We start from the raw sequence: 72,089 nt of genomic DNA on the forward strand, positions 1-72,089 counted from the left end.
CTTTCAAAGTGTCTCTGCAGTCACACTGTTTAGGCGTTGTCATAGACTGCTGCTTTTAGCGTGTCTCCTGTGGTCATGTGCAGGTCAGTGCTCAGTGATGCCTGCCTCTGTGTTTTGGAAAAAAAAAAAAAAGAGTGACTTCACTTTGCAGGAATATATATGCTCTGTGTGTGATGAATTTGTGCCTTTTATAACTGTAGCATTTTCTAAAGTGCCTCTGTGGTGACTGTCTCCCTTGGTTTCCTTCTTCAGCTCCCTTTTCAATAGGCTCTGCAGATATTTTTATCTGACAGCTGTGAACTTTTTTTAACCTTAATTAGAATCAATAAATATTGTCATGTCACATGTATTGTTTGAGGCTTTTCTTTAATGGGAGCTCCTTTTGACTTGGTTGGTGATGGTGAGTATTACTTACTACCACAGCATTTTGCACTTCATACTGAAGCTAGGGAGGTATCTTCAGCCTTTCTCAGTAAAGAAAGCTCTGTAAAGAAAAAGGAGAGAAGGATAAAAAACCCCCCCAAAACCCAAGCAACCACCAAAAAGTGCAAAAAACCCCACACATCCCCTCAAAAAAAAAACAATTACAAAAAAGAAATCAAACCACATTTGGTAATAGTATATATGACCACCTATCTTGCAGCTAAGAATTAGATTTTATTGCTGTTGGGAGGGGGCTTGGAGTGTCCCCATCATGAACATACACCTCTCACAGCACCTTCTTTACCAGAACACTGTGGGCAGGGGCATATTTTGTAGCTGCTCATAAGAGTCAAGGGCAGGTGGTGTGTGGCTGAAACTGAACATGCAAAGAAGCAGACCTTCTATCATATATTTTGTGGTGTAAACATAAAAACCCTGGAAGAAAAGAGAGACAAAAATCACAGGCTTAATTTCACCCAGCAGCTCAGTGTCAGTACTGGAGAGATAATGTAACTGAAGAACAAATTTGGTCTCAGGAAGGGACTGTAGGCCATGGATACTGGAAAAAGCAGAACCAGCCATGTGAAAAACATCAAAAGTGTGCAGTGCTCTTTGTATGGGCTTAACTTGCAGTATTACAAGTTATAAAGGAGCATGAAAGAAAATATCCACAACTAATCCTCTGCATGCTCTATAAAGCATCCATCCCCTAAGACACATGTCAGAACCAACAACGCATTTCACAGCCCTTAAAACAGCCAAAAAGTGGTTATGACTCTAAAACATTGCTGTGTTGGGTCAGATCTGACCTACCTCTTTAACCCTTTGTTCAGACATATCCTGTAGAATCCCAGAGCAGGCAACTGAAATGGTGTTATTAATAATTTACTTATTTACAAAGCTTTCAGTGTGCTAGTCAAAGAGACTCTGTCAGCCAAGGGACACTTCATTATTTCCAGCAGTCTAGCATACAGAAAATCAATGTGGACAGATTAATACAGGAGAAATCCATTTTGTTTAATATCTATGAAAGATACAAATATGATTTCCCAAGAAACCAATTAGAAATCCCCCTCATTGTTTAGAAGAGATTAGGACGTGTTTGCAAATTATTTGGCTAAATCATGCAAAACTCACTGCTACTATGAGAACTGATGATCATTGGATCATTTTTTCCTCTTGTCTTGTGTAATTATACCAATTGCTCATCTGGAGCAAATCCCAAAATGTTTGAGGGAGTGATGAATTTCGCCTTCTGGCTCAAGGCAGAATAAATTCCCCCTGGCCCTGTGGAATTGCCTCAGAAAAAAAAAGCATCCAAGAATGAAAGGCAAAACTGGCCTCAGACTGTAAAACCAAGATATGGTTTGGTATCTGCTGGAAAAAAGACGCTCTTCTTTTCCGGCTGGTGCTGCTCTGTGCGATGAGCAGGGAGAGATGGGCTCCTCATCTGGTGTTTCAACCCATGCAGGTACTGTAGGACTCCTACAGACATGTCCTTCTCTCTCTCCGTGTTGGAGAATATCTAAATGGATGGGGTTTCTAAATCAGTATCTCGGTTATATGTTTGAAATACGTGGCATTGACGTCTATCTCACGCATGTGTATCACTTGTTCTGCAAAGAGTGCATATTTTCCCACTTAGAGAGCAATTCATGAGCAAAAACACAGTTGCCTTGTGCCTCTCAGACCTTGTCCAGCCTCCAGCTGCTGCTCCAAAAAGAGGCAGCTCTCCCAGAGACCCAAGAGAAAATGTGTCCTAAACCAGCCTGGTATGGTGACACAGATGCTCTTTGGATACCAAACCAGGCAGCTTCTGCCTCCCACTAACTGCTGATGGCAATTAGTTGCTTCTTGAGATATTTAGTTTTGAAGAAATGCAAACAGGGATAATGCAGGCTCTGTGAATCCAATATGTTGCAAGATAATAAGCTGCATGTTGATAGATAGCTGCACATATAAAATGTTAATACACAGATGTCCTTTATGCAGGCAGACTATACAATTATTTTGTTTGTCATTGGAAACAAAGGCATGATATTCTAGTCATAACATTAGCAGTGTTTGCTAGAAAAGCCTTCAGTTAGCAGCTGAGTGCCAAGTTAAGCTGTAAAAACATACATCTGAGTAAGAGGCTTTGTAAGTTGATTTTAGTGTGCATGATTTGTACAGTCAGGAGCAATAAGCTCTTCTGTGGCTAGGTTAGAAAAAGTTCAAAAATTATTTTAAAATGGAATCATAGAATCACAGAATAGTTTGGGTTGGAGGGGATCTTTCTAGGTTAGGTAGTCCAAACCCCCTGTCATGGGCAGGGTCATCTTCAACTAGATCAGGTTGCTCAGAGTTCTGTCCAACCTGGACTTGAATGTGTCCAGGGATAGGGCACCTGCAACTTTCTGAGCATCCTGTTCCAGTGTTTCACCACCCTCATAAAAAATGTCTTCCTTATATCTAATCTAAATCGATCTTCTTTTAATTTTAAAGCCATTGTTCTGTCACAACAGGGCCTGGAAAAAAGTCCTCTCTAGCCTTCTTGTAAGCCCCTTTTAGGTACTAAAAGGTACCCTAAGTTCTTCCCGGAGCCATCTCTTCTCCAGGCTGAACAGCCCCAGTTCTCTCAACCTGTCTTCATAGGAGGGGTGCTCCAGTCCTGTGATCAACTTCATGCCCTCCTCTGGACCCGCTCCAACAGGTCCAGGTCTTTCCTGTTAGCTCTCATAATAGCTGTGGAACACACACTCTCATCCACTGGGTCTTTACCCAGGGCCATGCTGGCTTATCCCAGTTTTCCATTCTTGCTGGCATTGCTGAAAGAGGCAAATCAAGTTGTTCTGAGTCCAAGACAGTCTCACTCTGCATCTTGGCAGAACGTGGGATACCATTTCTAATTTAGAAGCAAAGGGTATTAGCTTTCATCAAGGGTTTTTTTTTTTTCCTATTTTCTATTAGTGATGTTCCTAATCCTTTCTTAGCAGAACAGCCTTAACAAAATAATCCATATCCATTCAGCTCCATTTACTCTGGCATCTACAGGCTCTGTAGACTTCCTCCCACCATCCCTGCAAATTTGAGGGAGGGGGGAACCTCATCCATATTTAAGTGCTCCATTCATCTGACCTACAGCAGGAAGGGTCTGATCAAACATAGACCAGCCTCATCTGCCCAAGGGCATAATGTCATTGAACATCAGTAGTAACTTTGGGGACGGGGGTGTCTCATCAAGTGCTGTTTCCCTGAGGCAGCAGAGTCTTGAAGAAGCACTTGAGGAAGTGGTACCCAGCAGAAACACCAGCCTTTGGCTGATTGGGTTTGTCAAGTGGCTCAGTTTGCTCCTGCACTGCTGTCTGATGGGATTCAACACTGCACTCAAATGTACTCTGGTGCTTGGATGGGAAGGAGGGGAGAAAAGGAAACATTAATAATGCACTGAGGCATCCTTGTCAGCTCTCAGGCTGTTCACTCCCAATTTGCATATGCTCCAAGTTGTAAGAAAACACTTTGCACAGCAGTGTTGCATTTAGCAGAAATTACATTATAATTTCAGATGTGGAAACTTCTATTCCAGGTCTGAGGCAGTGAGATGTCCCATCGGGCTGTGCAGTCATTATCTTAAACAATTGAAATGTATTCTTGTACTTAATCAAAATCAGGGGGAGATGTTACTCCAGCCTCCACTTGCCAATTCAGCCCAAAGCAGAAAAAGAATATTTAACTAAATTAGAAACTATATTATTTCCCAATAATTTCTTTATGAGATGGAGTTTGGCCAGAGTAATTTTTCAGACCATGCATATTTGGGCCAACACCTCTATCTATCTATCTCAGTTTGCTTTAAACTGCCTCCAAAGAAATCTCCTTCTGAAAGGAGGGGAAAGTACAGGTGCATTTAGGATCTGTCCTCACACTTTTCTTCCAGCTCCTTCATGCTGCCAAGCAGCAGTAAGGATTTCAGCTGCCTTTTGGAGGAAGTCTTGTAGAGCTGGCAGAGGGGTAGTGCCACAGCCATTTCACTGCCCTGAATTCTGCCAGGGACTGGCTAGAGCCAGGAAGGAGAGGCTGCAGGGATGGAGCCTGCCTTTCTCTGCCTTCTCCAGTGTGGCTTATCAGAGCTTGGAGATGGGTGAGAACTGCTGCTTGAAGCTGTGGACTTGCATCCTTTTCCTTTAGTGTGTTTCCACTCCAGAGTTTATTTTGAGGACGTGATGGGAATATTAAACACCAGTGCAGAAACATCCGCTGAGACCTCTCTGCAAGTCGAAGTGTTAAGCTTCTGCCACCGTTTTGTTTGTGAGGTGATAAAATACTGCTTTTAGGTAGCCAGAGGGTGGCAGCCTTTATTGCAGCCTTGAGCCCTGCTGTGCCACACTGCTGAGCATCAGGAGGGCTGCCAGGCATGCTTCAGCGAAGCTCTCTGCAGCTGGTGTCTGCTAAAAGTAGTTCTCACTCAAATGCTAGGCTCTGCCTTTTGGAATTCAGCCAGATGTCCTGGATTTTCCTGGCTTTAACTGATATTTTGATGAAAATGATGATGCTCAGGCTATAATCCAAGGAGTTTTCAAGTGTATGGTCTGGCCATTTGGAAGTCCAAATGCCAACACAGGCAGTAATTATGTCCTTTGCTTCATTTTCAACCCCATCTTGAGTGGCAGCTGCCCTCTTGTACTGTGAGCGGCAGCAGAGCTCACAGGTGTATTTAATAAAGATGAACAGTGGGAAGATAGAGATGACAAAGGACACCTGTCTTATAATTTCTTGTGCTGGTAAACTCGTAGGCAGTGCAGTTCATGGTTATGGTCTGGGACACATCACATCCCCGGGACCCTGGGAGTGGAGATGGGCAGCTTGAAGGCACTGCTGACCTGCTCTGGCACCCAGCGAGGTGCCACCACTGCTCTTCTAAATCTTCTCTCTCCTCTCATAAGTAATGTACTCTCACTTGGGAACCTTTTTCCCTGCTCCTTCTATGCGTCCTTAGTTATTCTGACTCTGTTACACAAGATGAAGCAAAAGAAACCCAAAACCAAACAAAACAAGGAGAGCAAGAAACAGGGAACTGAAACTGGAAAGCCAAGTGCTACAAATAAAGAGCAGAATGGGAATTACAACTGGATTCCAAAGCATTCATTGCCAAAGGCAGGAGCTGACTGGGAAAAGGACAAGTTACAGTTCACTCACGAAGAGCACATTTGATTACTCCTCCTGGATTTTCACCAAAATGAAATTTGCTTTCTCTGTGTGTATGTGAAAGGCAACTGTTGCATGGAGCATTTACAAAGCAAAATTGTTTATTTCAAACTGCTTTGTGGGAGAGAAAAAGCTCACAAGGAAGAGAAGAAAACTGACTAGAATCATGTTTCCACCGAAGAGGGCTCTCTGGATTTGTCCATTTTTCTATTTCTTGATGCTGCTGTCAGGAGCTGGGAGCTGACCTCTGTGCAGAGAGCAAAAAACCAGCCCCCAGCTTGACCCCAGTGTGATTTCTGGATGGGGAAAGCCCTTGCTGTCAGGCATCAGAACCTGGTCAATAGGACGTGGGAATCAACCGGCAGGAAACCTGGATGTTTAGACTTGCCAGACTGCACAATGTTGGCACATCACCCTGGGTGGTATTTTTATTCAAATATATAATACTAATCTTTGCTGGTAGTTTGGGGTATGTTTGATCCTGGAAAGGAAATCAAATATGAAACCAGGGGCTGGATCAAACACTGATTGAAAACTATTGCTGACAAATGATTAGTAAGGAGACCAAGTGAAGGCAGCAACCTCTTGATTCCCCAAAGTGGATTTTCATAGAATCATAGAATGCTTTGGGTTGGAATCATTCCAACCCCCCTTCCATGGGCAGGGACACCTTTCACTAAACAAGATTGCTCAGAGCTCCATCCAACCTGGCCTTGAACATTTCCAGGGGTGGGGCGTGCACAAGTTCTCTGGGCAACCTGCTCCAGTGCCTCAGCATTTTGAGGCTGGATGTAACTTTTAGCAACGCAGGTGAATGTGGTCAGACCTTCCCCTTGCCCTGCGTGAGGAGTGTGACTGGAGGGCCACTGCTTGACCTGGGGAACATCCACCTTCACTGCTCCAAAGCACACAGCCCGTGCAACCTGGCATTTAATGCCCCTGCCCAGACCTCTCACACAGTGGGTTTCCAGCCAGAGGGGTTTGGGTTGTCAGTTCCCATGCCAGGCATTTCGGAGGTTGCGTGCCAGGCAGCTGATGAGGGAAAGGAAGCATTGCTGGACTGATGGGGCTAAAAAGCCAGTCAGTGGCTCTCCTCCTGCACCTCCTGCCCATCCAGCTCCACGTTAGCCAGTAGCCTGTCCTGTTTCAGGCTCTCCATGCCCATGAGGCTGGTTGATGGCAGCCAGGGAGGGAGCAGCCATGTCTCCCTGCACAGGCAGGAGCTGCAGCCGAGGGGAGTGGGGCAGAAAGGAGGTGGGAAGTGTGAGGGTCTCACAAGAGTGTCTTTCCACCCCTCGGGTCTGGACAAAACTGGTATGCTATCTGTAAGTAAACCCAGCAATTGTAATTAAAAAGAGGCAGGTTTTCTCACATATATCACCTCTGCTTGCTTATTTTGGACCACCTGATCTATCTGTTCTGCAGTGCTTCTTATTTCACTGCTAGTACAGATGATTAGTCTTTTTTTTTCTCTCTTTCCTCTCTCTGTTGCTCCTTCTGCCAGTGCTTGCTCTGGTGTTTGTTTTACTTTCAAGCATCAGACAGCAGCCCTTTCACCTGAGGTTTTCCCATTCCCCATCTCCCATGTCAATGCAATTTAATTCCCACTCTGGTGCTGATGGACTTAATGTGGACCTCAGCCTCTCCCATTTCACCCTTTACTTAGAGGACAGAGCACCCCCCACCTGTGTCAAGGGAGTGCAGGATTCTTCCTCCAAAAACTGAAGGACTTATCACCCCTGGTTAGGGGAGGTGACCAAAGGTTTTCCCACTCCACAGCCTGGGTGAGTACTCCACTTGGGCCCCACAAGAAAATGGTGCTTCATCCTCATGGATTTAATACCAGCAGCAGCCCTCTTGGAGAGTTGACAGCAGTGATAAACTTGGTCCCATTCTGTTTAAAAATTGGTTTAAGAAAGATGCCTGGCTGTTTAATATTTAAGCTAATGTTTAATGTTTAAACAGGAAATTGGTCTGATTGTCAGAAAGGGCATTAAAGCAGGACGGGAACTGGTCTATAATCTCTGACAGGCACTGCCCTTTCTCTGCAGCAGCGTGGTGCCTGGGAGCTGCAGGAGTTTCAGAAATGCCAATTTTAATCAACCTCTTTCATTTCACTTGCTGCTTGCCAATCCCACAGCAGTCAGACGTGCTTTTCCTTCTGAAGTGGGGAACATTGTACCTGGCCCTGTTTAACAGCATGAGACGAGTTCAGCTGAATCGAACTTGTACTTCAAACCCCAAACTAATTGCAATAGAAACGTGCATGGGTGAGGTGAAAGGTGAAGCTGGAAGGTGTTGGCTCGTAAGCGTATTCCAGATGATTTGGGGTCCTTCTGCACGTGCACCCAAAATTCTGATGTCAAGTTTAAAGTAAGCCCAAAAATGAATGGTTCTATTTGCTACAAATACACATATGGATGAATTATTTTTGAACAGATATGAGCAGTGTTTTTCAGGTGGTGGAAATACCCCCTGGGGGAAGTGTGTGATGGCGTCACAAAAGGTTCATCAGGATCAAGTCTGTGCTCCCTCCCCAAGGAGGCACTGTGGCTGCACCAGGTTGCATGCACGGGGTAGTTCTTGAACACAGGAATCCCTGCTTGTAAACGCTTGGAGCTGGGAAGAACATGTTCAGCAGGGAGCCCTCGAGTCAATCAGCAATTCACGCTAGTCCCTTTTCCCCCCTTAAAATATTCTTAAGGTGGATGCTAAACCAACCTGTCAAAAGTCCTTTAAACAAGCATTTAATATTGCACTTACTGTGTTCAAAATCCAACATTGCTGCTTCCTACTGAGACTGTTCTCTCCTTGCCAGTGAGAATAATTTGAAGTATGTGTGTAAGTTCAAGGTAGATGGGAAAGTCGAAGCTGAAAATGTAGATAGTCTTCTTATAGATAATCCATCCAGGCATTTTTTCCCCCAGAGAAACCAGCAGTGACTGGCTGATCCTCACACAGAATGGCTGCAACAGTGAACAAAGTAGCTCAGGAGAACTGTACTGTCTGTACAACCTTTTCTGTGTGGTGCTTAACTCTGGCACTGTGAGACCCTGCTCACATCTGAAAACAAGGGGCCACCTGAAACCCCCTTTCCCTCTGGAAAAGGCTTCTGGTGGGGAGCCTGGCTGAGATTGGTCTGCACTTCTGGTGTCTCTACAAGGCTTTTGTACGTAAAAGTGAGAAGACATAAGAATGTGGTTGAGGCAGAGGCCCAGGGCAAAGTCATCTGGGGCAGGTAGGTATTTCTATTGGCACATACATAAGAATTATACCAAGCAGAGCAAGGGTTTGGTGGCTGCCACGTGTGATGTGCCTTTACACACTAGAGAAGAACCACCTTCCTCAGACTTAAAACACATGAAGCAAGAAAGAATCTGAAGAAAAGTTTATAAGAAGATCAAGGTTTCAGGGCTATTAAAAGGCACATTTCACCCATGTTGAATGACAGTTGCGTTCATGGACACGTACAATGCTCAAAATTCATGGCAAAAAGACCACATAATGATGGTACATCGTGAAACATACATTCCAGACTTCAGTTAAACACTAAAGTGATTATTTTAAGTGTATCATGTACATAATAAGAGCGGAACAGGCAGATGCATCCAATTACTGTAATTTACAAGGCAGTAATTCAAGCCTCAAACACATTTCTCCTTATTGGAAGAAGGCGGTACGGCTTACGAGCAAAACGGGGGGCAGCGAATTGACAGGCAGCCAGGAAGCTGCTCCCATTTGGAAAAAACCAGCCAGCACCTGCTGCAAGTCAGAGGGGATTTGACTTTGCTAATTCATTGCACTGTGCTGTAACAGCACGTGGCTGGGCTGGATCAGGTGCTCTCGGGGCAGGAAGGGACCAAGATCCCCGTCCTGGCTGTGCCACACCGGATCAGGCACCACACAGGATAGGTCAGTGCAGATGTTTGCTTGGCAGTGGGCAGAATAAAGTCCAGCCATGCTTCCTCCCTTGCCATGTAGTCATGTGCTTTTTGCTAATTACCCCTTTTCATCCAGCTCGGGGTTAAGTTTCACGTTGCGATGATTAATAATTAATCAAATGCATTTGGAAATTAATTTGGCAATTCTACCTCTGATTGGCAAGCTAATCTCTTCTGTGCAGCGGGGGGGATGTTGTGGGAATAACCTCGGATATTCAGAGCTGCTAACTGAGGTGAATACATAAGGGCATTTGTTATCTTGTATGGTGAAAAAATAGTCCTGAGTGGAAACAAAAACATTCTCCAAGACCTCTTTGTAATTCAGAAAAGGTGTGATCTGCATTTTGCCTTGCCTGTATTAGGAATATACCATTGATATTATCACGTCCAACCAAAACAAATGGACAAGAAAAAGGCAAATTTGAAAAAACACCCCCACAGTTGATTTATTTCTGTTTAGCTGGTAGCAGCTCCAGTGGATTTGATGCATTAATTATGGGGCCAAAAAGAAAAATCACAAGGAGAATAACTTTTGCCCTTTTCCAAAATAACACTTGTCTGATAAAAGGTAAGAAGAGGGAGTATTCAGCTTCCACTGGGCGTGTGGTTCCTGCTAGATTCGATTTAGTAGTCCCTTTTTACAAGCAAACAGCCCTGCAGCAGCCACAGAGGTGAGACACACAGTACAGCTGAGCAGGCACAGCAGTCCTGGAGCAGAGGGGAGGTTCCTTTCCCAGAAGGTGGTGGTGAATGGTCGAGCTGGGACATCCTGGGGGAGAGAGGAGATGGTAACAATGCAGGGTCCCCTCAAGACGCGAGCAGGGAGGTGGCAAATGTCCCCCACGAGGGTGAGGAGATCACAGGTTTTTCCCAGGGACCCAATTGGTGGGGGGCAAGAAGGGCCATGGCTGTGAAACATGGGTTTTCTGTCGTCCTGAAGAGCAACAGGACAGTGAAGATGAAATTCCTTGTGACTAGAAGGACATTATATTTAGCTTAAACCCATGGCCTGTGCAGAACTGGGATGATTTCCTGGATTTTTCAGTCCCCCAGGCTCTGAGATCATTGTCCTTGGCTCTTGGCCATATAACTCTCAGACAGGGGTAATAATATTCTTTGGACAAGTCACAAAAATTAATGCCATCAGCATGTGAGGTGACCAAAACCTTTCCTGGGGATAGGGCCCACAGAATCACCGAAACAGGGATGTACCTGACTGAGGGGTGTGTGCCTGACTGGGTAACAATGAGAAAGTCTGGTTTACCTCTGACTCTGGCTCTGGCATCCAAATTTCTCTCTTTGAGATCTTCCCCATATTGTACAATATCTAGAAGAAAAAATTATTTGTACCACGTGAGAAAAAATTATAACCCGTGCTACTTCCAGTTTTGGAAAAGCAGGGGAAGTCAGAGCAACGTGACATTGATAAAAAGCATTAACTGTTATGTTCATTAACTAGCTGAAAGTGTTTTGTACCAGAAAATGTACAGTGATTTCTACTACAGCTTCTCTAGATGGCTTTTGTTGGTTTTTGGCTTTTTTGTTTGGTTGGTTGGTTGGTTGGTTGGGTTTTTGTTTGTTTGTTTTTGGTTCTTTTTCCTGAGTACAACTGAAAATGCTTCTTCTCAAGAATGTTTGAGAAATAGCAAGGTGAGGTTACTGCCATGTGCTTGGGATACAAAGCCTGTTAGAAGTGATGGTGCTTGGATCACAAACTAGAAAGAGGAGAAATGCGACCCTGGGGCTCTCAAAGCATAGAATTATGAAGACATCTCTTGGCTGTTCAGGCAGTACAAACCTCACCAAGGGTTTTCCTTGAGAATAAACTGATTGTAACAATCATGGAGGTTCTTGGGAGCAAATGAATGCCTCCAGAAGAGACAAACTCCCCATTTTTGTAACTACTGCTCACAGGTATGCAGAAAAGGAAAGAGAAATTAGGTGACTTGAAACAGAGCAAGTAATGAGGATTGTAAGTTTTGCCACATGGAAGTAAAGGGCTGATTTTCCCTTAAATAACAGCTCTGTGGCTTTGCCATGCAGCAGCTGTAACTGTAATGTACACCCTTTAATGCTTTTTTCCCCTCCCTCCCTCCAGATTGTTGTAAAGGGATTTCACTGTGACTGGGAACCCAGCCCAATGTGTGTCATTCTGAGATTTAGACATTATCAGAGCTGCACATTACAAATTCATAAAGCTGAGCTAATGGTACTCTTTTGTAAAAGGAGAATTAGAAGGCATAGATCAAACATGAGAATAATGTTCAGATTTCCAGATTTCTGCATAGGAAATAGCTGTGAGCATTTGTAATGACTTAGATTACTTTTAAAACGTGCATTTGTTAGGAATTGAGGTACTATATCTGTGGGCAGCATCAGGTTGGAAGGTTTTTTCTTCTAGACATGTGGTAAATGACATGAGCTTCATTTTAAGTCTCCAGTGCAGTTACATTCTGATTTGGGAGGGATTCTTGGCTTTGCTTTGTTCAAAACCAAACAAAGTAAGTAAGTTTAAAAAAAAAAAAAAAGGCTTTAGTGCATGCTGTTTTCTGGGATCACTCCCTGCGAATTCTAGGAGTCTTAGCACAAAATCAGACCCTCTAAGCTCTACTTAATCCTTTTTAGCCTTTTAATAGAGATGTTGAAAGCAAACCAACAGATCTGTACCTCTCGGGCTGCTCTCTCCCCTGCCTGCACGGCCCCCTCCATGTATCCACTCCATTGGGTGGCTGTCTCCGTGCCAGCAAAGTAGATCCTGTCAACAGGCTGGCGAATGATCCTTCAAAACAAATGGAGAGTGTCAGATGACAAGTAACAGGAAGGTGATGATCCTTCTGAAAGCAATTTATGGCTTTGATGGAGCGCTCAGCTTCAGTCCTTCAGAATTCCTGCGGCCCTGGGCTGGGGAGCACGGAGCAATAAGCTGTCCCTGCACGACCACCTACTTGCTTCTGTACACAGAACTCAAGATCTGAGGCAGAGAAAATCTAAGGCATAAATCAGCCTGCCCCACTTCTGAGCTAAGTAATGCAGGCCTTATTTTAGTGCTGGGATAAGGGATAATCCTAACAGCCTCCAGAAATGCAGTGCAGCTGATAGATTTATGTCTTCTGCATGGCAGGTTTGTTGTTATCCTGCCATTACAGAGGAACTCTGTGAATGACCTTTTTGCAGTGACGGGTCACTAATATCTGCTTCTATTTGGAGGCTGGACTTGTCTGGCTGTAAGTCCTGCCAAAAGGGGATGGCAGCTGAAGGCCTTGGCATTCGGGGAGTTGCAATCACCCTGTAGGGTCATATAAGCCAGTGACTCAGATGTGTAAAGCTGCAAAAGCATCCCAGCCAGCCCAGCTGTAGGTAACGAGCTCCCTTTCCCATTGAGGATGTGCTTGGTGTAAGGGCTCCCATCTAACCCATAATTAGGTTTTCCTTGTCTGCATGACACCAGCTTCCCCAGGCCAGAGGCCCAAGTGTTGAGATACATGGCAACAGAAGAGTCTGTGCATGAGATAACTTCTCCCCACACACAGCTTTGCTCAGACACAGGGTGTAACCCCATGTTGGACACATTAAGGAGCTCCTGGGCTTCACCTGAACCTCGAGCTCCACCTACATAGTCAGTGGAGACTCTTCATGTGTGCCCTCCAGGTCTCACTGGGCTTTAAAGGGATCCCTTGCAAATACTGTGTAGCACAAAATACTGTAAGTAATCTAACGGGGAAAGGTTTTGTGCCTCTAGCAAGTCCCTTTGTGACTTTGTGTTTTGTTTCCTTGAAAGTCACAAGAGAAACTCTGCTGTTATTCAAGTAAATAACAAGATCCTTGCTAGCTGGGGAGTAGGGGAGCTGAAAGAGGCATATTCTACATATGCCATAATTTTATTGCAAAAGGTATATCATTGCACATGAGCTAAGAAATGTGAATTAGAAAGAAAAGCATTCTCTATTTTACCTTCCATAGGAATACATTATGCCTGGTGGGAAGTAGGCTGTGTAACAACCTCCTGAATATTGCTCCATGGTCCAGTTCTTTTCTTCATAATGCACAGGCTGTAAGTATCAGCAGACATTACAGAGTGAAACACTGGCAGAGAAATTGGAAATAAAGAATAGATTTCTTTTCAAGGGGGAAAAAAACAGTCTAAGAATACCTATCAAAGGAGTGCCATGTCATCTGGCTAATGCTATCCAGCTGCACAAAACAAATTTTTTTGCTTTTACAGAAACAGCAGCCTCCCATGGGGAAATGACAGGACAAATTAAAATATGCCCTGCCTTCTCTTTTCTTGTACAGAGTGAGAATGGCAGTTCTTTTCTTCCTGTACTAGATGCTGCTGCCCTCCCCTTGCGAGTACAGATTGTATGGCACAACGTGCATTTTTAGGTACACATTTTAGGTGCCAGGAACTTTGGCTTCATTGTCTAGAACAAAGAAGCAACATTATTGTACAACAGAGGTGAAAACAAGCACTCATTTCTTACTTGTAAAGCCTCTTTCATTCCCAATGCTTTGGCATATGCCTCACAGATCTTCTTTTTCCTATATGAAAATAAAATCAGAGTCAGAAAAAAAAGGGAGGGAAAAATCTCTCAGCTCTTGCTCTCCTTATAAAAAACTAAAATTTATTGCAACATATTGGAAAGAAAGTTGTGTTTGGCTTTGTTTTAAAGTCTGATTTCAAGTTCTAATCTTAGCATGCATATTTCAAATGCTGATGCCTAAAAGTTACATCCAAAATGGACCCAGGGAGTGGGAAATGAAGGTTGATTTTGGCAATGAGGTCTAAAAAAGTAAATCTTCGTACAGTTATTTTGGGATGTGGAGCCAATTCTTTTTCGTGTTCACTGGTGTAAGACCAGAAGAAAAGCACTATAAATCAATGATTTACAGATTTACTACAGCAGAGAATAAAATATGAGCTGAAGAATACTACTCACATTCCTAAGCAGAACTCCTGTTTCACTTGCACAGTACCAAAAGCCACATTTAGAAAGTACTGTTTGTTCATTTCACTGACTAATGGAGAAACTATACTTTTGTAAACAGAGAAGTTCAAAAACTTTATCACCCAGTCTGAATGTGAAGGAGACCCAAAACTAGACATGTCGGTGCTCCCTATATCCCTGGGGTGAAGCATCATTCAGTGGGGATGCAGTCTGGGAACACCTTTGGAAAAATCTTCTCAGTTCACACAGAGATGCAGAGCTGACAAGCCATAGCATGGAAGAGTGGGCAGAACTTGAAAATTTAGAAATATCCATAACTGGAGGGATATTAGTATTAGTATCCAGGCCTGTTTATGCTAAAAGCTCAATTCTTGCTCCAGTTTCCATTATTGGTAGTTGCACCAAGTGTGTGTGTATGTGCACATGCACACACATATTCACACACATTCCTGCAGGGAAGCATCCCAGAGAACCAACTTGTTTCTGAAATATTTACAGCTTCTGAACTCTTACCTCTCTTCCTTACTGAGATGGGCCAGTTTTCCAGCCTTTCTGCTAAGAATGAAACTGAAAAGAAAAAAAAATGGCATATAAATATCATGCAGCGTCAGCTCCCCAGCTGATTTGCAAGCTCTTGCCTGAAATGACTCTAAAAAAAGGATGTGCTTGACGTTTTGTCATCATACCTTGGCACTTAATAATTGCAGGTCACACAGGTGAAAAGGCCTGTGCAGGGTACCCTGGTGAGTTAATTGAAAGGGAGAGTTTGAATTTCCAGAGGGCAGATGTGCAGGGCTGCCTGGCAGCTACCAGATGAGAAAGCTGCAGATTGCAAGTGTTCTCAAAGCTGCCAACACTGGCCTCATCTTGCTCTGTGGGAATGAACTCTCTGTCCCCACTGATTCAGGACAGCAAAGTTGCACCCAAAGTGGGCAGAGGCACGGCAGTGTCCAGCAAACTAGGCCTGCATTGCCTACCCTCTTATATTTAGGTCTCATCCAAAAAGACTGAGACCCCAAGTTTTCTTGAGCTTCAGAAGTCTAGCAGGCAGCTGAACACACCACTGCCTGTGTCACCTGGTGTTAGTAAGTGATGAAAGCCTGCTGCTCTGACAAGCTCTGCAGAGTGTCATGGACCAGTCCTGGAAGAACTGAGATTATTGTTTATTCATCTTGAAGGAAACAGATTTGGCAATTAGTTCATCTGACCTTAGTGGAGGGGATGAAGTATGTTCCTGCACTCTTTTAGAAAGTTGCATAAATCCACAAGGAAAAAGAAAGCAGGAAACCTTTCACTTTATGGGGTTTGTGGGAGGCTTACTGCTCTCAGGTCATGGAAGTTTTTAAGCCTTGAACATGGCCATAAACATGTACAGTTCAGTAGAAGTGGTAAGCTTTCCCTGTCAGACACTTAGGGAGTACTTGCCTGATGTTTATATTGGCCTCTTCTTGGCAGTCTTACCTCAGATTACAGTGGAAACATTTGTAAAGATTGTTTGTTCATTCGGTTTCACCTCTTTTAAAAGCCAGTCAATGTTGCCACATATTTTCCCATCTGTTTGTCCAAACTGTAACTTTTTTACTTGTCAGTTACTTCAGAATCCTGATTTCTTCACTGCACAGCTGCTGCCCTGCTCAGCCACCAGCTGGGGTGGTTGTCCTGACTCAGCTCAACAGTGAGAGGAAGCAAATGAGGATTCCTTGGACCACTGCACTGTCATTTTGGCCCAGGTACTAAACAAAGCCCAATATAAACCAAATACAGGCTCATACAGCTAGGTAAGGAAGGGATTTATTTCTAAATCCAATCCTCAGCAAAAAATCCCCATGAACTGAATGCCTAAAATGGACTACAGCTGAAATGAGCAACTCCTTCCCAACTATATCCTTTGGAGAGGCTGTTTGTAGCAGAACCTTTACCAAAAAGCTTATATGAGCTAGAGAGGCACAAGAGGCTTGTCAGAAGTGCTCTCCTCCATGTATGCAGACTGTAGGAATGGGCAACACTGATGTAGCCTGGTCCTTTCACCTCTTTCTTTCACTCACTCATACAACATGAAATACACATCCGTAAGCACGGGTTAGAAGCTTTTACCCCATAATGGCAGGGAAAGATCCATCAGGTTTCGTGTCATCTATGGTTATTCCAATTGGAGACTCTTCATCCTCAATGATGAAGCAACCACAGTAACCTAAGAGGAAAAAAACCCCAGAGGATTGTCAGAGAAACTTGTTGATGATCATTGTTTCTGATAGTAACGAGCAAGGAACATTATCCATAAAAGGAATTGTGCAGTAATTCCTGTGTCACCAATAATATCTACATGTCTGAAGTGTTTCTGTAACAGTCTCTCTACTCTCTTCTCTCTAACTCTGAGAAATTTTGTACACAGACTTATAAAAGTCTTTTAAATTCCATTACTACTTAGCAAGGAATTCCTGTGGATTGCTATGGGCCCAGGCAAAAAACATTAAAAATAAACTTACCTAGCAAGAACTACAGTGATTCATTACATGAGCAACTTTGGCCTAAACAAAACATCTGGTCACTGTGGACTAAAATTTACACTCAGTATTGATTTTGCTGATGATAAAATTGTTAGGAAAGTTGTCCCATAATAACAGTAATGCAGTGGAAACATGGACTGTGTAATACAGTATTACATTAGGACATGTTTCAGATGAACAAGCAAAAAATCTCATACAGAAAAATGTATAAATCTGACTATATTTCTGACTAATCCCAATGGCCAGTTTATGCCCTGAAACATGTAAAAATTATATTACTTTGATTAAGAAATATTCTCTCCACTCTCAGCACTGTTGCAAAGGAACTGGAAACTAATCTGTTCACACAAATAGTTCTGCAAATGGTATCAGCCAAAGCTGAGAAAAACATGATATTGCAGCACGGAAAAAATGTCTTGAGTAGAACAAAAAGCTAACCTACTTTTCCCAGTCCTCTGAGATATCAAGCCTGCAGAACAGAGGATTAAAACCAGGGAAAGGTCTTGCTTACACCTTAAGCTCTGCTTGTCATCTGCTGCAAATTCTCTTTGGCTGACTTAACTCTGTCCCTGGCAGGGAGAAGCAGGCACCTGTTGCTGCAGGTCTACTTCTTCTGTGCAATGCAGGTTTCAGCAGTGCTTCCCAGGAAATCTTGCTTGTTTTCTTGGTCACCTCACCTCAGCAACAACGAGATTCGGGATTGTATTTGGCTCTGGACTCATCTTTGTGGCAAGGCAGGCATTCAAGCTCAGAGAAAGAGTACCCCTTTCTAAGGAGCTTTACTTTTAATTTTTCTGTGTGTTTTGTTTTGGGGTTTGGCACATTTAACCCTCCCTTGGGTTTATTTCCTGATTGATAGACAGCAGAGTTTTGAAATTTGCGTAGCAGGGGGCTCCCAAGCCCTTCACTTTCCCCACCTACCCTTCCTTGTCCAGAAGGCTTCCTTGTAGTACATCATGCATTTTATGACAGACCCCATAGGCAAACGCTGAATTAACTGGTTTCTCTTTGGTGGCAGCTCTGGTTTGTAGTGAATCTTCGTTGTCAGGATTGGAGGGATGGCACTGATCACATACTTGCCCTGCAACACAGAACACAGTCAGCACGGACAAGGTGCTGCCTTGAGAAACACTCTTAATAGTTGTTAATATCTCTCCCACACCTGACTCTGCTATGTGGCTTTCCCACACAGATATTTCCAGGGGATCAAAATAACTCTGCCATTTCATTAAAAAAAAAAAAAAAAGGAGCTGGAACAAACAGACCAGAGTTGAAACTTGGCTGATAACAGGTGGGAAAATGGGACAGGAGAGATCTTATGGCATAGGTAAAACTGCCTTTTATCATCCCCAGGAAAATACAACCCACATTTGTCCAAATTATAAGATGCTAAAAAAAAATCACGTTTGTGCATGTTCACAGGACACTACTTCAGGACAAGCTATACTGATGGTGATTTCAGGTTTCCTGAACAGGCTCCATCCCTCTTGCATGTCCTATATCTGACTGGAGCAAGGAAGGACGCTCTGCTTCAGGGCTCAGCGTGACACTATATCATAACACTGCTGCTCTCAGGCTGGTGGAGCTGCTGAGTGCAGGAAGCCTATCTCCTCTAACTTGACTGTCAGTCAGTCATAACGGAGGCAGACAGCAGTTTAACTCCTGGGCTTAAAAATCCCTAGGGAAAGGAGAGTCCCTCCTCCAGGACATCTTTGGACCAGCTCCCTGTCAAACAGCCCTTCCCTTTCTGGTAGCATTCTCTAAATATCCTCCAAACACTGTCACCAGTGAGACAGGGTCTTGCAGATCCTGACTATCCTGCATAGACTCCTATGGCACGCTGGGCACTGCATGCAGAGGAGCTGCTGCCCCATGGGTGCCATGGGTGATGATGTGCTGATGGAGCACGTCACAGCACCCCTGCACAGAGGCAAAATCTTACTCGAGGTATTTGAAATGTCTTCTTTTTTGTTGTGCTGCAAACCACAAACTTAGAAATAGGAAGGTTATTTTCCCTTGCTTTGAACTGGTTGCAATGCAGAACTAAAACATAAAAATATATGAAAGTTACGGCAGAAAAAGTCAGAGTAATGACAGGAACTAAGTAGCAGAACACCAAGAAGAGGCCCAGTCACAAACGAATCTGTAAAGCAGGTTTCACACAGTGTCAGCATAGTCCAAGAAATAGACACACACAAATGGGTACTTCCTGATTACATCTGGCTTAGAGCTACAGCAGATGTATTCCCCTACTAAATGCGTACTCCACTTTTATTCTGATCGAATTACCTCATATATCTCGTGGTTTAGAGTCTCCACAAGGACATTATCACCTGTCTGATCAATACTGATCACAGGTCTCTCCAGTTTAACTCTGCCTTTAAGGCGTTCCATTATTTTCTCCGATATCTGACCAGAACCCCCTTTAAACTTCCTCTCCTAAAAAAAAAGAACAAACAGAAAACAAACACAATCAAAAAAATCAACAGCATTAATCACAACAATGTTGAATATGACTTCTGCTCACCATCATGAAACTCCAGGCCAAACCTGAAAGAATTAAGGGTGCATAAAGAGACCCAGACTTTCAGAAGAGTGAGGGCATAAACATGAGCCTCAGTGTCTATTGCTGACTAAACCACTTTTGCAATGGCTTCCCTAATGATCTGGCTTAAAGGCTCTTGAAACCTAGAGAACACACACATCTAATGTAGGTATTCTAGCTAGCATAAATATATCACTTCATTCAAAAGAGGTTTTTGATATTTTACCCATCACGGTGCTACCAAAACCCTCATGTCTGACAAAGAAACCAACTTGCATTTGTACAGTGAAAGACTGCAGCAGCCCAGAAGCAAGACAGACATTTAACTGGGTCTGGTCTCAAGTGCAAGAGGCAATGGGCTTTATCTGCCCCTGGGAAGACACAAAGACAGTGGTATCTGGAAAAAAGCACAGTCTGTGACACATTTCCCTGTGATGTCTGTGCAGAGGCTCAGGGGAAGCACTAAATGCTCTTTTATCTATGAGCCACCAGTGTTGTATTAAGCAGCTCACTTTTATATATAAGATGATGGTACTGGCAGGGAGGAAAAGGTCCACGAAGTCTTGTGCTGAAAAACTGAAATGGCTGCCTAAGGAAATTTTATAAGGCTTGTCATGGCCACTAAGTCAGAAACTCTTAGTGTTTTTACTCAACTGGTATTAGTTGGGGTGAAGGAAGAGGGAAACCTTATAGAAACAAAGACAACTTTTCCCACCTAGGCACAAAGAGAAGGAAGTATTCTTCCCAGGCTAGCTTGCTTCTCTCCATGTCTTGTTTAGCTATGAGTATCCTAATTTTCTTTTTAATTCTTGGTGCAATGTCTAGCCACTGCTGATGTGGGACAGCAAACATGATTGAGGGGCTTCTGAGGAGTAAGACTCTTAGGTCTGGCTTCTTACCCCAGCAGGCAGATGTAGACAGAGACTGCCTCTCTCCAGGCAATTTCTCCTAATGTCTTCCTATCCCAGGACACTTGGAAGGGTATGGTGCTGTCTCCACTCTTCCAGCTGGTAGCTTAAGTCTGAAATGCTGCACATGCTTTCTGGGGCTGTGTTAACTGAGGTAGGAGGCTAATAAAGGGTGCCAACATACCACATCCAAATTACTTGGACAAACCTCTCCTCCCTTTTCTGAAATTTCATCTACAACAATCACGTGGAAACCACGATGTTCTCCAGGCAGCCAGACACCTGCCATGATCAAGGAACAGTCTGAAGTAGCTCATAAAACATGCTGCCATGTGAGTTGACCCAAAAACAAAGGGCTTTTTGCTATCTACCTCCAACTCTTGTCGTTAGAGGCTTCAACACCGAAAAACCACCCTATTTCACTTTGAAATACACTTACTTTGAACTCTTGAAAACATTCAAATGTGCCAAGTAACCACAGAAAATAAATTGGCAAAAAAGCACCACGACAGTAACAAGACTATTGTGCTGAAGTGAATGCAGAACTCCCCCCAGTTGTTTAAAGAGTCCTAATTTATCCCAAAGCCTAGCTAATAAAATTATTCATTACACAGGGTTAGTTGACAAGGGCTGTATCACCCCATGAGAACACAACCGCCTCCAGTGCCAAATGCTCTTGTCTTTTCATTAATTGCAGGGCTTTGATGGGTACAACACTCTACTTGCTCCCTATAGCTTCAAGAGAAGAGGAAGAATATGAGACATTTTGTACCTGGCCCCCATTGGTGATAGAGAAGATCCTGGATGTGCCCCCACACTGCCTCACATACCACAGGAACCAGAGAGCGGACACTTCATGAGGCTCAGACGTGACGTTGACGTTCACAAAGGTGGTGGCAAAATCTCTAACAGCTCTGCATCAGACACAGGAGCAGAAAAAGACAGTGAGAAAACGTGACTTCCTGACTGCTTTCAGGATTTTTTTTGTTATTCTCAATAAAGACTGCTTTTCCAATGTCAGAAAAGTCAAGATGATTTATATGTCTTTGATTTTTCAGTCTGCAGTGATACTTTTAAAAAAGGTTTCTACCAGCACATCCCTCCCAAAATATTTACCCATTCAATTTGAAATCCCACTGATTTCACCTCACTTATGTCTTTAAATAGTTTCCCAGCTGCTACTCCTTTCATCACAGCAAATATTTCTCTCAAGAGGAGAATACATTTGGTAATCAGTTCTGGAAACTTTTCTGCATTTCTCCTCCATGGGGAGCTCACTGGGCAGATCAGTTCCAAGGTCTGAAGGGTCCTGAGGGCCTGAACTAGCCAAGACACTCCCCATCTCCCATGCAGCACTGCTGCAGAGATCTTTTGTGAAACCAAGAATCAGACAGAGAAACCAAACTGGCAATCACTGCCATATATATAAGGAAAGGGTCACCACAGCAAGTCCTCTGAACATAAACAGAGATACAGCAGCAGGAACTGAAGGTCTGGCTGTTCACATTTCTTTTATTTCTGGCTACAGATTACTAAAGAAACTGAGATAATTTTGCAAAGAAGGTAAAAAGACTTTGACTTGGATGAAGTTTCATAAAACAACATGAATTTAACATCTTCTGCTAAAGGAAGGAACTTTGCAAGTTATCTGGGCTAAAATACGTAACCTATAAATTTTTATAACCTCATTTCCCTCAGTATGAAGTCCAGTCACCCCTATTTCATTAGCCAGGATATGAAAACGTCCTGCACACAAGAACCCTCTGCCACAATCCCAAAAGCACCAAGACACTAAGCAGTTGTAGCAGGTTCAGGCCTAAGAAATGTGAAGGTAGTCTCCAGGATCAGAAGATGCTGATCTGTAACACATGGCAAACAAATCTTTTATAATCTGGGCCCAAGTCATACAGAAAATGCTGTGGGAGGGCTCTTCTGTTTAAGCACTTTGTTTTTTAACTATGTGTAGAAAAATGTGGCTTGGCTTGAAGATCTAAAATGGGTTTTTACTGAGTTTTTGAATGTGTTTGAGCTGAGTACATGCATTAAAACTGCCACAAAACCACTGGCAGTAGAAGCTGCCTTGCAGAGAAGCCTGTTACAGGAGGGATCACTATAAACACAGTTCTGCTTATACTCCACCAGCTCCCTGACTAAGAGGAACAGTAACAACTAGAAGAGGAAGAGCCAGTGCACTTGCTACAGTAAGGGTACTTCAGAGTAACCGAGTTTGGAGGCAAAAGGCTCATAAAACTGATTGTAAAGAAAACTACAACGCCACAGAGAGCAAGTCCAAGTGGCCATACCACATATCACATGGAGCTGGAGCAGGATTTAAGTCATCAAAATAAATTTCAAATGGAAAATTTTGGTCAGGAAGCTGCACGCACAGCACTAAATTGCAGTCAGAATGAAAGGGTGAACAGAGCACAGCCACACAAATAAAGGACAGTGAATATGAGGGAGGAGAGTGTTACAGAACAGCACAGGGGCTGGCATAGCAAGCAGGGAAATGAGGGCTCATATGGGCACACTTCTCTTTGCCTTATAACAAGAACTGATGGAAATAGGGAAGGAATAAAAGAGAATTTCCAGCTGTTGTCACGTCAATTTATTGAACACTGTTCCTTTTGTTATTTATAAAATGTGGTCCCTCACAGACACATAAAACACACTGGCCATTTTACAGGTGATACAACACTTTAGCTCTCTTCCTGCCAACTGGGGTTGATGGTCCATTGGACCTGCTACTCACAAACAAGGAGGACCTGTTGGATGATGCAAAGGTGAGGGGCAGCCTTGGCTGCAGTGGCCATGAGACTGTGGAGTTTAAGATCCTGAGAGAAGTAAGACAAAGAGCAGAATTGCAGCCTTGGAATTTGGAAGAGCAGATTTCGTCCTCCTCGAGCACCTGCTTGGCAGTGTCCCACAGGAAACTATCCTGTAGGGCAAAGAGCCCCAGGAGAGCTGGCTGGTGTTCAAGGGCAGCTTCCTGGGCACACAGGGAGGGGGCACAGCCACAGGCAGAGCTGAGCAAGCACAGTCACAGGTTGCTGGGAGAAACACGGGAGCACCCGGCCTGGCTTAGGCACAAACCTACCAGGGAGGTGTAAGGCAACAAAAAAGGTTGCCTCTGCTGCTCCTTGTTTCCTTGCAAGTGTTTCAGAGGCCCAGCAGACACTACTGCTGAAACAAGGAGTAGCATTTTGACTTATCCAGAGTTTCCAGTGCCAACAGCTGCTAATTCCCCACTCTTCAGGTCTCAGACTGCCCCTTCCATTGAGCAGGCAGCAGTGGCTGCTCTCCAATGCACCAGTGGCACTTGCCTGCTCTGTGGCACATACCATGCAGCTCACACAATAAAAACAGACGCACATGATACTGTGTAGGAGCTGAGAATCAGAGGACATCACTCCTCAGCTCCTAGCCTGACATGGGACTAGGGAAGTACCCTCACCTGCCTCCATTTCTGTGCCTGCAAGTGACCTTTATTCGTCTACAAAGTGGAGTTTTATTTACATGCTGATTTTCCCGACGTCAAAAGGCACACACTTTCGAATGGTTTGAAGTAAAAGCGTGGTGGGAAGAGCCCACCCTGTCACTCCTGTGTGCACAGGCCTGCTGAAGCAAACCCTGGGCTTCCCCAGTACCTTTAATGCCATCTGCCAGCCAACCCAAACCTCACCTCAAGCACCTCCTGATCTCTCACTGCCTGTACCCCTGCTGAACTCAGCTGTATCAGAATTTACCAGAAAGCCACTATCATTCTGCAGCTGGAGTTCAAAGTGGATAGAGTTACATACTTGGTCCAGCAAATCTTATTTATCAGATCTTTCATGGTCATTTTGTCCCATTCTTCAGCATGCAGAGAATCCCATGGTGCATCAACAGGAATCTGGAGACAGAGGTGAAATATTCAAGAAATTATTTGGAACTTTATCATTACCTTGACATAGTTAGTAGCACAGATTTGACTGATATATTGGCCAGGAGTTAATTTTGTCCCCTGCACACAGATATCCATTTGGAATAAATTCACCAAATGGAATAGTTTCCATTCACACCTTTGGGCACGAATTGTACCATGACCACAAAATCTGGCTTTGTCTGAACAATGAACTATATCCTTATGATGGGACTCATCTGGCCTTTAGTTCTCCAGAAGTGAGGTGTCTACTCCAATTTAGTTGTCTTGAGTTGAGGGGGAAATTCTTTCCCCAGTAGAGATTCAGTCAGTTCCAAGATGGGTATCCAAAGGTCCCTATGTCTCTCTGTTAACTACAGAGCAAAAAAAAGATGTCTAGATACTACTGAATTATTTTTAGACAGGTAAATTCTTAATAATAGTTCTTTGCGTGTAAGTACCACGGCATGTGAGGACACTACCATATATATGAATCTTTAAAAAAATGTATTATTTTACAAAAAATGTGTAATATCATACACAAATTTGACTCTGCAAAACCAGATAAACCTAATGAACTTCACAGGAATACAGTTAGTTATGCCTGAAGGTTCTGACAAGGTAGAGTCCTTGGTTTGTAGATAGATTATAAGGTAACTCATGAATATTTGAAAGACAGTATAATGCTGCAGGGGCTGCAGTCATACTGCTTAAATTTTGAATTTTAAAAATAAAATTACTGTGAAGTCAAACTAAAGCCCAGCTTAGGCAGCTACAAAAAAGAATCATCTTTACTCAAGAAGGTTGCCACAAGGGAAGGGAAAAAAAAACCCTTCTCATCTCAGCTCATGGAATGGTTTTCCCTGTCATGAGAAAGTACATACATTGAGCTCAACCTCATTTTTTTTTCAGGTATCTTAGACACCTCCAGATCCTTCTGTCTCCTCTCAAAGAATCATAGTATAGTTTGGGTTGGAAGGGACCTTTAAAAGTCACCTAGTCCCACTCCCTCTCAGTGAGGAAAACCTACTATTTCTGACAGTTCCTAGCAATATAGATATCTTTCCTGATGGATGTTTCTTTTCTGTTTTGTTGTTGAGGAGTTTTTTTATATTAAAGAAGCAATAAAAAAACATGCCAGAAACCAAACCAAACCAAAACTGATTTATTCATGGTGGCCTGAACATTGTAGGAAACATGCAATTTCCACAGCCTACCTCTTTTCCCATCTTGTCAATGGTTCTCCAGAAGTTATTGTAATCCAGATAAACTAAGGGGTTGCACGTTGAAGGGCAAATACCCGTGAAATTGCGCGACTTTCCCTAAAATACACATAAAACCACAAACAAATTAAATAAAACAAAACATACCTTCATTACCGAAGGACACAAAATTCTCAAAGTCATGACATGGTTTTAGCTATGTCGGAGGGGAAAAAACAGCTGGACTGATATTAAAAAGGACAATAACACCTTTTTTTGGTTATTATTGTTATTCAGAAGGGATGGGGAGGGGTACATTTGAGCAGGTTGTCAAATTCTGGGCTAAGGAGACTCAAGCAATGGCCAAAGAGGCAATATTCCTTGTTCCTGAACATTCTTTGTTATTACATTTGAATAAATCTAATACTTGCCTGCCTGCTGAAACATGCATCCTAAAATCTGCATGGATCCAAAACTGCATGCATTTGAAACTATTTAAGCTCCTTTATGGTACACTTCACCTACAAAACCGAACATACCTTTTTATTATGCCATGTCCCTTGGGAGAAATCTAGCCTAAAAAAATGTACCAAAAAGAAAGTTTCTGGTTGCAGGAAGAAAAATACCCTACGCTTGCAAAAATGGTGTCAGAATTTACAATGTGTATGACACGGAGCTGCAACAGCGACTGAAACTGTTATAATCTCAAATTGACTGTTTCAGATAATCCTGTGATATAATGATAAGCAAAACAATCTAACAGCAGCTGCTTCTTTCTGATAACTTTAATCTGACAGAGGACTGGATGAACAGATAACATCTTCTCTTACTGAATTGCTTTGAACCTTCTCCCACGTAAGTCAGTGGCAAATTTCTCATCAGCCCTCTCTATTGTTTGCCCTTCCAGATGTGCCAGAAGTTCGTGTGAGGATGCAGTGAACATGATGGACCATGACAGGTAGGACCTGGGGTGCTGAGCAGTTTGTCACCTGCTTTTCAGTGCAATGTACACCGTGACAGCCCACCACACCTGGCAGGTGGGAGCCACAGTCCAAGTGAGAGGCTGCAGTGCTGCAAAGGCATGAGATGGTGACCCAGGGACAGGGAACACAAAGCAGGAGCCAAATGCACCTTCCTCCCACTTGTCAAGACAGAACTTATTGGTCTTCTCTCTTATAATTGTGTGTGTGTGTATGTACCTACTTATGGATTTCTGATGTTCTTCAGAACAGTTTTCTGCAAAGATCATAACAAAGACAAAAGGCGCAAGATGAAACTCAGAGACCATAGTGAGCTTTCAGACTTGGCAAAAGCAGTCAAATATCCAAATTCCTACATTTTGGTCAACTTTTGTCAGCTCCAGGACAGGTGCAATAGAAGAGACAAGTGTATGTGGGCAAGGGGCCATAACAAGACTTGGCCAACACTGCTTGGTCCCTCTGTCCTCAGAAGAGGGCTACAGTGGCACCCCAGTTCTGGAGTCTGTCAGGGCCAGTCCGTGCTGTTCCTCCTCGTCATCTTCAGTGAGGGGAGCAGCAAAGCCACTCTCCTGTTCCACCTAGACACAATAATCTCTGCTCTGGGCCAGAAAAGCACCAGGCTGTGACCTCAGCACTTGGGTCAGCTTGAGATCCAAGTGCTTAAGGGTTTGTTTTTTTTTTTCAAATTTCCAACAAACACTGAGCTTTCAAGTCACCAGGAGGACTCTGGAGGTGGCTGGTTACCCCTGGATTTCTGGGTATGCAATCTTAACCTTATGTACCATATACTTTTTTCTCTCTTTTATCTCCATTTCATTCTGTTTTAGAGATTTACACTGAGGAAGGTGTAGGGGGGGATGCTGCTGCTTCAGCCTTCTCCAGGTGCACATGTGCATGCAAAACACTTCTGCCATGGCAAGAGCAGACAAACTTCTCCTGTGAACCACCAGCAGGGGACTCCTTCACAGGACGCTGCCTCTTCCTTTCCCTTGAGGAAAATTTCTTGCTGTCAGTTTGGAGCACTGTGTGTGGAGCCACAGAAAAGAGGACCAAAAATGTATGCAAAGGGGTGTACTGCATGTTACAGCTTTTGCTGTCATAAACCCAATTCTGTATCACACAAGGATATCCTGATACAAAGCAGCAATATACTGCTAATAGTTTTCTTCTTAATACACATAAACACATTTAGTTTTTAAAAAAGATCATCAAATATCACTCCTTCAAAGTTCATTTATTGCAAAACTTTTTATTCTGGTTGGGAACACAGGTGCCATCCATGTGTCTTCCTTAACATGGTTTAACACTAATAATCCTTCCTTTAAGCAATGCTGTCGGGCCACCCTAATCCAGGTGAAGATAAGTTATTACTGAAGTTCTGTCATGTCAATACTGCAAGGGGGCCAAGGGAAAAGATAAGCCCGACAATCAGGAGGAGCAGTGAAAACTTCCCAGTTTTTCACTGTTCAGTGACACCTCCTTTCACAACAGGCTTCTTTATAAGTGATTGTGTTTATACAGAGTGGTGTAACTTGCAAACCCTCCTCCTATCCTTAGCTTACTTAACTCAAAACGAGAAGCACTTCTTTAAAAAGAAAGTAAAAAGTTAACTTGCTCTAAACTCCTCTCCTCCTTTTGCTTTCAACCAAACCTACTCCTTATACTGCTGGAAAAAAAAAAAACAAACAAGAAAAGTCTCTCTCAGAAACTCTATGATGAGATTTGCATCAAAACAGCTTTTCCAACCCCCAGCATAAACTCCACTGAGTTCAACAGCTACAGGTTGAGAAATTTCCAGACTGCCCTGATTGTTGCAGATGTGGCAACTGATGAGAGAACTTGCCCACTGTCTGGCTAGACAGTATTTTTCTCCAACTTTTCCACTCTATACTAGCATTAGACCACCATGACCACAAACTGCTCAGGATTGATCAAGAAATCTTACCACCCTGGCCACTGGTATGACATGTACCACATGTGATATTCAACTATCTGCTATTTGAAAAGAAACCATAATTTTAGTAAGTCTGGAGAGCAATGGCAGGAAAAGCTGGAAAAATTCAACAGTGCTAACAGACCTGGACGAGGCTAAGACCAAATTCAGGGAGCCTGAAATAGTTTACAGACACACTAACCCCCTGTGAGGTGGGGCTGCACCTACCAGACATGGGAGCTGATCAAGGGAAAGCCCAATTCTAACAAATCCCAGGAAAGAAATTCCCATTGCCCATCAGACAGTGCAAGGCAAACAGCCTTAGACACATCAGTTTTTCAACTTTCTCTCTTGCACAAGTATCTCCACAGCAGGGAATAAATCTAGCCCAAGTGACCTGGGGCTGGTAAGTTATTAATTTGTTTTTAATATTGTCTCCCTGCTAGGGAGAGAAGCTCTGGCTGCATGTTTCACAGAGGAGCTCACTGCAAACAGGCAAGATCTTGCAATATTCTGGTTTTAAACAAGTTTATGGTGTTCTGGATGTACTATTTTGAGAACAACTGTTTTCTTAACTGAAAGGCAAATAACCTACTGGCTTTTTTCCCACGCTAACACATGGCTGCTTGACTGACCCACAGAGTTTATCTATCTTTTCTCATTTCCTAGTGCATCAAACGCTTTCCTACAGAGCTCAGATTTGAGTCCTGCTGCCTGCTTGGATTAGTTACCTCACACCAATCCAAAGGAAACAAGGTCCTCAGGCACCATACTTCAGTGGTTAGAAAGAAGGCAGCAGAGGAAGATGAGCTCTGCAAGGTCTGTCTTTTCCCTGCCCAGGGCTACTCTGGAGCTTGTAGCCATAACTACTGGAATTAATCCCAAGTCACCCCAGCTGCGACACCACCTCAAGTTTCAATTTGTGCCAGAGGAGCTGACAATTTTTGCAGTCTTGAGAAAGGCAAGTCTGGCTCCTGCCTGCTGTGCAGGGGATGAGGTACACATCAGGAAGCTCAGGAAGAGCATCCCTTGTGCCCCAGAGCAGGAGTTGTTATTGCCTTGGGCCATGCACAGCACACACAGGCAGAGCAGTGGCTCTGGGCAGTGTGAGGCCTCAGCTCCTCCTCTGCTCAGCATCTCCAGCAGGTCCAACCCTGAGAGCATTGCAATGCCTGGGACTGTCTGTGGTTTCTTGTGTCTGAACTGTAGATTTATGGTGATCTGCACAGACTTACCTGCTGCACCCTAAGCTTAAGGCAAGATGTTGGACAGAAAAGACTTGATGTCCAGCGTGAATCATTGCATAGAAATGCTCATCTTTTTTCAAGTGCTACCTTGCTCTGAGAATCATAAGCAAAAAATAATCACAATCAGTCCTTACTTACTAATGTTCTATACACTGGAGCTGGGTGCTACTGCAAGATCTGAGAGGACTGCAATTATATGAGAAGCTTAACACCACACCAAGGCCCTAATACCTTTACTTTATAGGGTCTTCCTCTAAAAAGAAGGTGAAAACGACAGAATGACCTTCAAGGACCTCTGTAAAAATAAAATGCTGTCTGCCTCTTCAGGGAAGGGAAAACTCCATCACATCTGCCTTTTCTCAGTCCTAAAGCATTCTTGGTGAATTACAGGACAGTAGCCACAAAGAAATTCTGATGGAAAGAAAGTCTGGGGCTCATAACAAACACTGCAGTTTGAAGTTACAAATTTGCAACAACAGGATACAAAAAAATTCCTGATTAACACCAAAGCAGTTCATGTTACCACGCTAACTCATGGGAAAGAATGAACAAATAAAAAGAAAAAAGATAAACAACAGTTGCATATCTGGATTTTCAAATAAACTGTAACTATAAAGGAAACCTGCACAAATGAAGCAACGTGGTTTTTAAAGCTTGCAGTACGTGGAGTTTTTCCACACACATATGGGAAAAATTCCTTTCAGAGAAAAGAAGCTCATTAAATCCCTCCAGGGATTTCCACTTTCTCTTGGCTGCTTCCGTTGCTAGGATAAACCACTTTACCACTTTCCCCTAACTCAATCCAAGCAGTACCCTGGAAATCTTCTGAAAAAGCCAAACTGAACTGATTGCTGTGGTAAACAGGAGATCAAAAATCTCTTAATCTGCGGGTGCTGGAGATGGTGTATAGTTGTATGACTGTCGCAACAAAATCTAAAGCCGTGCTTAGTCAGTGCTCAAAACACTCTCTGTTGCCTCTGACAAACCACACAACATTGCAGACTTTGAAGAAAGCCCTTGGGAAGAGACCTTCCTGTCTGGCCCTGGCTACAGACTCCTGGACAGCCACCAGCTGACAGAAATAACAGATGAGACACAAGGAGGAAAGTTTGAAAGGTCTAACTAAAGCCTGAAAGACAGCAGCTGGCCCACAGTTGATGGTGTCTTAGCCCAACATGTCCATCTTTCAGATTAATATTTAATTTCAGGGGCAATGATCCTTTAATATCAAATCATGTCTTCTCTAACATTTTCTGTCATTTAGGAAATACCACAGATGCTCGTGTTCCTGCAGAATCTTTAAGGAATATGAAGGGCACATTTACAGCTAGGAGAGCACAAATCCCTACCTGGCCAACTCACTATCCAGCATGATAACAGTGTGCAGCAGGTAAAATGTACAATCCCTTGGAGCCCTGGGCCCTGACCCACCCAGCCAACAGCCAGGACTGCACAGATGGTGTTGTAGAAGTGGGATGTAAGACAGAGTTCAACAACACATCCCTAAATCAAAGAGCATGGTGGCTACACAAACTACACAATGTCTCAAGGAAAGAGTGAGGAGAAGCAGCTGTGGAAAACCTTAGGAAAAGAAAATAAAAGACAAACCCTACAATTCATGGGAAGAGGATGGGGGAGAAATGAGACCTACTGGAGGAAAAGCATCTTTATGATTTGTCCACTGCTTAAGTCTGTCCATGGTGGCAGACCTTAAAGCCCCTTTGCTGTCCAACAACCACAGCTCACTTGGGACCCTGATTAGCTCAGCAGGACCACAGTGCCAAATCCAGAATTGATCCATAGCCTGTGATCTGGCTGAATAGCTCATAATGCTGCCTCTTGCTTAGAAACATGCTTTCACTTCAAAGAAATCGTACAAAATTACATGGTCATTAGCAAGGACGTGCATAATGCAGTGTGGGACAATAAAAAGCTGCAGCTTCAGTGTCAAAATGGATTAAGGGCTCAAATTCATGTAACCCATTAGAGCTTTTTATTTAACATAAAGAAGATAAGGGCCTTTTAGGATGCTAAGAGATCCATGCCCGAGCTTAAATTAAATAGAGTGGGACAAACATTCAGCTGGTACAAATCAGCCCAGCCCTCTTGCTGCAGAATTACACTGATTTTACATGAAGGCATGAAAAATAACTTTTTTACTATTGTGGAGTGACTATGCAATTATTTAACATGTGACTATTTTATAAGCATGGCACCAATCTCCCCAGTAAGAGGTGCTTGCAGAACCAGATGATAAAACTTTGCAGCATGAATACATTGCTCTAATTCTTGGAAGAAAAAGTGGGAAGGTAATAGAAATGAAACCAATTAAGGATCCATCACATAGCCTTGACCTTATCAAGTATGTCAACTCTTACTCAAGTCTTGTTCTGCCAGAGCCTGCTAAGTACCAAAACTAAAGGAAAAAAAAAAAAGTTGAAAATTTGGTCTTTGGAAACTAAAATAGTTTGTGATTTGTGGAGACAGACAGTTGTATCTCATACCTATGAATCTTAAGCCCTTTTTTGTCTCTCCCTACTGTTCTCACTCTGCACTTGTTCTGGCAGTAGGTTCTGATTAGGACCTGAGCAAAAAAACAGTGGTTAAAAGATCTCAGACAAGGGCTGGAATTGTGATCTGAAGACAGGTTTCATTCTAGTTTGCTTTAGACACACCAGTACCTACTCAAGACCAGCCACCTCGACTCACATCTCAGACATGAAGCTTGTGGTAAGCCTCGGTAGGGGCTTGCTCGGAGATAATGTGCCAAATGTATCCCAAATTTTTTAACTCCTCTCAGTTCCATTTTCTGAAATCTTTTGAAAATAGTATAAGAACCATTGATCCCAGTAAGTTAAAACAGAATAACAACACTTAAAACAGCTGCTTTCTGGATTATTAAATATGAGCTTTAAATGAAAACCTGTTAATGACTGTCAGCAATTTCCAAAGCTCATGGATACCGTTGGTTATCTCAACATGGAAGATGCAATACTTACCCCCTTATGATGGAACATATGGCCCTCAACATTCACTTTGTAGGTCTCAACACCCAGCTCTTTTGCCAGCCGGAGAATCCGGTTTTGGGTAGGTCCCACATAGGCTCCACCAACATCTACGTAACCAACGTGTTCATTCTGTCAAAAGAACACAGGAATCAGAAGCTGTGCAGGAAGGTCCTCAATACGAGCATCTAGAAGTAGAAGAAATTATCCCACGCTGAAATGTGCATGGAATCTATACGTAAGACATTTGGGAAGAATTTCTTCGTGGAAATGGTGGTCAGGCATTGGAATGACAAGGTGGTGATTGGCCAAAGATTGGGCTTGAAGATATTAGAGGTCTTTTCCAACCTAAATGATTCTGTGACTGTGATTCTGTGTATTTACTGACTTAAAAGTAGGCAGCATTGAGCTCTATAATGACAGACACACAGAGCTCACAGTGCCTTCACTTTGTGACACACAAGTGTGCAATTGGGTTTAACTCTCTTTTAAATTTCACTAGTTTTCAGTATTGGCTTTTTAGTTTCACAAAAGACATGAGATATGAAGAAATATCCAACCACATCAATACTTTGGTTAAATCTAACTGAATTTTTTCAGAATTCATGTTACTTTTCTTGTCACTGCAAAACACTTCACAAATTGAAACCATCTCCAGCACCAAGGCTTGTTTTCTTTCTGCAGACACCTGCTTAGACCTAATGCTGCAGGTGCTGAGCACTGCACCGCAGTTTTCAAGGAGATTAATCTCCTTTCCAGCACTGCACACCTTGGAGCCATCTGGCCAGCAGCCTCCAGCCATGCCTGTCATCAAAGGTGCTCAATGCACCTCTCAGTCCAGCATTGCACTCCCTTGGGAAGCAGGAAGGAAGCAGGAAGTTTCAGGGATGCATACTATTGCAGCAGGTTGATTTCCCAAGACACTAACTCTTTTTAACACTGTTTACAGTGAGTATTTTAAGCCAGGCATTCTCAGTGTCACAGAAGGATGGTGTTTATACTTCACGTTTCACACACAATGATTTCCGCTGGAACACCACTGTTTATCTCTGGTTGCCCAGCAATGGCATCTCACATAATTTAAACCTCCCTCACTTCCAGGGTGGGAAACAGAGGTAATGTCTGTATTACATTACCCTGTGCCACAGGTGACTCTCCATTTATTTAATTTGCTTTTTAATGGCAATCAAGATGCAGTTTGTTTTTGGAGGAAGGAGTGTTATTTTGGATAATTTTAAGACGCCTTAAAATGTATGTCTGAGCTGTAATGATGTCTGGTCCTGCTCAGCCTTCTTCTTATAGGGCTCTAAGTTATCGTGCCTGTTACAGCACAAAAAGTGAGGTGGGAATAAGAGGAGAAGTGCTCTGACACTCATGTTCTCAGATGATGGTTGCCCTCTGTAATGTGAAAAGGAAAGCAGATCCTGCCTTGGACACAGGCTAAGGACTGTGAGGGTGGAATTCACCTTAATATAGATGTTTAACATCATTTTAGACAATCCAAGCTATCCAAGACTTCTCTGTGAGGGTGACAAATTTGAGTCATGATCCAAAGAAGATCTGCAGCTGGATGCCAGGCAAGGGTTATCCTAGGGCAGCTAAAATGGAACTATACACTTCTGGTTAGGCACACAAATCCCACTGGATGGCTCTGAGAGTGGCTTCCAGGTCCAATTTCAAAGCACCTCCTATAAAGAGAAGTCCACTGGCATATATTGCAGTGCAACCTGTCCAAACAGAGCTCTGTCACTTTGACAAAAGTGATGGTACCACTGATCACCATTGTCTGGAGTAAGCTGCTCAGCCAGTTTTCAGTCCATCTCACTGTCTGCTCTACCAACCCATACTACATCAGTTTATCTGTGAGGATCTTATGGGAGCCAGTGCTGAATTATTGAAGTCTAGGTAGACAATATTCACTGTCCTTCCCTCATCTCCCAAGCCACTCACTGCCTCTTAGAAGGTTGTCAGGTTGATCGAGCATGAATTCCGCTTGGTGAACTCATTCTGACTGATGACCTTCAGATTAGTTGCACTGTCATCTCCTGAGGATTCAGTTGAGGCTGCAGTTCCCTTGGGTCAAAAGAACTGGTCTTTTCAAAGATGGGAGTAATGCTTGCCACATTGTAGACCAGCACAAGTGAGGGTCCAGCATCTCAAGAAGCACTTACCCTGATAGTGAATGTCCTTCCTCCAACTCTGTCCCGGGCCTCAAGGACCACCACGCTGACCCCAGACTCAGACAGCAATTTGGCAGCTGACAAACCTACCAGAAAAAGAGAAAGTACATTAAAGCAATTGGCAGCAATCAGCCACATTAATGGTCAAAAACTGAACCAAAGCTTCAACCAGAGATTTCAATAAACTGCTGTCAAAAATTCCTGAGAGAAATTAGAAACTTTTCCTGGTGTCTCACCACAGAAATCATGTGGCTGCTGCTTAGTTGCCTGTTATAACCATCTCCATAGGCAGTGTTCACAGACTGAAGTTCCCCCTTTGGATCAGCATTGCGTCATTTTAAAAGAAGTAAAATCTCAATTATTAAGGGGGACACATCTTACTCTTCATTTGTGCAGTGCATAGAAAGGCAGCACCCAGACTGTGGGATTTGCAGTGCTAAAGTGACAAAAATAGTAATGTTGCAGCAAGAAAGTCTTCCAATGCCTTCTCTCACACATAACTCTCCACTCCTATCCACCCTTGTTCACATGCAGAAGGAAAGTCTGCTTCACTGTCAGGATTCATTTTCAGCAATGGAGTTTGACCATGACAATCAAAGAGGCTGTATGTAGACACTTTATAAAAGGAATTATGGTCTCAGCAAAAAATCATCTAATTATGGGACTTTGTGATGGAGCCACTAGAGACAACTGAAAATTCAATAGGACAGGAGAGCTCTTTGCTTTTGACAAATGGGATCTGAAATTGTAAAAAGCAATCGTGAGTTGGTGAAATCAGATTGTCCCGTTGCCCTGCAGGCTGGTTTGGCACTGAAGCATTGTTTCTTTGAAGTTGTTTCCCCTCCTTAAGTACACAAAAGCCAGCCTTATTGATCAGAACTTCCAAGATACCCTACAGGAAGGAATAATGATATTATACTCATGTTTATTACACTAACTCGAAATCTGATTAAAATCAACGGTGAGCCTACAAAGAATGCATGTCTGAAAGGACCAGAAGAGAGGAATCATTTATTCTAAGGACAATATGTACTCATTTATTCTAAGGACAATACAGAATAGACTATAAACTTCCGTGCACATAATCTTTTAATGGGGAAGTGAACGCTGTTCACTGGAAACCAGAACTGAGGAAGTTCAAATGTCTGACACAGGCAGAAATTATACATACAACTTTCATACTCATCTGAAAATAACTTTACATCCTTGCAACACATTCTTTAGATTGCTGCTGGGGCACAACTATACTTAATTCTTCCATTTGCCTGATATTCTAATTTTTAAAAATGCAAACCATTTGTCAGCGGAGTGGATATCTTATAAATTGATCTAATTTATTTCAGTAGTTTTGATAACTTTTTTTTCCTCCAAGAAAGTCTAGAGAAATATATTACAATTTTTTTAAAGTTGATTCTTTAATACTTTCAGCGATGGCAATAATTTCTTCCTCAACATAGAAACCATGAGTCTATAATGTCGGAAACACAAAGAGCAGTATTTTCTTACCAATGTTTATATTTTTTATATGAGCAAAAGTGATTTTTCAAAATATATAGCAGGTTTTGTCACCAAATAATGGATTTCCTATATACATAAAATAAAAGATTGAATTCTCTATTCTGTGTGAATACCACCAGACACTCAGGCCTGAGTGGGTAATTCTTTTGTAAGAAAGTTTACTGTAGACATACATCTTGAAAAAAATGCACAGTGCATTTATGTGTAATCCTATGGAACATAAAGCAATAAAAGATCTGACCTAGGTATGAAAAAAGGTTGTATGAAAATCCTCAGTGCCTAAGACCATCATTTCATGATGTATTCAATAGCTATATTGCTGCCACAGTTGTTTGGAAATAATAATGGTTGCACTGGACTGAGTTGGAAGTTAAGCTTACTACTGGATTATAGCTTAATTACATGATATATCCAAATAAAGAAGGTCTGCTAAAGGATGACAAACGTGTTGTAATGTGGCCAAGGTTCTCTAACCTGTTTGCCTGTTAAACTGTACTTCTTGCACTCCAGACTTACAGGTTGTCCATTTCATTATTGTTAACTCAAGTGTCACCTTAGACATTCGTCCAAAAAGAAAAAAAAGGCTTCAGAGTTAAAAAAAATGGGAAAGAGAAGGAAATACATTGGGACACCAGAGAGTGACTGTTTGATCGATGGGGTGAGAATGAGAGAGGAAGGAATGAGACCTCCTCTCCAGCTCCCTGCCCCATCTCCTCCTGCTCAGCTCCCCTCAGCTGGTCTCTCATGTCCCCTCCATCATCTCCGGTACTTCCCCAGAGTTCACAGTGCACCTTCAGGAAGTGCCAAGGGAGAGGGCAGCAGTGGATGTCCATCCCTGAAAGCACTGAAGGCCAGGTTGGATGGGGCTTTGAGCAACCTGGCCTAGTGGAAGATGTGCCGGCTCACAGCAGGGAGTTGGAGTGGGATGGTCTTTAAGGTCCCTTCCCACCCAAACCATTCTATGTGAACACACCATATCGAGCTGAACCCAGAACTGAGCTGAGACCTCTTGGGTCACAGTCAAGACCCAGGTGAGGTAATTAAAACACACTGGTGTGTGTTGGTGTGACTGCAGCACAGACATGCCTGTCACAGCCAAGGCTGTGTCTGTGCCCCAGTGACATCTCCAGCTCCTCCAAGTGTAGCCTTGAGACAAAGCTGCAAACCTCCCCGAACGACTGGCTGCACTCCTTCCAGATATCACTCTAATTCTATGAATTAGAAATATACTACTTGCCTCAGCAAGATGGAAGGAGCCTGCCAAAACCATGCCTCATCTGCAGTATCTGGCTGTAGAAATTCACTTACTGTTAAATGAGAATAAACAAGGCGAGACATCCTCCACAAGGGTTTCTATGGCAATCTCACCAGCAGCTCCCCCGTCTGAAGATGCCACGCAGGAAACCTCTGTTCCTATTGATTTTGCAGCACTATTAAGGGACTCAGAATTACTGCTGCTACAAATCATAGTGCTGCCACTTTCATTTCAGAAAATTGTCATAATCCTAGCAAGCAAAGCTCTTACAAGTTCATCAAAACACTGGATATACAGTTCAAAAAACCCAAAAACTTAAGGTGAACTGATGCCAATCTGCAGACTACAAAACACCTCATGGCTGAAACACACAGATGCTGAACAACACTGAATTTTGTATGTAGCCTGATGAAAAATACAACAAAGGCCATATCTTACCTCATAGGAGAGAAAAGTTCAACTCTACAGGTACTGCACAACACTGGAACTTAACAGACCGAACCTTGATCACCAGACAAGTCCTGTAATGTGGGAAAGGGTTCCCCATTTTGTAGGGAAGCATTTATAAGGGTAGATTTATGAGAATAATTCCAAGTTGCCTCAATACTGGGGTTGATACAGGGCATATGAGCAGATATGAGTTCTGTAGCACAAACAATGTGAGTTTTTAAAAAGTTACTTTATTGGACATTTGATAGTAACTCTATACTAATAAACAGTAATTCTACTTTTCAAAACCTAGGCTTTGCAAATCCACAGCACCAAGCAGATTCACTGACTTCGCACAGTCAGAAGCAAAAATCACCAGCACCTTTCCCTCCTAAGAGACAGCACTTCTCACATGGTCTATGCTGAACCTCTACAAAACACTCAAGGGCAATGGAGTGATGACAGTCTGATACCATTAAACTTTTAACCTTTCAAACTGAGGCCACTCTCTATGTGCCATATGGAGCACACCAAGATGAAGGCAGAGAAAGGTACCTGTTACTATTGTAAAGGAAACTGCTGGTTTTCTAGATGTGTTGTTTACCTGTTTGCTACCTTCTTTGACAAAGTGCACTTGCCTTTTCTGGATCCACTATCAAGCTGAAAGTGTACCAACCCAACCTATTAAAGCATTCCTTCATAAAATCCTTGTTAATCCACCCTACTATACATGGCGTGGGATAATTATATTGTGTGGAAGAAGACTAGCTTATTACTGTAGTGTTCTAGCAAGCTTTAATTGAGTAGCATGCGGAAAAAAAAAATCTTCCTGGAAAATCCTTACATTTTTCTGATCTTAAGCAGGGAAATAATTTTAAGACTTTTCTGCTCATTATTCTAATAGACATCATTAAAGTGAGAGAATCAGCAATATATCCTTATTGAAGTTCCAAAATAATGGTATTCTAATGCTGTGATTATTTTTACTGTTTCACTGATGGAAAACCTAACTTTTCCTAAACACAACTGAGTAATTAAATCTGGCAGTGGCCACCTTAGAATCAGCTTTCATTTTTTCAGCCAGAAGTCTTTTTGCCAAGTAAACATGTCATGAGAGAAGCAAAATATTTCTGCCATGACCACAGGGTAAAATACCCCCTCCTCACCTCTCTCTCTTCTCCTTCTCCCTCATCCCTGATTTTACTGTCATTGGAATTTTTGTGCACATCATATTATTTAAAGAAGTTTCCAAATACAGTTAAAATGTGCTCAGTTACATCAGACTGACCAGAGAAGTCAACAATGGGCAAAAAAAATACAGAAGGCTGAGAATGAAAGAACTGTTTCCTTTCACAGACTAAGGATTTGAAGATTTTAAATTGCCACTGAAAATATAAAACACCCCCAACAACACTATTAATTAAGTTACAGCCTCTTAAATTCACAGAACAAAAATACACAGTGTGAATCACAAGTTTCATTTATTTCTTCTTCGATATTGCTTAATACCCTAACATCATCAATTTTCTGTTGGTCAGGAACTGTGTTTTATCTTTCCATATTTTTTTCCACATCCTTTCTTATAGAATACTTGACACTGGAGTCAGACTGGGTTCACGTATTTTGCAATTTTCAGGTAAATGTTTTTAATTTCTTTTTCATCAGTTCTTTTTTTCCCTTCTAGGAATAAAATACAAACAAATGAAAAAACCACCCAAAACCCACAACTAAAAAACCAAACAAAAAAACATAACACCCCCCCCCAAAACAAAACCACATGATTCAGTAAAGATTTTAAGCAAAAGAAAATAAATATTTTCTATTACACAGTACATTGTCCAACTGAGACCAAGCCACTTAGTGGTTTCAATGGCACTACTGTCTAAATGCTTTCTACAGATGCAAGCCTTGTTCTGAAGAGCACAAAGACAGTTTCTCACGGACAGTTTTAACAGAAATACAGTGGGCAGGAAGAGGGAATTGTACCCTGGGGATGAATCCACTCTCCATACACTCCCACTGAGATTTTCATGTCCAAAGCCCATTGAAGTAAACATCTCTTCCCCAAAGTAATGCCCTCCTCCCAAAACAAAGGCAGAAAAAGTCACCAAGTATAAGCATTATTAGTCAGAAATGTAGCACCTTTACACATTAAAATGAATAGCACCAGTTAAGACAACAATGGTTTGATGCCACCTGATTAATGGAAACATCTAAGGTAATTATCCACATTTTACAACTATTGATCATTTTTTTTAGTCTATGCAGAATAAATTCCTGCTAGCTAAAAGTGATCTTCAACTAAATAAGTATGTGAAAAAAATGTTGCTGCTGAGTTATGATCAATGTCACTGCCACAAATTTCAAGAACACAGTCACTGGAATTCCCAGGAAAGACATAATGCCTGTCCCATGCCTGTTTTTGTTATGCTGGGATGTTTTGGGATCTGTCCTAACTACCTGCCTATTTCTTTTCCTCCTTGAGGTAAATAACACTTGTAAGATTTCAGACCTACCCAGCTAACAGGAGTATTCTTTCCTACCTTTCAATACCTTTCTCCTAAGCCCGAGGCATGGTGCAAAATCTGCTCCTCAAGGACAAGCCATAAGTTAACAGCACCCTCTTTAGAGCTCTGAATTTGCTAACCTATGAATCATGCTTGTGTACACTTTCTTTTTGCCAAAACCAAACATGACACATTCTTCACCCAGGAACAGAACCAGCTGTCACTACTCAGATTATCCCCTAGGTTAGGAAATGTTTATAAATGAGGCATTTACCATAGAAATTCAAGTGAAAGATATGATTAAAAGTGAATATTTAAATTATATTATCTACTAATATGATAAAGAATATATATATATATATATATATGAATTATATAATGAACACATCACAACCATCTTTTGGCCAAAACTAAATACATAGCACTGGGCATAACACAAAGGAGTGTGTTAATCAAAACCCATGCCCAACATCATAAGGTTTTGCATCTTTAGCAGCAAAACATTAGAACACGTTATGAAGAAGGAGGCAAATGGAAACTGCTTCTTCTGCTTATTTGCAAGTATTCTATAAAACATCCATTACACTTTATATGAGTTCCCTGCTGTAAATTTTTGTCATAATGACAGTTTTCTAGCAGTACAATGGGAATTGAGAGCTCTATGAAACCTTCCCATTTATTTCTGCATCCAAAAAAATGGTCTTTAGGAATCTCTGGTTCTAGATGACAATATATCACTGACGATAAGCTTTCCAGTTGGATCCAGAGAGAAAGTTGGAAGGAACTGGGTAGACAGAGCCCAGCACTGGGGAGATTCAAAGAGACAAACAGAGGATACATTTTAGGAACCAGCTGTCCTACAGGTCAAATCTCAGGCAAATTCAGAAGTCACAGTAGAAAGAAAAATCTACTGGAAACTACTCCAGATTTATACAAGTGGGAATGATTCTATCTTACACCAGCCACTGTGTGTTTGACAGTTTATCTGACACCACCACCCACCCGCAGCTTGGCATGCTGTCAAAACAAACAGAGCAGTATACAACATAAGTTGTGCTGCCATGATAGCCAGCAAGGAAAATCTGCATTTCCTCATTATTGTCTTTCACTCAGAGAACGCAGCCAAGGCGTAGGTAGCTCTAGTGGTAAAGTTGTCCATCACACACTGTGGAGATGGAGTTGCCAACACAGAGTTCTTTTCCATGGACAGGGGGAAAAAAGTTTTAATAATATATCATATGTTTTATTTCAATATAAAGACTAATCACTACTATTTTTACATCCCAGATTTTCCTACAATTTGTGGCCCTTGGACTCCTCTGTAAGTGCAACAGAAAACAGTTCTGTTTCCCGGCTGGAAAAATCTAAGCAACCATTTTGTATAATCACGCAATCTCCTTGTTTCTAGATAAGAACAAACGTCTTTTTATGTGGCAATAATAACTATCCACGTCATAGAATTATAATCTTAACCCTAAGTTTCAATTACGCCTGGTTTTCCCTTGTGCTTTGTACTTGTAACATGATGTGCTGAAATTTCTTCCAAAAGATATTAGCATACAAGTTTTCTTGGACTTGCCTGCTTCTGGACATACTTCTCCATAGCTGAGGCCTCTCTGGTTTGCATTATGTAGACAAACATTATTAATTCTCCATGACATCTCCTGATAAACTTGGCTTCCATGCAAGGTGAGGCTGGCACATGAATCCACCCCAAACTTCCCACAGAAAAAAGCTGGAGCATTTTGCTCACACCCTTTCCTTTTGACAAATTTGGAGCTCTTTCAGCTTGAATTTTCAGAGTGTGTTTATCAGGCTGATTCTTTTCTGCTGGAAAATCTTGGTCAAAACTGACTGGCTATTTCTAAACATCTAGGGGAAAAAGTATTCTTTGATTCTGAAAACTTGTGGGTTTTTTATTTTTTTTATTCCTGTTTTGGAAGTTCTAGCAGCAACTTGAAATTTGGCAAGGAGGTAGCCTTTGAGTCAATAGCACATTTTGTTATCCATGTGAAAATATGCCCTGATAAGGTCATTAGAAAGTTTTGAGAAATTACAGGTCACACGTAGGCAGCAGCCATTTTCCAGAACTGACAAGCTGAAATATATGAGGTTTAAGTCAAAACTCTGAGCACTTAGTGCTGTCCAGTTGTTAATGAGCAGTCCCCAAGCAGTGGCTGAGCATCCAGGACCTCCTTACAACCCATCTTGTATCTCAGAGTACCCGGGCACGCTGTATCCAAGGGCTATGGAGCCAAAATCTGAATCTCCCTGTAATTGTGGCCTTACCCTGTGGAGAGGTAACGTAGCTGGGATGAGGACAGTGTGTTGGGAGAGATATGGCAGTGATATGCTGCATAAAAGGGACAACTTCTGGAAGCTGTCAACACAGTAGTTTAGTCCACAACAACGCCAACAAGTGTCCTCACCCTTAAACCAGGCAACAGAGGACTCTGGTGGGATGTCAGGGTTATGATCCTGACAATTAATCACACTCTCATCCATGACACATCATGTGTCATCAGCTTGCTGTGTTTCAACAAAAGAGGGAATAGCATGGCCTAGACCAAAACACACAAGGAAAAGGTCAAAATCAATCCAAACCAGCACACACTCTTCAGTTCAGTAGAAAATCCCATAAATAGGAAATGGGAGCAATATTCAAGGCATATAAATAAAAACTCCCCGTGGGTATGGGCAAAGTCTTTAACTTCAGGCATCAGTTTATTTATTATACTTTGGAATAAAATGCTATAATTAATATTAATTGTATTACAGGGGACATTATCTATTAAGAGTGACATAATAAATGTGCCTGAGGCTTTTACTGGCCACAATCCACATTTTTAACATCCAAGTCTGTGTGAACAGAGGAATCTAGCCTAGGCTCTGCAGATCCCTCTCTGTAGGGGTCCAAACGCACTTACTGATGAAGTTTGGACAGTTTGAACATTATTCCATGGGGTACAGAAGGAAAATCTCAGTAGTAGAGGCCACTAGAGCTGAGTTCTTCTTCCAAGAGCTTCCTCACTGAGCATCATTCTTTGCAGAAGCTCCCTCCATCCCTAGATTGCAGCTTCCTACAGGCAGAGTCAGTTCTGTGTCCCTGGGAGTGACCACATACAGACTTGTGGATACACAGGCCAAGAGCAGGGATGAGAAGGGTGTGTTAGGCTGTTCAGAACTTGGCCTTCAGGACCATGCTTTGCTTTTAGGAATAGACAACTCCAGACGTGCCAGTTAGGATTTTAGCTTAATTTCATAAATACTGTACAAATATTTTTAAAAGTCATAACCTCACCACTGGGAAGCTCACACTCAATATACCAAGCACCTTGCTTGTATCTCATACATATCTCTATTTCTAGTAAATAATTAGTTTATTCCAAAGTTCCCCATCCTTTCTTGCAAGCACCAGGTAATGAGTATTTAAATACAGAAGAAGGAAAGAAGACAGATGAGTTAACTGCAAATTTAACTTCAAAGTCAGAAACAGCAAGTCGAGATTGGAGTCAGAGAGATGTTGAGAGGAAATCCTGTCCACACTGGAGCATGTTTTACTATGTATCCCACCAGAAGCAAAATTCTAGATACAGATTCCTTTTTTTTTTTTTTTAAGACCAGAAAGCAGCACTGTCTAACCTCCTGCAGAAGTGAGGTGTAGGTGTATTGGTACATGAATGGCAGTGACAGAGAAGCTGTGCAAAAAGCAAAACAGACCAGAAGCTGATCAGAGTTATAATCCTCACCTGTGAATGGCATTGTAGAGTAAAGATGGATTAATTATTAAATAAGGCATTTATCGTCTATTTTTCAAAGGTTGCTTTCTTAAAACGATGTTCTAATTCATAACAAGTAAACACCAATTTCTGTGCCACTGACGAAGGGTTTCCACTGACATGAAAAATGTTCCTGTACCCCATGAGTGCTGTGACGTGTTTATTTGTCTTCCTCATGCCACTGACAAATTTTCAGGGACTGTGAAAATGCCTTGAAATTTCCTGCTTGGCTCCATTTCAGTCCCCGCACTAGGTTTTGGTCCAAGGCATAAGTGTTGTGAAGCAGCTTACTGATTCTTGTGCTAGTGAGGCAAAATACCACTTAGAAATGCTCGATGCATTTTCCAAAACAATGCAACAGGCTGGAAAGCTGGAAGAGTAAGGCACCCTGAAGGGAATGAGAGCTTCTCAGAGCCCTAAAACACCATATCAAGATGACATTGCCATCAGCTGCACACAGAATGGGTGGTAATTCCCTAAGGACACTCTGTGCATTACAGGAACTTAAGGATGAAGACCAAATGTCTCTTTCTAGCAGGAAAATTACCAGGCATCTGGTAAAACTAAAAAGCAAGAAAATCTAGGTCCAAACTTTTTCTTTCTGTTCGATGAAACTACATATTATTTGCACAATTACATGCTCACAAATACTTATTTAAACAATTGCCATTCTTTTAGTAAATGAAATAATGTAATTAAGTAAACCATTTGCTGTTTCACACATTAATTCACTGCAGATTAAGGAAAGGAAAGCCTCTGACTCCTTCACAGTACTAATAAAACCCAACTTTACCTACAGCAATAATGGCTGTAGTAGAGCTGAAGTCACAGAGTCACAAAACTCACCTTTTCGGAATCATTAGTGAAGCAAGGACTGTCTGAAAACTGAAACCTGGCTGATGCTGCCAACGCAGTATTGACTTGACAGACAGACTAAATATGGATTTTTCTCCAACATAAAAACATTCTTATCTTAGGTATCATAAGAATAACTAATTATTGAGGTTTTGTAAAGCAAAGGATGAGGGGCCACCAAGCACTTGCTAGTGTCAAAGTAGATCTGAAGAGTATTTTGGGAAGTGGTGCCTAGTAAAGTCTGAGGAGGAAACTGGGCTGCCTGTAATTGGCACAGCTCTTTTCACAGCGACAAACCCCAGATATTCCCAGATGTTTTTCTGCAGTATTTATCAAAAGAAAACACCTGCCAGCTCAGCAAGAGCAACCTAAAAAAGCCTCAGTGTCAAAAAGCAATCTGTCTCGGGCCGCAACAACCCCAGCCTGTATCCCTGCATTCTCCCGCACCTGTGGACCCCGCAAAGTCGGTTTTCCTACAGACTCCCTCCGGCTGAGCACGAAGTACAAACCAACGCAACGAGCAGCAATTTCGCCCTAAAACAGCTGTTTGGATCATTTCCCTCTTTCTTTTCCCCAAGCGCACTTGAAGCCCCTGGAGACCTGACACTCGTTATCCACCAGCGTTATCCATCGTTATCCATCGCCATTCCCGCCGCCCCCAGACTCACTGCACCGGTGGCGCAGGACGCGCTCCGGGACCGCGCCCGCCGGGAGGGCCGGCGGGTGATCCCCCCGAGACCCACCTGAGATGCCGCCCCCGATCACGACCACGTCGTATTTTTCTGCCATGGCTCTTTCCCCGCGGTCCCTCTCCCAGCTCCGGCGGCGGCGGCGACTCCGTCCAGGCTCTGGCGCCGGGATCGGGACAGCGCCGTCCCGCCCGCCCCGGTCACGCCCCTGGGCGGGGCCAGGCGGCACATCCACCAATGGGAGCGGCAAGAGGGCGGGGTCTCGCCTGGCCAGGCCCCGCCCCCGGTCCGGCCCGACGGGGTGGGAGCGGGACCGGGAGTGCTCGGGGGACCGGGAATGCTGCATCCCATGGGCACGCCTCGGGACCGGCTCGGTGTCGCACCAGTCCAGGAGGTTTAACAAGACCAAGTGGCGGGTCCTGCACTTTGGCCGCAACAACCCCGTGCAGCGCTACAGGCTGGGGACAGAGTGGCTGGAGAGCGGCCGGGCAGAAAGGGACCTGGGCGTTCTGCTTGACAGGAAGATGAACATGGAATCCTGGCCTGTATCAGGAATAGTGTGGCTAGCAACACTAGGGAAGTGATTTTTCCCCTGTATTTGGCACTGGTGAGGCTGCACCTCGAGTGCTGTGTCCAGTTAGTGGCCCCTCAATTTAGGAAGGACATTGAGGTGCTGGAGCATGTCCAACGAAGGGCAAAAAGGCTGGTGAAGGGACTGGAGCACAAGTCCTATGAGAAGCAGCTGAGGGAGCTGGCAGTGTTCAGCCTGGAGAAGAGGAGGCTCAGGGGAGACCTCATCACTCTCCACAACTCCCTGGCAGGAGGGTGTAGCTGGGTGGGTATCACTCTCTTCTCCAAGGCAGACAGCAATAGGACAAGAGGACACAGTCTTAACCTGAGCTAGAGGAGTTGGACATTAAGAAGTTCTTCACAGAAAGAGTGATTGGGCATTGGAACAGGCTGCCCAGGGAGGTGGTGGAGTCACTGTCCCTGGAGGCATTTAAAGAAAGTCTGGATGTGTCACTGAGTGTCATGGTCTAGTAGACAAGGTGGTGTTAGGTCAAAGGCTGGACTTGATGACCTCAGAGGTCTTTTCCAACCTAATAGATTCTGTGATTCAGGAGGGATGGCAGCAGGCAGGTGGCAGCATGCCTGTTGCAGGATGCAGCACATGGAACAGCCTGTGCTCACTTAACCCCATGTTAGTAACTCACAGTGAGTGTGGGAGAGGAGGACATCCACAGAGCCGAAGGTTACAGCAGCATACAATCCTCATCTCCTACCAGAATCAAGCTGTGCTCCATCCATGAGCCAGGGAACTAAGGGTTAACCTCTCCATGAAAGTGTCTTCCCAAAGACAATGCCTGAAGTAATAATTGGTTGTCAAAATTCATAGTAGTTAGTTCTTAGCTACTATTCCTGCTCTGGAATACCTGATGGTTGTGATTTTTTTTTTTCTGTGCGTTTTACAGCTTGTAGAGTTTTTATTGATAAAGTGCAAATGTCACCTCTGTGAAGTGAGTAAAAAAAGCAGAGAGCCTGTCCATCCATCCCCTTCCAAGTAAGCACAGAAGACCTTTAAAATTCACACAATTACAGAAAATCCTAATGCTGTTTCATGTTAAATATTGATATAAGTTCTGAGTTGCCCGATTCTGCAGTCACATTCCATGCCTGGGTGTGACCAAAGAATCGAATGAGACTGCAATACTAAATTGTGCCAAATGAGTGAGATGTAGACGTGCTGGAGTGAATCCAGAGGAGGGCTACAAAAAAGATCTGGAGCACCTCTACTATGAGGAACATTTGAAAGAGTTCTGTTTGTTCAGCCTGAAGAGAAGACTCCAGAGAGAGTCTCTGAGTGCTTAAAGAGGGACTATGAGAAAGATGACGACAGAATTTTTAGCAGGGCCTGTTACAATAGGACAGGAGTAATGGTTTTAAACTAAAAGAGAGCTGATTCGAGTTAGATACAAGGAAGAAATTTTTTACAATGAGGGTGGCAAAACACTGTATCAGGTTGCCCAGAGAGGTAAGGGATGTCCCATCCCTGCAAACACTCAGGGTCAGATTTCTCCGAGCAACATAGTGTAGTTGAAAATGTCCCTGCTCATTGCAGGGGGGCAGGACTGGGTGAGTTTTAAAGGTCCTTTTCAACCCAAACCATTCTATGATTTCTGTCAGCAGTGACTAAATGCAGAAACATCTATAAAATCACTAAGCAACAGTATGAGAGACAGAATAATGGATCTTCTAAGAACAGGTACTTTACAAAGTAAAGCAGACACAGAAGTGCCAGACACTGTACCAAGTAAGAACAACACAATCCCTGCTGCTCTGAGAGTTCATCTGCTGACACAGAAGCTCATTATCACTGAGATTGCTGCAGCTCCCATGCCAGAGCAAAGTGAGCAAAAAGGGGACAGAACAAGACTGTAGAGTGGTATGTGTTCTGAAACAGAAAATGCAACATACCAACAGCTGTTTGTGCTTACTGGGGAAAGAAAAGTCTTTGTTTCTTGTGGGTGATATGGATACCCACTCCCACAGCTCTGCGGGCTCCAGTGAGAAGGTCACAGGGAATCTGACGAATAAAAAGCTCCACCAAAGGACACCTCCCTCAGAATCTAGAAGCCAAGTTTGGAGGAAAGCAGCAAAAACATCCTTTGTGATAACAACAGGAAACTTGTGTGTATCTAGATAACTTGCTGACAGATAAGCCTGCCAGCAAATTTCTAATGCTAAAAGGAGCCGTAGCAGTCTCGGTAAAGAGCAATGGAGGCTGAAGTGGTTTTACCCAGAGCAGCTCTAATGATGAGAGATGATAAAAGTGTGAATTGTACACATTGTTGCTGGCTTAACCCTTGCAGTAAGGAATGAAAAAATTCCTAGGACGTTACCAAGGTTTGGCAGAGGTAACAATGGCTGTCAGAACTGCATAACTGCTTAGTCCTTGGTGTCTGTATGAAACAAATAAAAGACCTCAGAATAATTCTACCTCAACTCACACAGACCTGCAGACATCTAGGATTTGGAAAAACCAAAACAAGCAGATGATGAAGCCTGGCTTGAGAGCAGGAGGAGGAGTCCAATTGATTTGCTGAAAATGCAAGAAGCCTGGAAGGAAGAAGATGATTTGTTGTATTGAGAGTGATTCTCCTTTCCTAAATGTGATAACCATGCTTTCAAAGAGAAATTTGAAAGTTGTCAGAAATCAGTAGAAATTAAAGGGGCGGCAACCTTTACAGTAAAGGAAATCTTATTTCAAACAGATAAGATGTTATTTGAAAATATGTAAATTTTTGCTCAGAACAGAGAGTTGAATAGTAAGGAAATGCTTGCTAATGGGCCCTTTTTGTTATGCACTATAAAAACCAGGGAACAACACTGAAGGGTGAACATGGAAGCTTCTGTTGTTGAAACCATTTGCTAGGAATCTCTCTGGTTGATTTAAGTCACTTCAGTGAGTGAGTTGTAGCAGTAATTGCTGAGCTTGAAGAATGTTCATGATCATTACTGTGAAGGTATAGAAAGTCACAGAACTGGCACAGACTTTCAAATTTACCAGGGAGAAAACACTGAAAGTTGCTGAGAAATACAGTGGAATACCCAGAGAAAGGCTTTCACTAGAGATCACAGCCATGTCAGCAAAAACAAAAATTGTCAGGTAGCCCCAAGAATGGACAAAAATGGATCAATTTATTGATCAAAGAACATGAAAAAAACATCCAAAGGTAAAAGTGGCATCACCAAGTCCTTTATTATACTACAATTGTTTTGCTTTTAGTTTTGCCAGCTACTGATGTAAGTCAGTCAGACTTCTCAGGTCATGCCATCAGGAGTCTCAGTTACATGTTTTATTTTATATCTGCTTGGTAGCTCAAATGATGAGTTAAATCAGTCATAATCATTGCCAAAGACACATATGTTTTTCATTCCTTCCTAATTTCACTGTTACTTATTTTGCTGATGCATTTGAAAATTGGAACACAAATGAAGGGAAAATCCCTAACAATAAAATAAAATGCTTTTGTAAAAATAAAAAAAAAATATTATCTGTTGCACATACATGTATGTACACACATTTAAATACAGGTATGTACATACATGTACATACTGTATCCAGTACAGACTTTTTAGTTATTTATTTGTTTTATGAATGTATTTTGAGAGGTAAATAGAACCTAATTTCTGTAAGGTAAGAATGCATTATCACCAGAAGACTGATTGTAATTTTTAAGGTCATAATTACCACCACTTAGTCACATCTAAAGTCACATAATTCTTGTATCTTAATGATATCAACAGAGCTTCTCTAAAATACTGTAGAACGTGTCATCTTAAGTGTTCCTGTCAGCTGAAATTTTTGCCATTAACTCATCATCTGTGTTGATTAGCACTCCACTCTGCAGGCACAAAGATGAGCTTTCCAGAGAGTACCAGACCCTTTTGCGAGGCTTGAATCACATAAATTTACTTTTGCACACATTTTAATTCTCATAATTATATGGTTACAACTCTGGGTTGCATCAAACTGAAATATGAAAAACTGTGAAAAACAACCCAAACACTCCCAGATATCAGACTCAGTAGTTCATTTTTGGGGCAGTCCATTTGTGGGGCAAGAGTGCACATGGTATAGACTAATTTCAAACCTCAGCTGTAGGTGATACTGTATTTTCTAAGAACAATTTTCTATTTTGGAACAGTATCTTTGACTATCTAAGGCTGAATTTAGGGTCAACAGTTAATTTACACTGCTAATGGTGGTTTCCCTTTTGTTTCCCCCTCCATGTCCATGGCTTTATCAATAATGGAAATGATAAAATACCATATAGCACATGGAAATAGACAATATTGCACATCATAAGTAGGAAAAAAAAGGGAAACTTGCTATAAAATGTTTCAGGCTTCAGAGAGCTTTCCTCTGAAACAAATTCCAAACAACTAAACCCAGATCAAAGTATCTCCAAAGACTGCACAAAAGAGGAAAGAGGGAAAACACATACTCCCAAGCAGCAGTGAAGGGGGAGCCCAACCTCCTGCCCAAAGCAGATCCAGGACTTTTCTAGTTTGAATACATTGAAGGATGGAATTTCCATATCCTCTGAGAGCTTCAAGGTCTGACTACCTTCGGAGTGAACCCTTTTTTCCCTCCTATTGGGCTAGGATTGCCTGTGTCTCCAGGTTGTGCTTGTTGCCCCTTTTACATCACAGGGTACTCTGGGTTCTTCCTGTTTTGAAATCTCTTCAGTTGGAGGTATTTCCAGAAGCATTAAACCCATGACACTACACAGTAGGTCTTGAATGTAAAACATCATGATCCCATGTCCTCAGTGAGTCCCTTAGGGAATGCTGTAATCTCTCCACCTCTCTCTGGTCCACTGAACTGGTGGTTACCCAGAGGAATGGAATGGTACCAGCTGGGGATTCACAAAGAGACTGTGCAACATACTGGTAAAAATTGGCAAGAATCAGATTGGTAGGCTGTGAATGGCATGGTAGAGTATTAATTTTTATAGACTAGGATGTATATTCTTAGGTTTCAAGATCACTTTCTTCCTTAGATGTGTATTCAAAACCATCAAGAAACAATCACCAGCCTGATATTTGTAAAGGAGCCTTCACTAGTATGGAAATTGCTTTTGTACCCAAAGGTGGCTGTGGCATATTTATTCTCCTCTGTTCATTTTTACTGGTGTATTTTCAACAGCTGTAGTGACTTCATGCTTCCTGACTAGCTCTATTTCAGGCACTGTGCTAAACTTTAATCAATGAATAAGCACCTTGAAGCAAATAATCATCACTCATGGCTATTAACATTTGATTAGTTCATCTTGATCTATAATCACAGCCAGGATTCTTCTGGAATATAAGCACAGGCAATAAAAATTCACTGTTCACCCTCTCCTTGACTCATCTTTCCCATTCTCTCAATTACTGAGCATCCAACAAACCTTCTGGTGTGGTGCCTGTCCCACATGCAAGAAGGTGGCAGTGGGACATGGAAGGGTATGTGGGGAGTGGGATGATCTGAGCCAGCCCCCATCACTGGCAGAGCTTCTGCTCCTCAGTGACCCATTGACACCAGACCTTCTTACTCACTTTCCATCCCCTGTGTCACTCCTGAGACCTTGGTCCCCTCCACAACCCTGGATGCAGACAGCATCATTCATGTGACTGCACTGCATTTAGGGGTGTGGAAATTTTGGGTATGGGAAAAACAGGCAATTACATGTAAGGAGTCTTCTTAAAGCCATGAAGAAAAGGCCAACTACATCTATACAACTGTGACAGTGGTAGGACTTGAAAAGATGCCATGAAGCTGAGTTGGTGGATGTTTAGGTTGGATATCGAGAACAAGTTCTTCACCCAGAGGGTGGTTGGGCACTGGAACAAGCTTCCCAGGGAATTTGTCACAGCCCCAGGCCTGACAAAGTTCAAGAAGAATTTGGACAACACTCTCAGGCACACGGTGTGATTCTTGGGGTGCCCTGTGCAGGGCCAGGAGATGGACTCAGTGATCTTGATGGGTCCCTTCCAACTCAGCATATTCTGTGATTCTGTGATTCTGTGATTCTATGATTCTATGATAATGTCCCTACATAAATCTACTAAAATATATTTAGAACATTCATCCAGATTTCAAAGTGCTCGTCTACACCTGGGAAGAGAAAAACAAAAACAAAATTCAAGTTGAGACTTACTCCCTAAAGGGGAATTTTCTGTTGTGAACTGAGAAGTTTTCTGTTTCCCCAGAGAAACATGTTATGTATTCACCAGATATAGTCTCACTATCTCAAAACACCAAAAGATATTTTGACTCTACCGTAACGTGGAATAACATTTTAAGTATTTTTTAGCCACCAAGGAATTAGGTAAATCTTTTCTTTTTGTGATAGGAGATCATCAGTAATTTAATTTTGTAAAATATTTCTGGCTCTTTATTTCATTTTATAATATAACACACTTAGGCATGCAGGGTACAATAATTCAGAAGGTAATTTGAGAAGAAGACTGAATTACCTCATTAAAATTTTTAAAGTAACTTCTCTGCATAATTGTGCAGTCTGACTAAAAGAGTTATTGATCTTTTAACAGCATTAAATGCTGCTCTTTGTCTAAGTCTCAGAATTATCAAATACTTTTAAATTAAAATAATTTTTCAATTATCTTGAAAATTTGAGCATCATACTGATGAACATTAGGCAAGCTTCATCAGTGGCTGAAATAAAGCACAAACCTCTAGGTACCAGAAGCCAGATATGTTCAGGCAGAGTGAGGAGAGTTTGCTTCCTGCTATGAGAATATATATACACAGTACTTCAGGAAGAAATACGTGAAGTGCTAGAAGCCTACTTTTTCTCCAGACTCAGACTTCTCCCTTACACAGCTTTTCTGAAAGAAAACAATAATTTTTAGAGATCTGTGTAATTTCATAGCAAGTTAAGTTCCATTACAGTGGCACCAACAGATTCCAGGCCACCTCTTGATAAACATCTCCTGGGGGCTGTACCAGATGATCACAAAATATTATTGTTGCCTTTAAAAATATACAAGCCCCCTGTATGCGAGTGGGGTTTTTTTACAGAATATGTGAATGAAAAATAGCTTTGGATACATCTGTTGCTAATAAAATAAATAGAGGTAATTCAAGTTAAAGTTAGAATGCGTGACTAAAAAGATTATGCTGGTAACTCATTTTTAATCTCTTTAGCTCAGGATTTTTTGTCTTTAATTATGTGTGTTAGTTCAAATGCCAGTGTTAAGACAGACATGAAGTCTTTCCCTTTCTCTCTAATTTATCTTCATGACTCATTTGCCTATAAAGGGAGTTGATTGTAATAACTATGAGATAAAACACATTCACTGACTACAGTAATGAGGATTTAAGAAATATGTATATGTCTTTATTTGCTTTCAAGTAAAAGAAGCCTTGAAATTATTTCAACAAGCTTAAATTAAATAAATCCTTCAGGAACCTTAGTTTAGCTAACACTTTCAGCTCCAACAGAAGGTCAGTATGAAGTCAATAAAGGAGAGACTGCAAGGAAGGTCTAGAAAAAGGGCTCCAGGTACTCCTCAAACCTCTGGAGCTCATCCCATCTTGGTGGGGGAGGACCCTGCTGGCAGCACACGTGGTGTTTTCATTGCACAGCAGGAGCAAGCTGGAGGCAAAGTGGCCGTGCAAACAGTTCAGAGCAGGGGCTCCCTTTTGAAAGGAGCTGCCCAAATAGCTGCCAGCAGATATCTGCAAGATTTTCGGCCAAAAGTCGTGCAAAGACCCCAAGCAGATGCATAGTCAATAACAAGGAACAGCCATGGCAGAGCAGCCTCAGCCTCTGGAAATGGGGAAAAATTGCTGTGTCTTCCCTCCCTGACTCAGCCCCCTGAGCAGTCATGGATTTAATGTTCAATCTGTGCATTTCAGGCCTCTGACTCTGTCATTGTGTACCAGACTCACCCTGTGGTATTTCTGAGGGCATATTAAATTGACTTAATTCGATTCTTAGTTTAACAGCTCCTGTTAGTTTGCCCAGACTCGCTTTTCAGGCTTTAGACACCATATGAGTGCAAGTGCCTTCTGACCTTTGGAGGGGAAAGGGTTGGTATTACACAACAAATGCCCCAGCTAGTGAATAGGACTTTATGTGAAGGCCTGAACTTTGCTCATGTTCTTTAAAGCACAGGAAGCAGATTTATACTGTGCAGTGCCATTGCTGCTATCAAGTTTTCTCTGTGCCCTTCACCACCATCCCACTACTAGATAATTTTTATGCATCAGATTTTAAAATGCACTTTCACTGGTATTTACTAAATGGTCCTTTAATTACCAGTTCCATAAAAAAGTGATTTGTGTATAGCTCATGGATTGCTGATATCATCTGAGGTAAGATCAGAGTTTGTATAAGAGATAACAGCAATCTGAATGTGATAGAGAACAAGCATTGGTTATAGATCACAAAGCCTGGCTGTAGTTGGAACAGGCTTTTAGAAGTAGAGCTGCCATTATAGGAATATGGACAGATCAGTGGAGATCATTAGTGAAGACATCTAAATGCTAAAGAAATACAATCAGATTTGATCTCGGAGCAAGAAAAAGCCTGGTGGAAACACCGGCAGGAATAAATAATGCACTTAGAGCCATCAAACTTCAGCCTTTGATACAATAACCAAAGACATCAAAAAGCTTGGTTATAACTAGATCAGAGAAATTTGTCATGCCCTCTCACTGTCTATCAGGTAAAACAGCATTGGGAGCCTACAGAAAGAATCCAAAGAAATAAAGGTTTTTCTCTGCAAATCCTGTACAGGGTGCAGTGAACTGAAGCCCTGTGCACAGCTCCATCTCTCTTCTAGGTTATTGAGTACTTTACTGAACACCTAAACCCCTCAGTGCTCCTCCTGAGAAGCAAATTTACTGCAGGGGTTTGGGAGATGAACAAACCTGTCTGCCAGCCCTCCTCTGACTGTGCAGTGACCTGGCACTTGGCAATCAGACTCAACCCTAAGTTCCATCAGGTAGAAATCAGACATATACCCCCATCCCTGCCAGATAGATGAACTGAGAAGGACAGAAGGGCTCATTTTCAAGGTGCCATTTCTTCTTTTCTTTGAACTCCTTCACTGGAAGTCACCCTGTAGATTTAGCACACTTTCTAGTGTGACCCAAGGAACCACATTCTTGCAGTAAAAAAAAAAAAAAAAAGTTAATTACCTGTTTTTCCTTTCACAAATCTAAATAGAACACCTGAGAATCTAAGACTGACTCAGAGAGAAGTGCATCCTTCTTCCTCTTACAATTACTCAAATTTGGACAATTATTAGAAATTGGCCAGGGCAATGAATTAGCAGATTTTGTGATCAAGAACTCTAAATAAATTGGTTACAATTAAAATAATGAGAATTGCTAGTAATTTTGTTGACCTCTGATGTAACTATACTGTCTCAGCAGTGTTTATGATAGTCATTGTTGCTTATCTGCTGATATCAAACATTCTCTAGATTACTATTGATTACTTCTGCTTTATGCAACTTAGTAACATATTAAACTTTTTGGCTGCTTCAGAGAAAAAATGTCTTCATCTGGATCTAGATTTAAAAAAACCCCAAAATCCTCAAACTGAAAATAATCTCTGATCCATGTAAGTCACATCATAGCTCTGTTTAACAGTGGTCACCACCAGCTTCAAAAAGATTGTTCCAGACAGTCCCAGAAGGCAAATGCAAATCCCTGCCTACACACACCTCCTTGATTAATAAATACATTTGCAGGCCTGCTGCATTCAACTGCACACAGCAAGCAGTGTGAGCCTGCAGGGCCTCACGGGGTTATACACGATACGGGCAGAGCAAAGCAATCAGAGTTCAATTTGTAGTGTTAGGGAAACAGAGAGGAAGGACGGGAGGGCTGTTCTCAAATGTGAGCTGCTTGCTGCTTGCTTCAGTGGTGCTGATTTACCTCTAGCCAAAATGCCAAGTGCAGATGTAATTGTGATTTACAGCAGTGGGAGGCAGCTGTATTTATATTCTGCCTACACCTTTGGCACACACTCAAGTACAGTGCTGTACTTCTACTGCCAATGCAGGTGCCCAGGCAGGGTGGCAAAGTCCTCACTGTCACCAGACCATGAAGCTGCTCATTCCTCCATTGAGGTGGAAATGAGGGGAGCAGCAGCAGGCAGGTTTGCAGGCACCTTGTTCTCCGGAGTAATTAGGAAAATGCATTGTCTGTTGTCTATTTTCTTAATGGGTCATTTAAGAGATAGGGCGATTGGGTGCAATTTTCTGAATATTTTCAGGTGTTTTTTAGGGGACTGTAAAAGTGGTTTTAAGTCTTGTGAGTAGTGTTATGAGCTACAGGCATCATTATGAGTTCAATCTTCATCTTAACACTTGTGAGAAGAGGACTGAGGGAAAAACCACACATGGGAGTGTACGTTTACTTTGTGTTCACAGTGAGAAAGAAGAAGTTACCTGATGCTAGTCTGGACAGGCACGTGCATGGCTCCATCAGCAGGGTCTACCAGGGCTAATTCTCACCATGAAACCCCTCTGCCTACTAGGTTGGATAGCCAGTGCCAGAGGAGGCAGCAGGGACAGGGGACAGCATCATCAGTCTGGGGTGACATGATGCCTGCTCCAGGATTTGGAAGCGGAGGCATGGGGCTGAGAGGACACATTCACAACACCTTCCCTTGTGTGTTTGCAATGCATTGAAAGGGAACTAGAAGAAAAATGGTGCCTCCAAAAGCTGATTTCTGCCCCTTCTGAGGAAGCTTGTGACTTCTCCACCTGTTGCAGGGTCTGGGGAGGACAGCACAGGCTGAAGTGCCCAGACAAGCCGCAGGGTGCAAGCACCATCAGCAGGAACTCTGACTGTGGATCTCACTTCATATTTTTCTGCATCCTAATTTCCCTTTCTGGACTTTTTCTCTTGTCTACATGACACAGCCACCTGAGACAAGTTCCTGCAGCTTCTCCAGCCTCTAGTGATTTTGGGTGTTTGCCTTACCTAATGCCTCACTGTAAAGACTATTTCTGTGTATCAAGTACAGTGCTTAAGTAAGCAAATATCCTATTTGGTGCTCTTTGGATTTTGAGTTCTGGTAGATCTGAGTTTTACTATCTTGAATGCCATAGAGCCATCAAAAGCAGCCTAGAGCAATAAACAATTCATTGTGTTTGCTCTCTAGTGTGAAAGTACACTTTCTGAACTTGATGTTTTATATCTGCCTGGACTTTTTATCTGCAGGACATTTTGTGTTTGCAGGCGTTGAAGTTTACACAGTGGTGAATCATAAAGTCTTTTGAAAGCATAATTCTACCTCCTCTGCAGTTTGACTGCTTTCAAATATATTCCTAAAGAATATAATAATACCCAGTTATAATTTCTTTTTCCTGAGAAAGCAATTCTGTGGTAAGGGAGTGACTATTGACAGGAGATTCTGGGAGAGAAAATGAATAAACAAAGTTACAATAAAGTGTTAGGTGTGCAATTCCTGTGAATTTGCGGGCTAGGACATAGGTATTGGTGTGAACCACTCCCAAAACACTCTTATATGTTTTTCCACGCCTTTTTAAACCACCAACTTGTGAAAGAGCTGTGCTTGTTTTAATTTTAATAGCTGATCTTTTCTAGTTTATGTTTGCCATCCCCTCAGACTCCTTGTTTGTGTAAGGTGTGCTGATCACATTCAGATCACTTAGTGACTAATCTGAGGGGAAATGATCCTATTTATTAAATATTCTTCTATGAGGACTATGCTAGATCTTTTTATCTTATTTTCCACAGAAGAAAAATATCTGTTATTATGCTGTATAATTCAGATACTTGTGGAGTAAACCATATTGATTATCTGTGTTTTTTAAAATTTTTATATATATCGTCACGCTATGCAATACAGTTGAAAATCCCTCTTGTTACAAATGCTGTGGTTATCCTGACTGCTGCAGTCAGTGGTCAGTGCACATGTGGATCTGGCAGGTTAATATTGTCCGAGAACAAATGTCCATTTGGATGCAGCAGCCTTGGAATTTGGGACACGTTGCAGTGATCACCCACAGCCATGGCACAGGAAGGGGGGATTCTGGCTGTCCAGGACAGCTTCACAGGGAGACTTGAGCAGACAAGCAACTTCCAGATGCAAGGGTTGATGCAGTCCTCCTCATGGCCTTGCCCCAGGCATGGTGTGGTGTTTCTGGTCCTCCTGGTTGAGTGTCTGGGCAGATGAGCCACTTGCTCCCAGTCAACTTGCTGCAGGCTTGGACCCATTTAGTGACAGATCCCATGGAGCTGCTGTGACATGGAGGTGACAATCTGGTAGCCCATGTCTGTACCACCTCCCCTCAGTTGTGTCCCCTGCCAGCACCACACTAAACACCCCCGTAGGAAGGTCCCGGGTCTTAAGCCCAAACTTCAATCCATAATTAACATGGGCCTTTCCCTCTCTTGGGAAAAAAAGCTGCAGTCTAGGGGCCAAGGGCAAGCTAAACAAGTTGCAAGCAAGTGTAAGAGTTGTTCCTGACTAACACAGCAGCTCCCGACCTGCAGGGCGTGCTGGCTGCCTGGCTCCTGCTCTCCAAGCCTGGAGAAGAAGTTGGATCTCCTGCTTGCAGGGCTTTTGCTTAATCACCCAGGTGGACTGCACAGTTTCAGGCCTCCTGCAGGTGAAAAGACGTTACTGCATTATTTCTGGGACACCCATAACCAAAATCATCCCTCATTGTCAGGCCAAATAAGGAGACAGTGGCTCTGAGTGCAACACATCTCTCCTGCTTGACCTAATGAGAAGGCATCTAGGTTGTCTGTATAGTTCAGAGGGAGAGGGATGTATTTCACAGGCATAATTTATTCTGCCCAAATAGTACTTACAGGTAAATGTGTGGCAGTGGTAGGCAATATAAAAACCCCAAGAAAAACAGAACTTTCTTTTGGTGACAATCAGAACTGGAAAGGAAATGCCATGGACCAGATGAGTTCCTTCACAGCAGGTCGGGATGCTGCCTCTAGGTTCACTGTCACTTTGGGCACACAGAATGATGAGATGCACGAGCACAAGGCACAATATTGAGGCTCCTACTTATATTTTTGCACACTTCAGTGCTTCTTTGGCATGGCTGAGACTGGAAAAAGAATTGTTGAGATCCCAAGAGAAAACTGTCCCATTTTGTCATCCCCAAGACAGATATGTTGACTTTATGTGTTCCCTCTGGGAAATTTCTTATTAAGCCCATCACCAAGTTTGCCTAAATATACAAAGACCATCTGGATTTTAGTCTGAGATATGTGGACAGCTCAGGTAACTATCCACATTTCATGCTTCTAGTTTGACCTGCATTTTGACAGCTGCCAGCCACCAACCTGCTGATATTGCAGCACAAAATCTGTCAGATGAGTATGTTTAGCAAGCTCTTGACAGTGATGACTGTAGCCAAAATCTCATTCTTGTTCCCAGATCCTTTAACAGAGGAATTGTGTATGTATAATATTTTTTATTAATACATATATGTGTACACACGAGCATACAAAGTTCTGAAGGTTCAGGCACACATTACTCTCTGCTCATTAGGAATTTAATATAAACAAGGTCCATGTGCTAAGATCAGTTCCACAATCCATTACACCAGAAGCTGACAAAGCCTTTGAAAATGAAAATGCTAATTCAGAAAAGGAGAAACCTATTAAAAGTAAACCATTGCATTAACAAACAGAATATTTAGGAAGTTGAAAAATGTGTTTTCTGGCTCTCTAGAAGAAATCCATTCCAAAAGGCAGCAGGTATTTTTAAACACCTGTGAAAGAAAAGAAGAAAAAGAGTGAGGATATTTTTCTCTTGTGTAGGATTGTACCTGTGAATGTAGAAAACAGCAAAGTCCTGGGGTGTCTGTTAAATATGAACTGATGATTTAATTTCCTAAAAGTAATTTCTGAATTTTCTGATTTTTTTTAGCAGCTGTAGAATATTTTTTTTTACAGCTAATACAGCAGTTTGCTGAACTTGTTTTTCTTTTCATATTTAGCAGGTAGGTGCCTGCAACACTCGCTGCAAAAGCAGGCAAGCAAGATAAAAATATTTTTCTTAAACCTTTCTGGTTTCTGAAAATTGCGTAGGATAGGCAGAGGGTTAAGGTTAAGGTTAGACTTTATGATTTCAGCCTTCATGGTTAATAAAGGCCATAGTTCTCCCTGATTGCTTTGCACTTTCATGCATCTCTGGCCACTCTCCATCTGATTAGGACAGGATATAAAAGCTGAGATACTGGAAAGATGGCTCTTCTCACGAGAGTCAGCATTCACTTTTCCTCCCAGAGTCTTAGCAGCTCCAAACAATGGGTTTAGTCCCACTGTGTGCTGGAAAGGAGAAGGGAGGTGACCACCAGAGATCTCAAGCCTCAGAGAGACTCTGCAGAGAGACTCTTGTACCTCCCTCTCACCATGGTCTGGAAGTGCTGCCAGGAGCGTATGTGGCATTCTGTTTGCACAACTACTCCAGTCCATCTGACTTGTTAGAAATGACCTCTCTGTGGCTAAGCACTCCCTCTCCAGTTATCTGTGAAGGCAAAACTGAAGGCACCTGCTGAGGTATAATTCCTGATGACCAGAGGTGTAGGCAGGTGATCGAAGGGAACAACATGGGCAGTGGTTACTCCAAATCATGGTGTACACTTGGTTTCATTCTCACAGTTCCCAGGATGGAGGGTGGCATATATCCAAGCACCATCAGACAGGCCCTATAAAAAAAAGGGAAATGGGCTTAAAACTCTTTGGAACAAAGGAAAAACACTAGAAGGAAAAGGGGTATTTCTACTATTTCTTTTGCATGATTAGCTTATACTGAAGTTACAGGTGCAGCTTCTTCCCTGCAGATATGAACAGCAGAAACGTGCTTCTTTAATAACAACACAGTCCAAGATTTGTATATCTTCTTAAGAACCTGGAATGCAAAGCTTTAATGACAAATTCTCATAACCATGAGATGTTTGGCGGAGGCAGAAGAATGGGCAGTGCTTGTCGTGCATCTCAGTTGTATGGGAAATCCAGCAGTTGTAGTAACTTTAAGAAAAGCCTGGAAATTTTTGGCATGGCTCTAGGAAGAATAATCCTGAGCTTTCAATAGTTGTTTTCTTTATTCTTGTTTCGTCTACACTCAGCCCTGAGGCAGCTGGTACAAAAATACAGCATTTCCAATAGTGTAATTATGATTTCTGTCCAAGCATAATGATTTATATAAAAATGTATGGCACCTTCAGGAACAAGCTTGTGGAGACAAGATGTTTTATGACAATTAGAAATACAGATGTCCTTCCATACCTATGTAGTACTTGTACTAATACTCTTCTGTAATAAATATTTTCCTTCTTTCTTTCCACACCAAAACACAGGCTGGATTATAAATGAAATATTTGTACAACATTTGCAAATATGTTATGCAAAATCCAGTTAATGCACAGTGTTGGCACTGTAAAATGTAATATAGATCAGGTGTTGCTTTCCTGGCAGAGACAGACACAGCTGGCACAACGAATGGCAGGTTATCTCCCAGGGACTGCAGCAAGACCAGGCTTCCAGGCTGCCTGGACACTGAATATGTCACTTCCTCAGGGTGCTCCAGCGTTCAGGACAGAGGCAGTGGCCCAGGCGTAGGACAAGTGCTACTGAGGAAAGTGAGTCAGAGGTGGAGTTCCACATCTGTTTCTGTTTGAATTCATTGAATGCTAAGAAGCTTCTTGTTCCACAGAAGCAGAACAAGCTTTCTGAAGCTGCTGATCTCACCAGAAGCACTGCACTTTGCTGGTCTTTTGCAAAAGTTGTCAATTGAAATAGTGATGCTCAACTCCTTCGCTTCAGCAGCATTTAACGGAGACATTTTGCAAACATGGCAATGAGCAGGTGTGCGATAGACTTCATATTCTTAAACATACCAGAAAGGGTTGTCTTTGCAAAGATTTAGCCCAGATCATGATGCTTCCCAAGGGAGTCTACAATCTCAGTTGTAGCTGGAGAGAGAAAGAGAACAGGGTATGTGCTTCTGTGACAGCCACCATTACAACGGAGTCCAGTAGCTTATATGTAGATATTTAGAGATAAAACCATAAGCTGGCTAAGCTTACCCTAAAGAATTAACATCAGGGGCTGTAGGTGCTCCTTGTGACAGACCTGGAATAGTGGATTACAGATATCTCACAGGCTAAGAAATGTAACATTGCTGTGGTCCAACATAGCTGGTTTGAATTAATTCTCCTGCTTCCAGAACATTAATAAAAATCTCAGCAGTAAACCCTAGCCACCAATTAAAAGTAAGGAAGATATTTAAGCTTAAACTGTGACAATATAGAGTAACTCTACTGCCTCTTTCTTTCCAGGTTCTTGTACTTGACTCCCACATTCGGAGACAGACTTTTTAGCAGGGCCTGTTGTGATAGGACAAGGGGTAATGGTTTTAAACTAAAAGAGGGTAGATTCAGATCAGATATAAGGAAAATATTTCTTATGATGAGGGTGGTGAACACTGGAACAGGTTGCCCAGAGACGTGGTGGATGCCCCATCCCTGGAATATTCAAAGTAAGGTTGGACAGGGATCTGAGCAACCTGATCTAATTACAGATGTCTCTTCTCCTTCCAGGGGGTTGGACTAGATGGCCTGTAACAATCCCTTCCAGCCCAAACCATTCTGTCATCAGGCTGGACTGTGATTTACAGCTTGGTGGCTACTAAGTCATGTCCTAGGATTACCCTGCTTGCCCAGGAGTAAACATGCAAAGTAGATGCCACTCTGTTAACACTGGATACCTGTGGAGCAGTAAAAATACACTGTCTGTTTCTCGAAGTCAGGCGATTTCTTTTCAAAGGCAGTAAATGAAAGGAAAAAAGGCAGTCTGGGAAAGCAAAGGATAAAGTTTTTTGGTTGTAACTTTATTTTGGTTGAGAATTTCTCTCTCTGGGAGACGCCTCTGAGGTACAAAATGGAAAGACAGTATTTTAGATTGTTTCCCCAGCCTTGGAGCTTGTCTGACCATGTCTTCTTATTGACCAGAGCTTCTTTCTGTCTTAGCCTGTCTGCCATTTGTAATGGACTTACACCCCTTCAGCAGAGTAAGTGCTGTACCTGCACCTCAGCAACCTCCCCTCCCTCCCTGACAGTTGCTCTTCCTTCCCAGAGACACCTGCATCATGTTCACAATGACTCCTCTGGTAACAGCACTTTTGGACATCTCCCCTTCCCTCTTCCTCTTCCCTGCTCACGTGTTTTTTGTCAGATTGATTTTGGGGTGGGGTGGGGGGTTTCCTGACTAGTTTTTGGCAATGTGTGTCTTCACAAACTGGATCAGCGATGGATTAGATCATTTCCACTCCTCCTGAGCAGACTCCTTGGGATGCACACACCACAGGGATTTTATTTGTTGAGGGGTGAGTAAGCTGTGAGTAAGGAGGGCACTGTCCCAAATAGCAGGGCAGCTCTTGGGGTGCCCTGGACACTCTGCCTCCAAACCACCTGGGAAAGCCTCTCCAAGGAAAGCAGCGGAGTTGGGTCTGGGGGACTGCCTCCTGCAGCACCCAGGTGCAGAGCAGGCTGTGACCTGGCTCCATGCCACCTCTGACAGGCTGACTGGAAAAGCCAAGGCATTTGCTTTTCCAATGGGTCACTTCTCAACTGTGAAAATATCCTCCAGCACAGGAGCACATGGCCCCTTGCCTGACGGATAAGGAAGGGGGCTTTATAATGAGGCTTTTAAAAAACCTTGCAACACTCTGCTGTTGCAAAACCCTTTGTTACCCATCATCTTGTGTTTCAGGTTTTCAGGAGATAAAGTATGATTCTCTAAAAGCTTCAGAAACAGTGAAGCTTCAGTAAAGGCACCAGCATCTTCATGCTTGGCTGCCTGCCAGAAAAGCAAAACTCCAGAGCTGTACTGGATCTTTAACAACGCTCCTGGACTTTAGGCTCACATTAAGATTTTAGACATTAACAGACATAATGTTTTTTTCTTTGCTTCCTTTTTTTCCCCATGCAATTATAATGTTAACACATTCAAACTCCCCGACTGAGCTCCTGCTCGAAGCCAAATCATATGAAAAATATTGAAACTCAAAATGGCATCATTTCTTAAAAGATGTCACAGCTTCTAGTGCTACAAGAACTTTGGAAGTGTTTGTGTCTTTTGAAAGATCTGGTGATCTTTTCTCTCTTGGACAGCTTCTGGGAGCTTGTATTTTCAAGGCTCCTACTGGACAACTCTCTATAGGGACAGCAAAAACCACTCTGGTAGCATTTCTTAGTCCTGAGTCCCACATATCTGTGACCTGCAGCACCCTGAAGCAGAGTATTCTTTTAGAGGCTGGGCCTGACCAGCCTCCAATATCATTAACTCAGACCCACTCTAAATTAGTTGAGTGGTTAATTCCTGTAGATAAACAAAAAAATGTTGTTTCTGCATTGGACATTATTTTACCACTTTGATACGCTCTGAGATAAACCTTGTGCAGTGTGTTTAATATTGATAGAGATTGTCTGGGGATATTTTAGGCCGATGCAGTGAGATTTGTACACTTCCACTAACTGATACTGCAGGACCATGAATGCTGCAGACAAGAAGCAATTAGCTGGGTTTGGCTGGAGCTGAGCTCTGGCCCTGAACCTCAACATTCCCACTTGCCAGGGAAAATATGTGGATCTGGACAGGGGCACCTGGCATGGCCAAGCTCCAGCTGCTGCAGGGCTGCAGAGTCCAGGGCAGGGTGCGAGGAAGGAGTGGAGAGAGAGAGAGAGAGAGAGAGAGAGAGAGAGAGAGAGAGGGAGAGAGAGGGAGGGAGAGAGAGAGGGAGAGGGAGAGGGAGAGAGAGACAAGAGGAAGGAGAAAGGTCTGGAGAAAGAGTTATGGGCAGGGACAGGAAGCTGCCTGGTCATTTCTGCCTGGTTATCTTTCAGCACTGAGAGAAATTAGTGGTTCCCCTCGGGAGGGAACAAAGAAATTCATTACACAGGCAGCTTTCTGTATTTCATGCACAGTCAATTAAAGTCGTCTGATCTTATGTTTTGAGGTTCTTGGTAATGTTTGCTTTGTGGGAAGAGCTCTATTTGAGATTGCTGTGTATAACCACAACAAATGGGCATTTTTCTAACAAATATTTTATGGTCTGATCTGTGTACTGCTTGAGAGGGGCCAGCTAAGTACACCAGGCTGTGCTGAATCAAGCTTCTCACTAACTGAAAATAAGTATGGTGTGAAACAAAATTAAGGTCCAGATTTCCAACAGAGCAAGGTGTTCATTCAAGAAGACAGCAACATGCACAGGGGTTAAAGATGCATTCTTGGTTAAAGTACAGGAAAGGGAAGAGGTTAAGAAAAGCACTGGCACGTTATCTGGTGTGCACATCTCAAATGCTTCAGCACCGCTGAAACATTTTGGGAAATAGTCACTCTCATATCTGTTGAACTGGAGAAAAGCTGAGTCCTCTCATCTTCTTAGTTTTGACACTGGGCATGAAAATTAGGCTGTGCTGACCTATGAGTTTGGAGGGACACATCTTCTGAAGATCAAAACCCAGCCAGGCATCTGCACTGGGTCACAGTGTGGGGACACAGTAAACCTTAGGATGCCTGGGGTTACTTACTAGCTCGGGAGAGCCCACAGAAATGCAGCAGAGAACAAGGAAAGGCATGTCCAGGATGCTCTGGATTAAATGTAGTTCTCATCAATGAGCAAAGTGGTGTTTGCATGGCAATTCTCTCATTAATGCAGGATCAGGTTCTTTTGCCTGCCCTCTTCTCCTCAGCTCCTCTGGTTTGTGCTCACACAGAGACCAGTCTCTACCTGTGCTGTCAGAGTAGTTTGATGAGTTGTTTGGCAGCCTGCACTGAAAGTTAACTGCTGTAGTGAAGAACACCTGATGTCCCACATGCTGTATGCTAATTGTTGCTAATGAATTGCTGAACAAAAAGGGCTTAAACTTCATGATTTGGATCAATGTCCATGTTCATTCATCAGTGGACACTACCAATAATTTCAAGCTTCATTAAGCAACCAATTACACTGAAACCCCTATTTCTCATGCGTGACTTGGATTACCAAGGAAAGGGAGTAATGTAAAAAACACCAAAGCCTCTGACTGACTTTGCCCAAAGCCAAAATATCTGTGTGGCAAATGAATGCAGGGGTCAATAAAATATTCAACTTGTGATAAAAGCTTTCACTTTGGTACAGTCCTGACAGGCCTGTTGGGAAGGAACATCCAGTGGATACCAAAAGGAGTCTGAAGAACATCTGAAGCAATCCCCCCGGTCCCTCCTCAAATACCGATAATAATAAAGCTGTATGGGGGTTTAGAGAGAGAGAAAATTAGTGGGGGAAAATTAAGCACTCATCTGAGAAGAGGCACTGGACCAGATTTAGGTGACATTGCCTGGGCCTGGCTGTAGAGAAGTGATGCTCACTGAGACTACAGCCTCAGCTGAGAATTCAGCTGAGAATATGGCCCCAAACCTGCAACCTCCTGACGGAGCAACAATGTGAGTACCTCCCATTGCAGTCTGCTCCCAGTGTGGGAAACTATAACTCTGAATAAGTCATTTTAGGATTACATCCTTACAAAGAAGAGCCAGGTTTATCACTCAGGCTTTATTTTTATAGAACCATAGAATCTTTGAGGTTGGGAAAGACCACTAAGGTCATCAAGGCTAAATGTCAACCCAGCTCCACCTCCATGTTCACCATGACTTCACTAGCACCTCTGGTACCATATCCACATGTTTTTGGAACACTTCAACAGATGGTGACTACACCCCTTCCCTGAGCAATCTGTACCAATGCTTTAAAACCCCTTCAATGAAAACAATTTTCCTAATATCTAATTTAAACCTCCCCTTGTGCAACTTTAGGTAATTTCCTCTCATCCTGTCAAATAATGGCAAATTGATAAACATGCTATGGACTTTCTATTGGTTTATGGTTTTGTTCTTCTTATTTACCACAAATGCTCTGTTTCAATGGGGTATGTCTCATGTGGATGGGTCCAATCAGAGACCACTGCCAAGCTGGGGCCTAAGACACCAGCAAAAGTACTAACAATCAAGATTACTTTTTTAATTGATTGAGCATTGTAATAACCAGAAACTCCGACAAAAATTGCATATAATAATAGTACACCTACCCAGAGCTCTCAGGAAAAATTTTCTCAAGGTAAGTTATTTAGGGAGTCTTAGAGCTAACAGTTAAAAATTGTTTTTCTTTCTGAAAATGCACCTAACTTTGCCATTACTTTCTTGAAATCAAAATAACATGTGTAAACTGAAACCAGTTGGCTGCACTGAGCCTATTAAAGGAATCACAAAATGTCCAGGTCTACTTCATTGTATCAGGCAGCAGAAAGGGAAACCAATAATGAGCACCAAAGAGACTGAGGTGGAGCAAACGTAAAGGTTCGTATAGACATGATTAGTAGCCTACTGCTCCCTCTGTTCATCCAGAAAATATGAAATCTACAGATATTCACCAAATTCTGCATGCATTTGCTGTCTTTCATTTCCCAAAGATACCAAAGTGTGCTACAAATGAGAATATATATCAATAATTACTTCCACAGTGGGCTGGAAACCAGGAACCTTTTACCTCACACGACAATAAAGCTGCAGTGGAAATTTCACTTTGGAGGCAGGATGGGGCAGGGCACAGAACCGTGTTATGATTTATCCTACCTTTGTAAAGAAGAATAATTGATTATTTCATGGCCACAGATGCTCAGCACATCCCTTCTATTTTTTTTTTTTTTGTCCAAAATCTTTCCCCTTCTGTATAGTTTGGATCCCTTTCTCTAAAATATATGCAGCCCAAATGCACCCAAAGGTTCTCTGGACCAGACAAAACAAGATGCTGGTGCTTTTCAACTTGGTAGAAAACTGACAATCCTACTGTCTTTTGAGATTTGGGAGCCTGAGAAGAAACACTCAGAAGCCCCCGAAAGAGTCTTAGAGAAATCACATTATGCAATGGGAAACCTGTCTGCACAAGACTACCTGTTTATTTATTTATGCAAATACACAATTTATAGCCACATTGGTGATTTGTTGTTCCACCGTGACTGGTTGTACAAAGATTAGGCAGAGCAATAGATTTTAACCAGAGTGTCAGCTTGGGTCTTTCATACCTCTGTTTAGCTATTATATCTAACAGTGAAGACACTGAAATAAATTGTTATTGCCCATGATAAACAATAAAGTCCTTGGGAAGAGCCTCTGCACTTGAGGAGGTTTTCCAACACTGGTGAGTGTTTGTACTGGAGCTGTTTCTGTGGTGCCTTCATTTGGAGGAAAATAACTCAGTGTAAAATGCCTACAGATCCCTCTAGTGCCATGGCTATATTCTCCAAGATCTTTTGTACTAATGCTCAGTTTTTTGGCTGTCCTCCTTCCAAGACCAGCAGCTCTGCAGTGCTATTTCCTCATGGTGCCCAAACTGCTGTCAAGCTCCAGGGTACAGCTGCACAGATGTGCTGGGACCTGGAAAGCTGGGCTCTACTGATCCGAGAGGACTGTTAATGATAACAAACAAATAGGATTTGCTCTTAGAATCATAGAATCACAGAATCAACTGGGTTGGAAAAGACCTCTCAGATCATCAAATCCAACCCTTGATCCAACACTGCCATGGTTACCAGACCATGGCACTGATACCACATCCAGTCTCATCTTAAAAACCTCCAGGGATGGTGAATCCACCACCTACCTGGGCAGCCCATTCCAGTGTCTGATTACTCTCTCTGTAAAAAATTTCTTCCTAGTATCCAACCTAAACCTCCCCTGGCAGAGCTTAAGACCATGCCCTCCTGTCCTACTGATAGCTGCCTGGGAGAAGAGACCAATGCCCACCTGGCTACACCGTCCTGTCAGGGAGTTGTAGGGAGTGATCTGGATCCCTTTCCCCACCCACAGCTTGGGGGGGCCCAGTTCTAGCTCCATCTCCATCTGAAGAACCATTCCGACGTCTTGTAGGGATGGGGAAAGGGAACTCCAGCGTCAGGGTTTTTCAGGCCCCGAGCCTGGAGGGGAGAGGTGCCCTCCCCTCCCCCCAGCACCCGCGTGGCCCCATGGCTGGTACAGAGACAGCACAGCGGGGTGGAGAGGAGGCAAGAGAGAGTTTATTGTTGGGGATGTTACATTTATAGGGTTTAGGAGGATTCACAGAGTAACCAATTAGAAGTCTCAAGGGGCTTACAGGAACACCCAATCACAGGATGGGGTAACAAGGTNCCAGAGCTGGACACAGCACTTCAGGTGTGGCCTTACCAGCACTGAGTACAGGAGAAGAGGTGAAGTCTTAGGAGCTCTTGCTCTCCTTTTCCATGGAAATATTAATTTAGTGGAAAAATATTGTCCACTCTCCTAGCTATTCCATGGTCCCTGGCAGCCTGGGCCCAGGTGGGGTGCAAGTGTGGGCTTCCTTGTTACTGCTAATTTGCAGCCTTTCCTGTGGCTGTAGCCCTAAAGAAATGCCACCAGAGCACAACAGCCTGGAAACATTTCAGACCACAGAGTATTAGAGCTGTAGGGATATGCACAGCCAACTAACAAATAATCACTGAATGGAGCTGATATTTAGCCCTGAATCTTATGGATCATATTTGCCCAGGTGAGTCAGGAAGCTGCAAACCCTCCTTTCTAGTGCAAACTCATCTGTTGTTGTTCCTGAGAGGGTGACACAGTACAGCCAGGGCCTGGTTGGCAGGGGGTTTTCTTCTGAAGACACTTCCACTGAAAAGCTTAAAGTTTTGTTTTTACAGCCCCTGTCTCACACTGGCTGAGTCCCCTCTCTCTTTCCCATACATGCAAGCAGAACAGGGAGGCACAATCTTACCTATTTTTCAGGGCGAGAACCTGAGCCCCCCACCTCAGCATTTCAGAAGTGTCCAAGCACCCAGGTAAAGTCCCAGCAACATGGACTTGCCCGAAGTGACAGGAAAAATCTTTGGCAGGACAGGGACACCATCAGCCTTTGTAGCTTTGAGCAGATGAGATCACAAGATTTAAAGCAGTGTCTGAAATCTCAGACTGACTCCAGGTTGGCTTTCTTGGAGACTTGCTACCAAAGGGGTAATTTCTTTCTCATAAGAACCACTAAACAACACATGCAATTTGAGTCTGCAGGGCAGCTTTTGTGGGGTTTTTTTTTGATGTCTGAAACCAAGAAAGAGCTTTGGTGACAAAGAGCTCTCATGGGAGAGCTCTCACACACAGTGCTTTCTCCAGCAATCTGCCTGGGAGACCCAATACCTGTGAGCATTGGGTTTGAAGGGAGAGTGTGCTTGCTTCTGCAGACCCCTAATTAATCAGTACAGCAGAACCAGGGTCAGTCTGCCATGGCTGTTTGCCTCCCCCAGGAGCTTTCTGCCCGTGAGAGCAGTTGGAATGGCACCCGCGTATCCTAGCGCTGGGAGGCGCACACAAATAGACCCATAAATACCTAAGTAAATGTATAAAGAGGAAAAGAAGGAAAAAACCCTAAAGAGCGCTGTTTCTGCCATTTCTACCTGCGTGCGCCCTGCCTTTGGAAAGGTCGGTATTTGTCTGGAGAGCAGAGGGGAGCCCGGTTTTTTTTTTTTCCCCCCCCGCATAGGAATAAGGTTTCCTGGAGCTCCCCAGCGCCGGCTGCCGATCTCGGAGCCCGCGAGAGGGCGGCATCGGCTCGGGAAAGCTGCGGGTAGCACCGCCGCACCCGGGGATGGGACCGGGGCCGGGCTGTCCGCGGGAGCTCCGCGCCGCCCCGCCCGCTCCCGCATCCCCGAGCATCCCTGCCAGGCACCGAGCGACGGCTATTGCAGAGCCCTTCGCACGCAGCGTACGCTCAAATGATAAAGAGGACACTGTATCCCCCTCCCCACCAAAAAAAAAAATAAATCTAGCGGGGCAGAAGGTAATTGCAGGGCTGAGTCGTCGGTCCTCCCTCCAATAAACATGGAGGGCTCCCAAAGTCTGTCGCGTCACACGCATTTGCGGAGAACAGGTCCGAACAGGCTGTAAGGACAGAGCACTGGCGGACAGATGTGCTGCTGATGCGAGGGAAAAGCCTCCGCGCTCCCATGGCAACCGCGGCTCCTGCGCCGGGAGGATGCTCCGCCGCGGAGCGGAAGGACCTCGGCACCCTCTGTTTTGCACATCCTTTGAGTTCTTTGAGTTGCGGCAGGGTTTGCTTACAGCTGGACTCCTCCGGCTGGTGTGTTATATTTAGTTTCACCCAGCTGCACTGTGAGCTAATTGCAAAGCCAAACCTGCAAATTTACCGTAGTATGAAAGAAAGTCAAATGATGTTTCCTCTGTGCCTTTTTCACTTAGGAATACCCAATGTTGGATTGCAATTTTTTTTTATCCCTCTCCTGTGGCAAGGAAATAGAAATGGAATTATCCCCATTTTGTTGTTCCTTCAGGGAAGACAATGGGAACCATTTGCTTTTCCACAGACATTTGCCCCTTGATGGTTCTGTCTTTACAAGGAAAGAGTTCCTGTTTCAGCTAATTCCTTCTAAAAACCCACTAAGTGAAATGCAATTCACTTTTTTTTTTTCTGATTTAGAAGAGCAAAGACAAAATCCCACAGATCTTTCATCATTTCTGATTGTTCTGTGTACAAGAACAATAGCTTGGTCTGCCTGACTCAAGACT

General features: G+C 42.9%; 1 protein-coding gene across 1 annotated transcript; it reads right to left on the bottom strand.

The window, feature by feature from the left end:
* Window positions 1–8,980: 8,980 nt before the first annotated feature.
* On the bottom strand, window positions 8,981–46,115 carry LOC108495346 (amine oxidase [flavin-containing] A-like). The gene is made up of 15 exons (XM_017810958.1): window positions 45,989–46,115; window positions 34,894–34,988; window positions 32,717–32,854; window positions 25,573–25,677; window positions 24,255–24,346; window positions 21,227–21,368; window positions 19,291–19,440; window positions 17,923–18,082; window positions 16,589–16,685; window positions 15,008–15,061; window positions 14,030–14,087; window positions 13,500–13,597; window positions 12,216–12,327; window positions 10,813–10,875; window positions 8,981–10,317 (listed from the first exon to the last, which is right to left on the bottom strand). Exons 1-15 carry the CDS (start codon window positions 46,032–46,034, stop codon window positions 10,162–10,164), a joined length of 1,566 nt encoding a protein of 521 aa, XP_017666447.1. The 5' UTR covers window positions 46,035–46,115; the 3' UTR covers window positions 8,981–10,161.
* Between the last annotated feature and the right edge of the window lie 25,974 nt (window positions 46,116–72,089).

The sequence above is a fragment of the Lepidothrix coronata genome, unplaced genomic scaffold (assembly GCF_001604755.1).
Source record: "Lepidothrix coronata isolate B3197 unplaced genomic scaffold, Lepidothrix_coronata-1.0 Scaffold30, whole genome shotgun sequence".
Taxonomy (NCBI): Eukaryota; Metazoa; Chordata; class Aves; order Passeriformes; family Pipridae; genus Lepidothrix; species Lepidothrix coronata.

What these genes read in the sequence shown, in the direction of transcription:
- LOC108495346 (XM_017810958.1), bottom strand. Translation starts at nt 46,034, where the DNA reads ATGGCAGAAAAATACGACGTGGTCGTGATCGGGGGCGGCATCTCAG. An exon ending in TAAACCACGAGATATATGAG is followed by an intron (nt 18,083 to 19,290) that starts GTAATTCGATCA and finishes TCTGTGTTGCAG; the next exon opens with GGCAAGTATGTGATCAGTGC. An exon ending in GGGAGAGAGCAGCCCGAGAG is followed by an intron (nt 10,876 to 12,215) that starts GTACAGATCTGT and finishes TTTTTCTTCTAG; the next exon opens with ATATTGTACAATATGGGGAA.